Source organism: Myotis nattereri, assembly GCF_964212035.1.
Source record: "Myotis nattereri genome assembly, chromosome: 3".
In the NCBI taxonomy this organism is placed as follows: Eukaryota; Metazoa; Chordata; class Mammalia; order Chiroptera; family Vespertilionidae; genus Myotis; species Myotis nattereri.
In genome coordinates this window covers 87,980,004-88,052,092 of record NC_138077.1, presented here as the reverse complement: position 1 = coordinate 88,052,092, position 72,089 = coordinate 87,980,004, and positions in this window count along the sequence as shown.

Sequence of the window (72,089 nt, the reverse complement as noted above, 5' to 3'; positions counted from 1 at the left end):
AGTGCCCAAACCCCCTGATTGCCCGGCGGCTCTATGTGTGACAGGGGGTGGGGTCACAACCTCCCTATCCGCCCTGCTCTGTTCATGACAGGGGAAGGTGCCCCAACCTCCTGATCAGCCCTGCTCTGTGCCTGATACGGGGGAGCTCCCCAAATCCCTGATCGCCCTGCAGCTCTGTGTCTGACAGGGTGCGGTGCCCCAACATCCCCCCCCCCCACGGGCCCTGCTCTGTGTGTGATGGGGTAGAGCCATAACTTCCCTGTCGGCCCTGCCCTGAGTGTGACAGTGGCGGCGCCCAAACCCATGATCCGCCCTGCTCTGTGTGTGACAGGGGGTGGTGTCCCAACTCTCCTATAGGCCCTACTCTGTGAGTGACAGGGGGGAGCTCCCCAAACCTCTGATCGACCCTGCTCTGTGCGTGACAGGATATGGAGCCCCAACTCTCCTGATGGGCCCTGGTCTGTGCGTGACAGAGGACAGTGCCCCAACCCCCTGATTGGCCCTGCTCTGTGCGTGACAGGGATGGCGCCGCAACCTCCCCATCGACCCTGCCTTGAGTGTGACAGGGGCGGTGCCCCAACCTCCCAATTGGTCCTACCCTGAGCATGAGTGAGGGTGGCATCACAACCTCCCAATCCGCCCTGCTTTGTGCATGACAGGGTGCGGCGCCCCAGCTCCCCAGTCAGCCCTGCCCTGAGCCTGACCAGGGGCTGCACCTAGGGATTGGGCCTGCCCTCTGCCACCCGGGAGCTGGCCTAAGCCAGCAGGGTGTTATCTCCCAAGGGCTCCCAGACTGCAAGAGGTCACAGGCCGTGCTAAGGGACCCCCTTTCCCCCCCCCCTGAGTGCACAAATTTTTGTGCACCGGGCCTCTAGTATATAATAAGGCAACAAGGAAAAAAAATGTACAAAGAAAAGAAATAAAGCTAAGGGGAAACAAAATTCTTATAATGCCTGACTTTTCCCATTTAAATTCTTCAGTCTTCCTGGCTGTGGGTTTTATTGAATCCCTGCACCTGTCTACAGTGCCCCTCTGGCTTTAGCTTGCTTGAGAAGGTTTATTTTTCTTTCAGTGAAACAATTCATAAAAGAACAATGCACAATTTACATTTTCTTTTGTGTACTCATATGAATTTTCCAAGATTTTTATGTTAAAATATAGAATTTTTATTGTAATATAAAATTGGCTTTAATATAAAATAAATTTTCATTTAAACAAGAAAAATATTTTAAATTAAATAATGCAGCTAGATAGTCAAAGTGAAAATATGTTTATACATAGTTATAATGCATCTAAGTTCCATAAGATTTTTGAGGTGGCTTTGGATATAGTATATATGCTGTAGGCAAAATTCACTTTAAGAAATAAAAAGTAAAGCCATTGATAGAGATGGTACACATTATTCCAGGAAACTATGATAATAAAAATATAGCAACTGAACATAAAATTTGATTGAGATTTTTCTAGCAGCCAAGAAAAAGGGAAAGCACAATGGGTGATTTTCTATCCATTGTCTGATTAAATGGAGCATACCGATTCTTTAGAAAAGACAAATTTCCCCTGGTGTTTTAGTCTGAATGGAGCCTCTTTAATATATAATGTTAGAGAATTATAGAAGGTGGACGTGAGGAAAGTCAAAAGATAATGTCATTTAAGATATTAATTTTGTCCCCTAGAAATTTGTCTTTGCAAGATCAAACAGTGTATCTTGGGTCAGATAGAAATAAGCGTATTTTGATAAATGATGCAGAAACATTTTCTTACATGACTGCCTCTTGGTATTATATTACTTAAATTGCCATGTAGGGAAGTCATTCCTAGAGTAATACAAGTAATGGTCTTGGTTTACAGCTGTCACAGAAACATAAAGCTTAGAAAATTAAAGCGATGGCTGCTTGACAGGCATTGGTTTATCTCTTTCATAAAGAAACTTGGCTCCAACTTGGTCTTTAACTGATGGCTCCTAGCATTATTAAGTAAGACAGTTTAATCTTTCAATAAGTATCTGGTGCTCAGACATTTTGTGTTCTTGATTAAAGGGAGAGTCATGTGCTTCAAATGGCAGGTGTGCTGGTGTCAAGGCAATATCCACATTAGAAAAGAATTAGAGATCCTTACTTCTATTTTTGCGCAAGTAGAGGGTACTTCCACCTATCAACTTTGGGAAAAATGGTGCTTGTGCTAAGAAAAAAAGGTAAATACCCAGAGAGTAAAAATGTGGACTTAGAAAGCAAAGCCACGCTATCCAAGCATTGGAACTAAAATTCATCAAGGTGACCCATGAGGAATATTTTGGTTTGTTTGTTTATAAGATATAAATTCCAAAGTTGTTGGAAAATAACATATATTCAGGAAAAAATTATATATATTGACTTGGATCTTACCCAGCTTCACATACAGTTATTTTTTTTTCCTTGAGCAGCACATTAGGTTCCATCTCAGTGGTTTATAGGTCTGAATTTTTAAGGTAGCTGAGGAAAAGCAACAGTTTCATTTCTGTTCAATAGATATTACCGTCTTTTTACCGCCAAAAGTCAAGATCATGGAAATGATTTGGCTAAAGGCCTAGTGTAATCAAAGCCACTGCGATAAAGTAAGACGTTTAATTATAACTCTCATTTTCCAAATGCCTTCTTCACTAAATGATTGACCAAACATGGACACAGGCTGCCTTGGTGACTGTGGTCTCTGTTATGTCAGATGAAAGAAATGGAAGGAACTGGTCTATTTATGTAATTCTTAGCTGAATGAGAATCATTCTTGAGCAAATATATGAAAGTGAAAATAAAGGATAAACAAGAAAAAATGGGGAAGATAGAGATTGATAAACTGAAGTTAGGCAAGCCCTTCAGGGACAATATCATATTAAGAGTAAGAGGAGGTAAGAAGAAGCAAGAATTGAATTTTAATATGCAAGGACTATGACTAGTAGCCACAAGAATCAGTAGAGCATGGCAAGATGTTAAAATTCTTCTAAAAAAGAGAGCAGAGTTAGCATAAATCAATATGGTAACAAAGTTGGTGAGAATTCTTTATTTACTTTAAGAGTTTCAAGAATTAGAACATAAATTAAGAAACAAAAATATAAGAAAATCAAAGTTAAACATATTTACTTATAAAATATAATAATATTATAAATAAAAATAGAAATATAAAAAGACATATCCCATCATCCAATAATTCCTTTTTTAATAATTTCCCAAATAATAATAGAATATTACTAGATGTGTACATGTATGGATGTAGGAAGGTATATTTATTCATACCCACAGAGACATGTAGATATATATCTGGATTTCACTGCAGCAGTGTTTATTTTAGCAAAAACCTGAAACAATCTAAAGTATCATGTTATTATGTATATTTTAATAAATGAATTAAGTAAAATAGCAGACTACACACTACTATGTAACAAAAATGCATACATATATGCAAATATATAGAGATCTGTAAAAATAGATGTGCATACTGATATACATTTGCTATATCTGTGTAAGAGAAGAAAGGGGGAGAAGGATGTAAAATTCTTATCAGTTATCTTGGAAGATGGAGCTGAAGCAATAAAGGATTTTATTTCTTTGCATAATTTTTAATAGAGTTAATAGTATGGATAAATATTTATGAATTTCTATAGTTTTCTAATCTAACACAGTTGATTTTAGATCATATATCATCTGTATACTAACTATCTAATTTTCACTGATAGACTGTATAATTTTAGAGATTTTCTAATGATATTACCAGATAAACATAGCCTATCTAATAAAAGAGTAATATGCAAATTAACCATTACTCCTCACTCCATCACTTGGTCAGAAAGATAGCTGCGGCCACAGACCTGGAGTGAGCAGGAGGCTTGCATTGCCCCCGGCGATGGAGGAAGCCAAGCTTCCTGCCTGGCCTGGCCGGCCCTGAGCTCAACTCAAGGCTACAAAGTTTCAATTATAGAAGATAAATAAATACCTGATACCTTCTTCCAGCTCGCGGGTGTGGCCAGACTGAAAACGGCCATCAGCCCCTCACCGAAGCTGGCCAGGCACTCCAGTGGGGACCCCCACCCTGAAAGGGGTATGGCCAGCCTGAAAATGGCCCTCAGCCCCTCACCCAGGCACTCCAGCAGGACCCCCCACCCTGTTCCAGCACATACTTCAGGGCAAACCAGCCGGCCCCCACCCGTGCACCAGGCCTCTATCCTATATAATAAAAGGTAATATGCAAATGGACCCTAACAGCAGAAAGACTTGGAATGACTGGTCACTATGACACACACTGACCACCAGGGGACAGACGCTCAATGCAGGAGCTTCCCTCTGGTGGTCAGTGTGCTCCCACACAGGGAGCTCTGCTCAGTCACAAGCCAGGCTGATGGCTGCCAACACAGCAGTGGTTGCGGGAGACTCTCCCGCCTCCTTAGCAGAGCTAAGGGTGTCCAACTGCAGCTTAGGCCTTCTCCCCGCTGTCAAGTGGACATCCCCCGAGGGCTCCCAGGCTGCCAGAGGGATGTATGACTGCCAGCTTAGGCTCTATCCCCCCAGGAGTGGGCCTAAACCAGCAGGTGGACATCTCCCAAGGGGTCCCAGACTATGAGAGGGCACAGGCCGGGCTGAGGGACCACCCCCCCCCCCGCCCCCCCCCGCCGAGTGCACCAATTTTTGTGCACTGGGCCTGTAGTCTAATATATCTTCCACTGGAGGAGGAAAACCATGATTTTTACATGAATATACTAGTGGCCCGGTGCACAAAAATTTGTGCACTCGGGGATGGGGGGGGCGGGGAGAAATGTCCCTCAGCCTGGCCTGCAGCCTCTCCAATCTGGGACCCCTGGAAGGATGTCCTACTGCCGGTTTACAGGGATCAGTCCTAAACTGGCAGTTGGACATCCCTCTCATAATCTGGGACTGCTGGCTCCTAACCACTCACCTGCCTGCCTGCCTGATTGCCCCTAACCACTCTGCCTGCCAGCCTGCTTGCCCCCAACTTCCCCCCACCACCAGCTTACTCACCCCTAAATTCCCCCCCACCAGACTGATCACCCCCAACTGCCCCCTGTACCAGTGTGCTCACCCCCACTACCCCCACTGCCGTCCTGCTTGCTCCTAACTCCCCCCTTGCTGGCCTGCTTGCCCCCAACTGCCTCCCTGCTGACCTGCTCATTCCAAATGGCTCCATCTTCTATTCCATTTGTGTCCTTTCCACTCCTAAGTTAATGCCGTGTCCTTAATATGTGGTTATGAGATGTCTCTGTGACTGAGCCGGGAAACCTTTCACGTTTCTCTTTCCTTTCCTTTCATCTTAGGATAACTGAGCTCTGCAGTTTGTGTGGGACGAAAGGCCCTGGGAATACAATGTTGAGCCCTCTGAACTCATTTTATTCTTTATTGTATTATTTGATTCCTGGGGCTGAATTAAACATGAAAACAGAAGAAAATATACCCTTAGATATAGAATCTCAGTCATTACCCAGAGATTTCTGCGGAAGTTGACACTGAGGCATGAGACACATGTTTATTGGTCAGTTTCCTCAACTATGGAACGAAGGTTGATCCTGCCCCTCGGATCCTATGGAGGTTGGATATGATGCATCCAGAGGGAATAACTGGCAGCTCTGAGAATAAGATCAGAAATCCACAGACACTTCTTTCCTTTACCCAGACAGAGTTAGAAAAACACAGCTCTTTTTATCCTAACAGCAGCAAGGGCCATGCCTGTGGGAGGAGGAGCAGGGAACCAGGGCTTCCCCCTTGCTCCTTCCCCACCCTCCCTCCCACCATCCCTGCACTGGTCCAGCTGCTATCGCTATCATGGAACCGCTCAACTCAGGCTCTGGCCCTGCCCATGTCACAGGGAGGAGCATGCGCAGTTTCTTGCAGACACAGAAGCAGCTGTGGAGTAGGGAGGTGGCGGTTATTCCCCTGAGCAGGGGCTGAAGTCCTTGTTGAAGTCTCCACTCCAGAGCCTGGGAGTCCCAGTCCTGGGAGGCTGCGCAGTGGATGTGCCACATTCTTTTCAGTAGAAACTGAATATTGATAGGAGCCTGCCAGCTGAGGGGAAGGACCAGGAGGTCTACCTTGCACCCATTCGCCAAACCCCAGTCCCGCTTTGCTGATCGCGCCTCGTGAGCCCTGTGCCCGGGCCACACACGGGGCAGGGTTGCTGCCAATCGCCATCATCCCGCACCCCGCCTGAGCCCCAAGTCGCCCGGGGCCTCACAGGAGGACCTGGATGGTGTCTCCCACTGTGCTGCCCTGCCTCCAGTATGCAAATTAGCCGTCATCTTTGTTAGCGGTTAATTTGCATATCGCTCTGATTAGCCAATGGGGGAGTATCAAAGGTGCGGTCAATTACCATGTTTGTCTATTATTAAATTAGATAATTTGAGTATTTTAGAATTTAATATGAACGTGGCAGAAAAGGACATGAATCTATGCAAGATTCTTGAATGCACATAGACTCTAATACCAATTAAAATAATAGCTCTTTCATAAAATTTTACAAAGTAAAAAAAGGAATTAAAAACAAATTAATAGGACCTAAAAAGAAATGATAGAGAAGACACATTAAGAATATATAATATTTGTTGAATTATAAAATCCATGTTCAAGAAGTCATTGGATGATTTGTTGAAATTATTGAATGAACTGTCACAAAATGATGAAAGTGAGTCCAGTCATATATTTACATGTGTAAAAACAAAAATGAAAGCTATAAGGAAAAAAATAAATAAAAGGTACTGTAAATCAATATATAAAGTAGGACGAAGGTTACATGAAAGGCTGTCAATCCAAAGAAGAGGAGAAAGGGAGAAGCTATATGATTTCCACTTGGCAAAGAATATAAAAGATAAATGGTAAGCTATAGCTACACAGAAACTTTGCCTAAAGGAAAAACAATGAAGTAAAAAGTATCAGGATCCCAAGATCTAAAAGCCAAGGGAATGACACAATGCTCATAATTAATGGATGTAAGAGAGGCTTACATTGAGGAGTGAATCATATCCCACTCTTCATTCAGATGAGAAACAAACGGAAGTCAAAACAATAATAAAATTGCAACTCATCCACTCATCTACTGATAGGCACTTGGGCTGTTTCCACATCTTAGCTATTGTAAATTGTGCTGCTATAAATATAGGGGTGCATATATTCTTTCTGATTGGTGTTTAGGTTTCTTAGAATATATTCCCAGAAGAGGGATCACTGGGTCAAATGGCAGTTACATATTTAAATTTTTGAGGGAAGTCTATAGTGTTTTCCACAGTGGCGGCACCAGCCTGCATTGCCATCAGCAGTGTGATAGGGTTCCTTTTTCTCCACATCCTCACCAGAACTTATCATTTGTTGATTTTTTCATGGTAGATATTTTGACAGCTGTGAGATGATACATCATTGGATAAAAAAGCTGTAGTACATATACACCATGGAATATTATGCAGCAGTTAAAAAGGATATCTTATCCTTTGAGACAGCATGGAGGTACCTGGAGAGTATTATGCTAAGCAAAATAAGTCAGTCAGAGAAAGATAAGTATCACATGATCTCACTCATATGTGGAATCTAATGAACAAAATAAACTGATGAACAAAATAGATCCAAAGACATAGAAGCATGAACCAGACTGTTGAATCTCGGAGGGAATGCGTGGGTGGGTGGGTGGGTAGGAAGAGATCAACCAAAGGAATTGTATTCATGTATACACAACCCATGGACACAGACCGCAGTGTGGTGAAGGCCTGGGGCAGAGGGTGGGGCTGGGGTCAATGGTGAAAAAAGGAGGCATATGTAATACTTTCAACAATAAGATTTTTTTAAATTGCAACTCTTTTTTAGAGTTAAAATATGTACATTTTTATTTTTATGTGAATCTTTACATGCAGATAAACTTTAAAAGTGATATTTATCACATTGTGATTATCTTGGAGCAAGAGATTCTAGAAACTAAAAAAGTCATTTATAACTCCCTAATTCTCTTAATCAGAAATCAACCTGAGAATCACTGGTGAGGTCAATGGGAAGTAGGACTGTGGTCCTGGTACCTTCTATGCCATTTGCCCTTAGGCAGTTTTGTCACTTGGTTTTGTATAATGAAGAACTTTCTTCTGCTGGTTCCCACTTGCTCTCCGATCCTTTAGGTTTAAATGTATATCCTCTGAAGATGTTTTGAATAGTACTACTATGCACTTGTCTCCCTGGGGGCCCCAGGACAGGTACAGTAGTAATAGGAAGAAAAAATCCCCAAATTTCTCATATTGTGGGCTCTTTTAGAATTAATTTTTTCTCAAGGGTTTTATTCAACATCCTTATCAGGATGGCAAAGTAAGCCCTCAGTCTGTCTTTGAAAAGTATTTTTTCTGCCAAGTTGAAAAGAGTCCCTATTCTGTAGGGAGTAGACCACAGTTCATAGAATAGCTCCAGGTAAATAACTACAGAAAACCAACGAGTATAAATCATAACTATACAACAGTGCCTTGTGTTAGTAAAACAACAGTTAATGTGGCAAGTGTCCAAAACTTGAGAACTGGACAGGACTTGAGGAACTATCCAAACCAACTTCCATATGAATATGTAAGAAAATAAGGACACTAGAAATTAAGCGACTTACAAGTTTGTTGTCTGTCTTGTTATTAGAAGAGTAGAATATGCAGAAAGTTCTGTTCAGTGGCAAAAACACAAGTTCTGGAGTTAAGATAGACTTAGTGTAGCATTTTGCCTCTGTGGCCTTTGACAGGGTACATAGTCTTTCTGAATTTTAATGTCCTTTTGAGGTTAATAATATTCATATTCTATGATTTATGTGAGAATTCTATGTGATACAGATAGGTCACCTGCCACACATGACTGTTTAAGAAATAGTAATTATTCTTATCTTGCATATATGTAAGTTCTTCCATGGCAAAAACATTTTATCTTCAAATTCCTGGTGAGATAAAGTTTCTGAAGCACTTGGTTCATAATAGGTAGTTAATAAAAATTTCCTAAATATAGCAAAGAAAGATCCTTCACTTCGCATTACAAATTACACTTAAAGTCATATGTTGGGGATTGATGAGTCTGTAATGGGCAAATAGTGCTGAACAACTTACCTCTTCATTTGCTTTTCAGGTGGTGTCCTAACCTGTGAATGTGAGCGTGTTTCATGCAAATCATAATCTCTGTGTCTCATATTTCAAAATATTTATGTCCACTACTCTTTTATTCAGAGTTTACAGACAAATGCTTAATTTCACATTTTCTATTCTGTGAAAATATTTACAATAGCTAAATATCAGACTTGTTTAATACCTTCAGAGAAATCATACATTTATGATCTATCATATTTTTGAAAGAATATTAGTCTTGGAAAATTATATGATTCTGGTACAAAGAAGTTAAAAGAAAGCCACTTATATAAACGATCCAATCAAAAAATGGGCAAAGGACTTAAATAGACACTTTTTGAAAGAGGACATACAGAAAGCTAAGAGACATATGAAAACATACTCAAAGTCACTAATCATCCAAGAGATGCAAATCAAAACGACAATGAGGTACCATCTCACACCTGTCAGAATGGCTATCATTAACAAATCAACAAAGGACAAGTGCTAGCAAGGATGTGGAAAAAAAGGAATCTTGTGCACTGCTGGTGGGAATGCAGACTGGTGCAGCCACTGTGGAGAATAGTATGGAGTTTCCTCAGAAAGTAAAAAATGGAGCTCCCATTTGACCCAGTAATCCCACGTCTAGGAATATATCCCAAGAAACCAGAAACACCAATCAGAAAGGATATATGTACCCCTATGTTCATAGCAGCACAATTTACAATAGCTAAAATTTGGAAACAGCCTAAATGCCCATCAGCAGATGAGTGGATTAGAAAACTGTGGCACATCTACACAATGGAATACTATGCAGCTACAAAAAAAGAAGGAACTTTTACCATTTGCAGCAGCATGGATGGAACTGGAGAGCATTATGCTAAGTGAAATAAGCCAGTTGGAGAAAGATGAGTATCACGTGATCTCACTCATACGTGGGACATAATGATCAACATAATTTGATGAACAAGAATTGATCCAGAGACAAATGGCAGGGGAGGGGGCTGGTTAGAGAGCAACCAAAGGACTTGCATGCATGCATATTAGCCCAACCAATGGACACAGACACTGGGGCTGTGGGGCTTGCCTGGGGTGGGTATGTGTGTATATGTGGGGTGGGGGGTGGAGATCAAGTGGGGAAAAAGGAGACATGTAAAACCTCAGATAATAAATAAAAAATATATTAAATAAAAAAGAAAGTCACTTATAAAGATATATATATATATATATATATATATATATATATATATATATATAACAATTTTCCTAAGGATGATGGATATGAAACAGTTCCTTATTTTCTGAGATCAAAGCTAAAAAACAGGTCAGAAAAACCAATTAAACTCTGAGTAACAATCAGTGACAAACATTCTACATTTTAAAACATTTGTGGTAAGAAAAAAATGAGCATGGTAGGGAATGAATGGTAACAGAGTAGTCTTAAAGCATCTTAAATATTTATCACTCCCTAATGTTATTTTTTAGGTATAATTAAATAATTTTATTCTATAACTTGTTCTGTGAGTTCCTTATGGATGCTAATATTAAATTTGTTGATATCCTATCTAATAATAAACAAACATGGTAATTAACTGTAACTTTGCTACCCTTCCCATTGGCTAATCAGGGCGATATGCAAATTAACTGCCAACTAAGATGGCGGTTAACCACCAACAAAGATGGTGGTTAATTTGCATATATAGGCGCAATGCTAGGAGGCGAAAGGGGAAGGATGGAAGAATCCGCCTGCCACTGCCGGTGATCGGAAACCAAGGAGGTAGCCAAGAGCCAGGGGGCAGGGCAAAGGTGGCCCTGGGGGCCTCCTTTGCCCTGCCCCATGATCGGAGAACCAGGTGCTTTTGCCTGCCCCCCGCCAGTGACCACGGAAGCAGGGGCGGAGCTGGCAATGGGAGCTGGGGGTCCCCTGCCCAGGCCTAGCCTAGGTCAGAGGCATTAGGCCTAGGCAGAGCCAGAGCGGGAGATCGGGGGGGGGAGCTGGGGGTCCTCTGCCCAGGCCTAGTGCCTTGGTCAGAGGCATTAGGCCTAGGCAGGTGCGGAGCCGGCCATCGCTGGGAGCAGGGGTGGAGTCAGTGATGGGGGTGAGCTGGGGTTCCCCTGCCCACGCCTAATGCTTCCGCCAGAGGAGTTAGGCCTAGGCAGGGGCGGAGAAGGAGATTAGGCCTGGGCATGGGCAGAGCCAGCTATTGCAAACAGGGGCGGAGTCAGTGAGCATGGGCAGGGGCCAAGCGGGAGATCGTGGAGGACTGGGGGGTCCACTGCCCAGGCCTAATGCCTTGGCCAGAGGCATTAGGCCTGGGCATGGGCGGAGCCAGTGATCATGAGCAGGGCGGAGTCGGAGATCATAGGGAGCTGGGGGTCCCCTGCCCAGGCCTAAGGCCTTGGCCAGAGGCATTAGGCCTGTGCAGGGGCGGAGCCAGCAATTTTGGGGAGCAGGGAGGGAGCTGGCGATGGCGGGGAGAGGGGCAGAGCCAGTGATCATGGGGAACAGGTGCTGAGTCAACGATTGAGGGAGCTGGAGGTCCCCTGCCCAGGGCTAATGACTTGGCCAGAGGCATTAGGCCTGGGCAGGGGCCATACTGGCAATTGGTGTGAACTACAGAGGAAACACCTTTTCTGACCACTCATTGGCTTAGCTCCCTGTATGCCACTGGTAATATTCTTAGTAACTTGGGTAATAGGAATCCAAATAGGTGATCTAGGGTTTTTTACCACACTCCTGGAGAAAAAAAGGAAGGTCTGCTGCTGGAGGGTTAAGAAATGTCATATCCTGTCCTAGCTGGTTTTGCTCAGTGGATAATGCCTCGGCCTGCCCACTGCTGGGTCTGGGTTCAGTTCTGACTAAGGGCATGTACCTAGGTTGCAGGCTCCTCCCTGGCCTGGGCCCAGGTCAGGGCTCATGCAGGAGGCAACCAATCAAAGTGTTCCTCGCACTTTGATGCTACTCTCTGTCTTTCACTTTCTCTTCCACATTCTCTAAAAATCAATGGAAACATATCCTCAGGTGAGGATAAAAAATATAATAAAGAAATGTCATATCCTATGAAAGACACATCTTGAAAATGCCTAAAGAAAGTTGTCATTTTTTCACGGTAAAGGGACTGGAGTCCGTGTTGATGAAACACCTTGGTGGCTGCGGTGACTGACAGTGGCTGCAGGAGCAGGGTGATGGGGTTGATGCCTTCCCCTGACCAGCCCGGTCGCCTCCCAAAAAGGGAGGCCAGACTGTGGCTTAGGCCTGGTCCCCAAGGGGAGCAGGGAGCAGGGAGTAGGATATCACCTGAGGGCTCCCAGTATGTGATAGGGGGCAAGCTGGGCTGAGGGACCCCCGCTCCAGTGCACAAATTTTTGTGCACCAGGCCTCTAGTATCTAATAACAGAATAAGCAGACAAGTCCTTATAAAATTGATAATAAATGGTTGAAAAATAATTTTAAATTATTTTGTTTACAAAATTAGGACATATGCCCTCTAAAATAATTTGGTGAGGTGTGTCAGGAGTGGGTTATTGATGGTAAGCTTGTCACATTTGTCTACCATTTCTTTTCTTTCAAACCCTGAAGAATTAAGAAGAAGAAGGAGTAGAAGAAGAAGAAGAAGGAGGAGGAGGAGGAGGAGGAGGAGGAGGAGGAGGAGGAGGAGGAGAAGGAGAAGACGAAGGAGAAGGAGAAGGAGAAGGAGAAGGAGAAGGAGAAGGAGAAGAGGCCTAGACCTCGGCAGGAGGAGGTGAGGGAGAACAGTGACATGGAGTTGCCTTTAATAAAGCCACCTTGCCTTGAATGTAGGTGAAAAAAAAGAGTAACACTATAAAATTGCAACTCTTTTATTAATCAGCATTTTCAAAGAAGGAAAAAGAAGAAAATCTTTGTATATAAATGAAAAATCTTTTTAAATTTTATTTTAAGTTGTGATAAATAATTTGAGAAGGAAAATGGATGAAGCCTGTATCACACTTTACAAAAATTATACACCGAAGGAACTGGAAAAGATCCCCTCATCTAAAATTATTTCTCTCCCATTCGGGCCTAACTTCAATTTCCTTTCCTTCCTTCTTTTTCTCTATTGAACTAATGGTTTTGGATGATTATGCTTTATTACTTCAACTCTAAAACAGATACTTTGTAGAAAATTTTACTCCCTTCTTCATTATGATTTTAGCCAACTTATATTTAGTTTTAAATTCTTTATAAAATTATTATAAACAAGTATTTCAATTACAGAAGTGTTGAATAACATTGTATTACTTCATGGATGGGTGGAATTTTTTTTTTTTTAAGATTAAGGTCTTGCCCTAGCCAGTTTGGCTCAGTGGATAGAACATCAACCTGCAGACCAAAGGGTCCCAGGTTTGATTCCGGTCAAGGACATGTACCTTGGTTGCAAGCTCCTCCCCAGGCCGGGTCCCTGGTCAGGGCTTGTGCAGGAGGCAACCAATCAACCAATCAATATGTTTCTCTCAGATCAATGTTTCTTTCTGTCTCTCCCTCTCTCTCCCACTCTCCCTAAAAATCAATGGAAAAATATCCTCTGGCGAGGACTAACAACAACAACAAACTTAGTAAGGTCTCAAAATATTGGTTAAATTTATAGTTTTGACAGTTCTACAAATGAAATAAAATTTTAATCCAAACTAATGAATAAGGACAGATGTAATAAAAATATTATTGTATATTTCACTGAACTTGCAATTAGGCACTTGGTCGCAGTGGTGAAAAATAAAAAAATCAGGACAGGGAATAAGGAATAAGAGTTGCCGCAGCCTCTGAGCTGTGCTGAATATGCCCTGCTCTACCTTGCACAGCCTATTCAGTGTTTTGGGTGTGAGGATCATTATTGGGACAAAGTGAGCGTGTGTCCAAGAAAGTAAAAAAGAAGTAATCTGAAATTAATATAAATCCAAATAAAATGCATATATGTTATGTCACACACTAGGCATACAAAAGTAAATAACAGGTGGACTTTTCATAAAGCTTTCATAGTCTCATAGAGAGAAAGTTGTGAACAGATAATTTTAATAAAACATAGAAGGTTACGAAGATCTGTACCAAGGAAGTATGGTGGGAATGAAGACACATTTCTCATCTCTTAGCAGTCTGGCTCCAGTTCTCAGACTGTTGAACTTAGTCCTCTTTGCTCATCCAAGGTGCATGACATTTTTAGTGTCACAGACTATTAGAAATGCCTTCCTTCCCTGGATTATTTATCAATTTATGGTTTCCTTTTAGATCTTTACTGATCTCACCACCCTGGCTCCTTTCTTCTTTTTCTGCCTTTTAATTGGATATTCTTCAAGGCTCATTTCCAAATTCTTACTCTCTAGATAGCAGATGACAATGAGAACAGATTTGAATGGAAGAAGAATTTGGAAAGGAGATCAGTTTGAAAGCTGTTGTAAGTCTAGAGATGACATCCAAAAAGAGCTTCATAAATACCTTTCATTATGTTCTTGAGGCATAATTATATTAAAATTTCAATAGGCAAAAAAAAAAAAATGGGGGAAACATGGTAGTAAAATGAATGGAATGTTTAAATTCAAAGAACAGCTATTTAACTTGAATATGGCAGAAGTAGGAGCAAGAGATCTAGGTCTGAATTTTCAGAAATTATCAGTCATTTTTAATTTAATAGTCTGCTATCATCAGAAAAAAATGTTCTGTTTCCATAATGGAAATAAAAATCAATCAAATTCCAAATCTGTGTCATCTTGAATTCATTGCTCACAAAGGCAGTGAAAATTAATAATCAAAGCAGCATTTTTAGCCAAAATTCCAGGAATCCAAAAGATTCTTCCGCCAAGAAATAAAAATGTCCATATTTTGAAAGAATCTTTTCATCAAGGCCATTGGAAAGGATTCATAAGATTTTAATGGTCTGTCAATCCAGTGAGATGCACTTAACCTCCCCCCCCCCTTTTTTTGAAGTATCTGCATTATTCCTAAGCCTTCTCAAGAAGTAAGTCAAGAAAAGTCTTCTTTTTTCTTGGGAATTTTTATTTAAGATTTATGCTTCTTTCCATTCCTCTCTTTTTATTGATTTCACATTTTGTGGGAATCATATTGTAGAAATACCCACAAACATATTGTAGTTATACTGAGATAGATTAACAACATATTTTTATTGTTTAAAACTTATATTTATTGTTGAAAGTATTACAGATGTTCCCCTTTTCCCCACAGATACCCTCCACCCCATATACCCCCCCCCCCCAGGCCTTCATGGCACTATTGTTTTGGTCCATGGATTATAGTATATATGCATATATGTTCTTTGGTTAATCTCTTTCTGAAGTCCCAGACCCCACCTTCCTTCTGAGATTCATCAGTCTGATCCATGCTTCTATGTCTCTGGATCTATTTTATTCATCAATTTATTTTATTCATTATATTCCACATATGAGTGAAATTGTGTGATACTTGTCTTTCTCTGACTGGCTTATTTTGCTTAGCATAATACTCTCCAGGTCCCTCCATACTGTCTCAAAGGGTAAGAGATCCTTCATTTTTTGCTGCTGCGTAGTACTCCATTGTGTAGATGTACCACCGTTTTCTAATCCACTCATCTGCTGATGGGCACTTGGGCTGTTTTCAGATCTTAGCTATTGTAAATGGTGCTGCTAGGAACATGTTTTTTTTGATTGGTGCTTTGGGATTCTTAGGATATATTCCTAGAAGTGGGATCACTGGGTCAAATGGCAGTTCCATTTTTATTTTTTTGAGGAAATGTCATATTGTTTTCCAGAATGGCTGCACCAATCTTCATTCTCACCAGCAGTGTACTAGGGTCCCTTTTCTCTACATCCTCACCAGCACTTGTTGATTTGTTGCTGGTAGCCATTCTGGCAGGTGTGAGGCAATACCTCATTGTCATTTCAATTTGCATCTCTCTGATAATTAGTAATTGAGAATTTTTTCCTTTCTGTTGGACATCTGTATGTGCTCTTTAGAGAAGTGCCTATTTAGGTCCTTTGCCATTTTTTAAATTGAATTGTTTGTCTTCCTTTTGTTACGTTGTATGAGTACTCTATATAATATTTTAGAAATTAACCCTTTATCAGATGTATCATTGGCAAATATGTTCTCCCATACGGTGGGATCCCTTTTTATTTTGTAGATGGTTTCTTTTGCTGTTCAGAAGTTTTGTTTTTTTTTATCAAATTATACTTCTAAGCCATTGTCATAAAAACAACCCGATACTGACACAAGAAGAAGCATAAGGATCAAGGGAACAGAACAGAGAACCCATAAATTGAACCAAGCCATTACGCCCAATTAATATTTGACAAAGAAGGCAAGAATACACAATGGAATAAAGACAGTCTTTTCAATAAATGGTGTTGGGAAAATTGGACAGATTCATGCAAAATATGAAACTAGACCACCAATTTACACCATACACAAGAACAAACTAAAATGGATAAAAGACTTAAATGTAAGTTGTGAAACTATAAAAGTATTAGAATAAACCATAGGCAGAAAAATATCAGATATCACTCTTAGCAATATCCTTGCTGATGCATCTCTTAAGACAAGGGAAATGAAGGAAAAAATAAACCAATGGGACTACATCAAAATTAACATATTTAAAAACATATGTTTTTATTGATTTGAGGGAGAGAGATAGAAACATCAATGAAAGTGAAACATCAGCATTGATTGGCTGCCTCCTGCATATCCCCTTCTGGGGATTGAGCCCACAACCCAGGCATGTGCCCTGACCAGGAATCGAACCCTTGATCTGTTGGTACAAGGGCCGATGCTCAACCACTGAGCCACACTGCTGGGCAAGATGAACATATTTTTAATTAAAGTAAATTATTCACATTTTGAATTTTGTGGGAGTGTGAATTTTTCTATCATTTTTGTTAATTATTAAAAATTAAAATTTAAAAAATTTAAATACTAATTTGTTCATTCAAATATTTATTAAGACTACTATACAGCAGATATTATCTGTGTAATTTAAAAAACTAATACTTTTTATCTTTGAAATTGATGTAATTTTCAATTTTAAGCAAAAACTGTAAGCTTGAATTTCTTTCTCTGGTTTTGGTTCTAATAGTATGTATATAATTCAAAATATGGGAATTAGAAATTTAAGGCTTCAAATCCCAGCTACTACAATCTATCTTTAGCCCAAAATAAAACTTAAAATGTGTAGTAATTTTTCTTTCTTCTTGTAGCCAGTTCTGGTTGGGTAATGCTCTTGATAGTGCTTTGATCATCCATGACTTTTTAGGAACTATAGTCTAATCCTTATCATCATAACCCCAGGATATCTAATAATACCTTAATAACATTAGAGTCATAGTCAATTCAGCAATTTTTAACCTTTTTAATTTCATGGCACACATAAATTACTAAAATTCTGTAGCACACCAAAAATATTATTTGTTGCCAATTGACAAAAAAAAATGTATAATTTTGATTCATTTTCACTGAGGCTATTGTGTTGGCTGTTGTCATGTTTTCATTTGATAATATCAGGGAAAAGAGGTCAGTGTCCCTGACTGAATAGTCAGGTATTGCATGTTTTAAAATTTCTAGTGGCACACCAGTTGAAAATCATTTCCATAGTTCATCATTCTAATCAGTTAATATTTTAAATATATTTTCTACATTATTCTGTGATAAAATAATCTAATTAATCAGTTAATATTTTAAATATATTTTTTACATTATTCTGTGATTTTATAATAATCCTTGTTGCCTATAAAATGAAAATCTACACTACTGATCTCAGGATTTCATATTCTTCTACAAAATAGCTTATTTTTCCTAATTAATCTGCCTCTATTTTAGTAGTTAAAATTATAGGCATTAGGATCAGAGAATTGGTTTTAAACAACAGTTTCTAACTAGGTCTGAGATCCAGGCCAAGTCACTTAACTTCTAAATCTCTTATTACTACTTTATATAAAACTAGAGGCTCGGTGCATGACATTCATGCACTGGGGGGTGGAGGAGGGGAGTCCCTCAGCCCGGCCTGCACCCTCTTGCAGTTCGAGAGCCCTCAGGGGATGTCTGACTGCCGGTTTAGGCCTGCTCCCTGCAGTTGGATATCCCCTGAGGGGTCCTTAACACTGCTGCAGAGGCAGGAGAGGCTCCCGCCACCACGCTGAGTTCACCAGCCATGAGCCCTGCTTCTGGCTGAGCGACGCTCCCCCTGTGGGAGTGCACTGACCATCAGGGGGAAGCTCCTGCATTGAGCGTCTGCCCCCTGATGGTCAGAGCGTGTCATAGCGACCAGTCATTCCACTGGTCAGTTGATTTGCATATTAGGGTTTTATTATATAGGATGAGGTTAAAGATACCTTCCACATCGAGTGAGTAGATGTAAATTCAATAATATGTTTCAAAGTCCCAATAACTGAAAAAGCAGTAAAAAATTGTTGTGGTCATAATTTATATCCTGTCTCACTGGATTTCTTTATGCTCATCTAGACTGAGCTGCTTTTGGTGCGCTATACATACCAATTAAATCTAACTCATCTTCACGCAAAAGAGCTTGCTCCTTCCTGTGATGCTGCCCCACTCCCCATACATCCAGTCCTCAGCCATCCTTCAAGGTAAAGTCAAGACTTATTTTCTCCAAAAGCCTCTCTCTGAACTCTCCATTTTGAACCCCAAATGGTAACTGTCTGTATGCCACACATAGTTTTTCCTATTAACCAAGTATGTTGTTTCAATATATAACCTTTCCAAGAAAATTAGTATTTCTTCTATAGCAATATTTTCCAAATCAAGATCTATTAGTGGATCATGAAATCAACAGAGAGGGCTATGAGTGGCATTAAACAAGCAAATAAAAATAAAAGCAAAAGAAAGAAAAATAAAAAAGAAGAAACAGATTAGAAATATCAAACTCTAGTAAATCTAGGAAATGTGAATATTCTTTGATCAAATTAAAGTTGCATTTGTTGTGGTGTGTGTGTGTGTGTGTGTGTGTGTGTGTGTGTATCCACATATAGATAGTGTGACCATTACCTAGAAAATGAAGCATGGCAAATTTTTAAATTATTAATAAAAACCCGTTGAATTTTAATGGCTCTGAATAATTCTGGGTTGATCCAAACAGAGATTTAACTAGAGAAATGAGTATTCCATGAGTGATGACCTGAGAGAATCTCAATCAAACAGAAAAAGAAATATTATTTTACATTTAAAAATAAAACTATAATTTTGGGCAACATGGACCAGAATGTATAAGCATAACATTTCAAAAGAATTGATAGTAAAATAAATCTCAAGAGTGGTAGCAAATAAAGTGAAAAAAGGGTGCAGCTATATGACAAATTATAAGATAAGAATTTATAGTATTTATCAGTAGAGAAAATGCTTAAAGATAAATTTTTATGATGCAATAATATGGCTACCTTTTTAATTGAGTCTTAATAATCCTCATGCCTAGATTATTGACCATTTTAAAGCTTAAATAATTGGTTGCAAATATTTAAATATTAAAATATTGTTTTCTATTATTATTTTCTAAATGACAGTTTTCTATTTCCAAAAAATCTGAGATTGTTTCATAAATATAGGTTATACTATGTGGTTTTAATTTTATTTTCTATTAAGGGTTGATAATAAAGAACAATTGAATTAAACTAGATAGAATTTCACAAGTAGAAATAAGCGAACATATTTACCATTGGCATTCAGGATGTTACTATATATGAAGCATGAGTTATTCCCCTTAGCCTATTTTAACTTTAGTTTGTATTAAATGCCATATCTGTATCAATTATTGTTTCTCGCAATGATTCTTTCTTAGTAGAAACCATCTTATTCCTTTACTTCACTATCTTCTTTCATGACACTGATCATATTGTATTGACAGAATGTGTCCTGACTCCACCCACTAGTAGAATAAGAATTCATGTGTATATAGGGGAATTTTTCTTATCTATATTTATATCTCCAGACACAAAATACTTAATTTCTTAAATTTAACTTTTACAAGGATTACAACCATTAACAAATGTTTACATGTATGCAGATCAACATATCCACCACTAGATGTCATGCTTAGTCACTATGAAGGTCTGGATAAATCTACAAAGCCTTAACATGTATACAATTTTGAAATCCAAAAACTCAGAAAACTAATAATTATCTTAACATATTCTGGAAGAGCAAAACAAAACCTAATCTGACCTTAATTTACTTTGCAGCAAAATCTGATTTCATCTGACAGTAGACTTTTTTCCCCACTTGGTATAAATGTTAATATGATTGACTACAAGATGCTACCTACATCCCCTGGGCAGGGTTATGGAATATTTGAAGCATGTTTCACATTAAATTTCTCAAATACAGCAGGTTATGACTTCCGAAAAACATCTGGCTCAAGAACTTAGTTTTAAGATCATCTTATTTTTCTCCCGGCTTTATTGAGGAATAATTGACTACATATATCAAGATAAACAACAGATCCATTATCTGACACAGTTAACTCTATTTCTGTGTCTGGTGAGAACACTTAAGATTTACTCTTAGCAAATCTCAAGTAGATAATACCGTATGATTAACTATAGTCATGCTGTGCATTGGGTCCTCAGAACTTATTTATAATTGAAAGTTTGTATGTTTTGACCTACATCTCTGCATTTGCTTCTCCCATGAGCCCCTAACAACCACCATTCTATTATCTATTACTATGAAATGAATTTTTTTGTTTGTTTGTTTGTTTTTAGATTCCATATATAAGTGATACCATGCAACATTTGTCTATTTCTGTCTTGGCCCAAGAGTTTAATAAAGAACTTTTGTCCTGCACCAGCATGCTCCTTGTTATTTTTCAGGAAGTGTGGTAATGATAATAAAAACATTCATTAAATTGTACTCTACACATCTATGATAGCTCTAATCCCAACAACCCATTTTTTGAACATGACCTCTGTGTCTAATTCTGGTGCCATGACCTTATTCTTTTAACATTCACAATATATGCCAATGTAAAAATTAAACTTTGAGAATGTATGTCTCTTTTGCTAAAATTTAACTGGTTACAAAATGCGTTCTATGCACTAAGATACTTAAGTTTTCTGTTTAAATTCAATTTTGTAATTAGGTTCTAGTATGACTGATAGTTCTATTGTAGTTCTATTTGTTGTTTATATTTCATGATATACTTAAATCATATATAAATGAGCCGTGACCACATATTATATATATTTTATCATTTGAGAAGTATCTTTGGTAGCTCATCAGTATCTAAGCTGAAAATATATCAGCTAAATAAGACATAAAGATAGAATTTTTTAAAATACCACAGTTAAACCTGTCACTACTTCCTTCCTCTTTTCCCCCATGTTATGTAAACTCATTTTTAAACAGTATCTTACAAAATCTATCAGAACTGAAGTTCAGCTTTTAAAATTCCTCTCTGGTAAAATGATTACCAGATATCAATTCCATTGTTTCTTGATACCTGGCATTGCTTTTTTTAGGTATCTTCTGTTACTCTAAAACCTAACTCCTTATTCATTGGCTTGTTATGAGAACTTGAATAGGAACCAGGGGAATGGTTCCTATTCACCTGGTTATGAATGAGAGATGGTGGAAACCCTAATCAGAGTACATTGGATGTTCAAGGCCAATTTGCCATATGCAGGTGCAAAAGCAAGGACACAGTGATTGTACTGTATGCACTGTGCAGGCGTACCTTTCTATAACCCAAACACTGATGTCACAATTTGGCAGGAAGCCTCTTTTGTCTGAATTGGTAAAAAGATGTGTTACTGACAGCCGGTGTGTGGCTGCTTTATGGGGCTACTTTGAAGAACTCCTTTGTCTAATAGCTCCTTGTTAGCAATGGCTACTTGGTCTGCAATAAAGTCTCTCCTATACGCCTATGACTGCTCATATCTTCTCTAATACCCAGCAACTATGGGGATACATCCCCTAGCAGAAAAGGACCTGTACTCCCACAGAGGCCTAGGTCTAAGTTCTAAATTACTTGCAAATTAACTTAACCATATAAATGTCTCCTTTAACCTCTCTGGTTCTTATAAAATAAGGCTATAAATTATGGGAATTTTTGTCTGCATATGGATTTCATAATGGACTAAAAGAGACATTCTGCTTGCTTACTTCCTGCCTAACCATTACTAGGCTTGCTAGAGGGATTAGTGGTGAACTTTCTTCTTGTGAAACCTACATTTTTCAACTGGCTGAACCAAAACATCTTTTCTTTTTTTTCAAATATATATTTTATTGATCCTCTTACAGAGAGGAAAGGAGAGGAACAGAGAGCCAGAAACATCGATGAGAGAGAAACATCAATCAGCTGCCTTCTGCACACCTCCCACTGGGGATGTGCCTGCAACCAAGTTACATGCCCCCAACTGGAATCGAACCCGGGACCCTTCAGTCCGCAGGCCGACGCTCCATCCACTGAGCCAAACCGGCCAGGGCCGAAACATCTTAATAATAACTCTAAACATGGCCCTGAATTCTGTAGCCCAAGCCCAAACTCAAAGGCTAACATGGGCCAAATAAATAAGGTTTAAGGTTATGTGGGCCACAAAAAAACAAAAGCTTTAATCTTCATAGAAACATAGGTTTATTTCAATAGAGACATGCTAATACAAAGGACTGAAATAAATGAGTAATTGTTAACATAAAATAATAGAACATTTTAATAAAAATTAATATTTTTTCTTGAACATTAACTTACCAGACACTGAATAACTGCACAAATTAATAAGTGTAATGCAAATAAACATATTTTTCTAATTCTCTGAAAAAGAAATATTTTCTGTTACGCACACCAAACAAGTCAGTACAAGACTAATGATGTGGCAATCGGCTGCTAAAATATTCGCTGCTAGTATTAGTGGAGAGAAATGGTGCGCCTGCAGGTAAGGCGCATAAGGGAAATAAATGCAACATGATTACAGTAATCAGTCATTAGCGAACATTGTAGTTCGTTATTAATAATTATGTATAACAGGATATTGTAAAACTTAAGTTATGAAATTTTTATTAAAACGTTTCTTGCATACCGTTATATTGGCCGGGCTGCAAAAATATTCATTGTGGGCCACATGCGGCCCAAGGGCCGTGAGTTCGACACGCTTGGTGTAGCCTGAGCTCATCCATCTTGGAATACTCTGATGCCATCCCAGCCCCTAATAACTCATGCATTTTGGCTTCTTCCTTTTTAAAAATCTTAGCGTGGTTTTGTTCCCTAGCCATGAAAAAAAAAAAAAAAAAAAAAAAAGGGCAGGGGGGGAGTGCTTTGCAGGTAGAAGCAATGGGACGATTAATAATGGTTATTAAGAGCACAGACTCTAGAGCCAGAGTATCTAGTTTTAAATTCTATTTCTATACTTTACTGGCTTTGGGTCTCATATGTGGGTTATTATAATTAAGTAATGTTTGGAATGAGCAAGGTAAATAGAACATCACTTTAATTTATTAATGTTATTTACCATGCTAATAGATTAGAATTACAAAGCTCTTAAATATGTCTCCTATAAGTTTGGTAATGGCTGCTAGGTTTGTATTGATCTTATTCATGAGATAAGTAAGACAGGGTAAGACTGGAGGAATTGACATTTAAATTCCTACAGGTTAAACAAAAATTGCCCTTGAGACATCCTAGTTGAAATTTCAAATAGGAATTGGATATGAATGCCAGAAAAGTGGGCTTAATTAACTAAGTTAAAAATGTGGAGCCATCAATATAAAGATGATTTTTTTAAAAAAAAAATCTTTAACACTGATGTCCCCCTCTTTTCCCCTCATTGCCCTCCTCCAGCCAGTAGCTGCCCCACCCCAAGTTTTCACGACCTTACTGTTTGTGTCCATAGGTAATGCATATCCTACATAATAAAAGCCTAATATGCAAATTGTCCCATCTGGTGGTCATTTGACCGAGAGTTCAACCAAGATACTGGGAGTTTGACTGCTCACTATGATGTGCGCTGACCACCCGGGGGTGGCGTGGAACATGGCGGGCATAGGCGAAGCTATGATGGCATCAGGTGGCAGTGGAGGTGCTGTCCCGAATTGGCCTCCTTGAGAGCAGGACCACAGAGGGATGGTGGAGCAGGTGAGCGGGTGGTGCCAGGCCAAGTTGAGGAGACACAGCCTGCAAATGAAACAGATAATAAAAACAGCAAACAAAGAAATAAACAAGAAATCCAGCGTTGTGTGGAATTTTAATTCTGGGAGAGACCAAAGCTTTTAGGAAAACGAGACTAGCTATTTATCAAAAGCTACTGTGCAGACAGTTGAAATGAGGACAGAAAAAAGTTTGGTGGGTTTTATCATTTAAACGTTGATCCAAATTGACAACAGATTTCAGGTAGAGTGAAATCAACTGGAAGGTGAGGAAGGGCAACATTTTCGTTAAATTTGCTAAGAAAGAAAGCGGAGAAATTGATGCACTCACTGTATAGAATTCAGAGCCAAGGGAGTACTTTTCAAAGAATGATTCTGGTAGAATTTGATTGTATTTATGTGCTGTTTACATAATTAAAAAATAAGACTGAAGAAATAAGTAATTGACAAAAGCAGATGAGATAGGGTAGATGAGAAAGGATATGTGGAAGAGGCTGCCATTATTATTATAATAAGAGAAAAGTAGATGAATTCAGGTTCAATTACTTTGTAGATTTGGAGATGTGAATAAAACAAGACTCAAACCTAGCAGGTTGTACATTTTTAGGTATTGTGTCAGTCAGGACTTAGTAAAGAAAAGAAAAGTCACTTCAAGGGTTTGCAATAGAAACCCTTGCAGGGAATTGGTTACACAGAGCAGAGCACCCAGACAGGAATTCTCAGATTCAGAGACTGGGGACAGCAGGGTCTCATTATTACCCCCATATGGGAAGGTCACTGGAAAAGATGGTCTTCCTGATTCCAGGCTAAGGTCACACCACAAAGGCTGGAGACAGGAAGCCTGCCCAATGAAAGCAGGAGGAGATGAAGCTGCTTCCAGAGACACCCTAAAACGTGGAGACAGGAGTGGAAGAGAGCCTATGCTTCTTCCTTCCTGCTTTTCACTCTCCCACCAGCCCCTCCACTGGCAAAGCCAGCAGCCAAACCAGGTCAGAAGGGAGCTGGGAAAATCAAGCTTCAGAAATTATTTATTTGCAACCAAAGTGGAATTAGGGATAGAATTCAGCTGTGATTAAACAAAACCCAGGCACCCACAAGTGTAAAACTATCTTTTTGGTATGTCCTGAATAGAAGGAGAAATGAGGAGAGGTGGGAAGTTTAGGAGCAAAGAAAATATATAATGTGGTTATTGCAAAACAAGTTGAGTGTGCTTAATAGAGAAACAAAACAAGGCTAAGTTAAAGCATATGAAATTGCCAAATTTGAAGATCAGGGTATCTAATAACAAAAAACCATATGGTTAAAACTAAGAGCGGTTTTCTCATTTTAATGTAAGAAAAATAACTATAAAATTTTTAATACATTAAGAAAGAATTTCTATAATTTACGATTAGATAATATTTTTGTCATTAATGTTTGACAGAGAATCATGTAGTTATGCTAAGATTTATAGAAGTTGACAGGACTCAAAGAATGGCATTATTATGATAAATTTACCAAGATATGGTCTTTATAGTTATAGGTAGGAAATAGAAATTTTATCAATATGGCTAGAAATAATTTATTAGAGAGAATATCAATAATAATTATATTCACATGATGCCCGTGTAGAATTAACATCTTACATTTTCATTGATTTATAGTGGAATCTGCAGCTTCTCAGGACGAGAGAGAGAGAGAGAGAGAGAGAGAGAGAGAGAGAGCGAGAGAGAGAAGCAATGATAATTGAGTCTGAGTTTTTGGATCTCTAAAATCAAATTATTTGACCAACTACTCCAACTTATTTAATAATATATGTGCTGTTTAATAAACATAAGCCTTTTTTTTTAGATCATATTGACTCATATCCAGAATTAAGGATTATGATTCAATAAAATAATTGACAGTATTTTATAGTGAAGCAGAATATGGTTTAAATTGCCAAAACATGTATGGCTGGTAGAAGTAAAATTACATATAGTTTGTTTTTGTAGAAAGGCCAAATAAATTCATGTCCTGCTATTCTATAATGGGAAAGAACTATTTTAAGACCTATAATTTCTCCAGATCATCACTTACAATCCATTTCATTCCTCAGCAAATTTAAGTAGCAATAAGACACAATGTTGCTTTTCAGTGAATGAACATCAAAAGATCTCCTTGATCAAGCTCTTTCTTTCAATGCTATTATGCACAGCAATTTCATGGAAAAGGCCCATTGAAGTTGGAATTGAAAAAAAAGGCCCAATCATCATTTTTGAAACCAGAAGAATGCTAGAATATGCTTTTTGAGCATTGCTTATAGATTTTCTATTGTGGGTAGTCTTATCATTAAGACCAAGGAAATGGTAAGTAGATATGAAGATAATAATTTATAAGATGGTTAATTTCCAACATTTAGTTTCTATAATAAAATTAGAACCAAAATTAACAGATGGAGTTACATACCAGGTTTTAATTAGGAATTAATTATTCAAAGTAAAGAATACATGAGAAAAAAATTTTACTACGTCAATGTCATATATCTCTATGAGAATTCTTGTTTTTCAAATCAACTTGTCATCTTTTTTTCTCAGGAAATGTCTGAGAGCTAATAAATGATTTGTTGGTCCAAACATCTAGGAAAGGTTTTTTTTTTTATAATATTTGGAAGAAAATTACAAAAAGTAGACTTTGATTAATTATACCTTGCATTATATTACATGAGACATATACAAAACCTAAGAACCAAGGCAATAATCTTTTTAATAATGATTGCCTTTGGAGCTAAAATTTGACTATACCTAGTACTTTATATTCTTTAAAACCAAAAACACTTTAGGGAAAATGTGATCTCTAAAATCAAATCATAAATAAAATAAAATAAAATCATGTCCTTATAAACACTTTAGTTGAAGTTTATTTCATAAACATTAAACTCAAGTTTCTATGAAAAACATGATCTACTAAAAATAACTAAGTTTTATATTTACTAAACCTTTGCATGAAAATAATATAAACACTGATAACACAGTAACTGCAAGTTATTTGATAGCCATACTAATGGCATTACACTTGATTTATATTAAATTACACAAAGAGTTTGTCTAGTTTCTCAAAAAATAAAAATCATACCATGAGCCATGTAACTGAAACTTAAGCAATAAAAGTTCTCCTTGATAATCAGATTGTTAATTAGTAAAAAAAAAAAAAAAAAAAAAATGCAGTTTTTATACTAATGGAGTACAGACCAGGATTTATTCTTTTTTCCATCACTATTTATCCCCCATACCCTCTTCCACCTCCATCCAAACCTCTCCCCACACCCTTCAATCACCACATTGTTGTCTGTGTCCATGAGTTCTTTCTCTTTGTTTTTCTTTTGCTCAATCCCTCATCATCCCCTAACAGCCCCCACCCCTGCCACCAGGGCTCTCTGCCTTCTTTCTATGAGTCTTGTTTGTCTCTAGAACAAGATTTATTCTTGCATGTACTCATTCAAGAAATATTTGTAGTGATTATGTGTTGGAAATTGTTAGACATTAACAAAAGTGAATCATACTAGATCATGAGCTTATAGCCTAGTATATAGGATATGATATGGACATAAAGAACCATAATCAAAGGCATAAAGGAATGACTTGTGTCTGCCTAATTTATGGCACTTTCAACACAGCCCGTCTTCTTCAATATTATAGTAAACACATAAAAGGTGGTCACACACAGCAATGCCAATTGGAGGCTTTTTTGGAATCCACCTCTTTGGTATTTGCTTAGTGCTTTCCGTATTAGTGGCTACAAATATAGGTTTTCAATATTCCATTGTGGTTCCATGGTTTGACACACTACTTACCCTTTCTTTTCTGCCTTACTAACTTTAGCAACCCACTATCCTTGACTTGCTTTCCGTCTTGAAATTTGCTCTATGTGAAAATTATGTTAAGACATTTCTATTGCTTATCCACCTATTTAATCATGACTCAGTCAGAAGAGGTGAAAGAGTTTCAGATAAAGGGTTTGGGGAAATTAAAACAGGGAAAGAAGAGCGAGCAGAGGAAGCTTCCTAGAAAGGGGAGTACAGTAGAATACCTTCATTCACATTTAGTTATGTCCCTTAAGTCATTGTGCACATTACATTTGTGAATACTAAACCAGTGCTTCTAGGGGAATACTGAGCGCAAACATCTGGTCACAATATTCTTGTAAATTAATTAATGCGTACCTTGTATATGCGTATTTCTGTTTAAAGGGCACCTTATATATTATATATTGTTGATTCATCAACATTGAACTCATGGCCAATCGCATGTAACTCATGTCTAATCAAAGCTTATCTAACACATTTTCTACATAAGTCACAACCTACATTTAGAAACACAAAACAGCACTTCAGCAATACATTCGGGGGCCATTTAAACAATGAAATCGCCAACAAGAAAAAAACAAAAATTTGGAAAAAACCCACATGTAGTACTAAATAGACTGGGAAGGACATGTGTTTGCAGTAGGAGAGCCTTTGTTCTACCTCAGCCAGGAACACTGGTGTTGGAAGACTCGGAGGGTAATTTAGTGCCATTCCTCCACTGTCTGTATATGACTGTGAGAATACCATTTTGTGGAAAGGTCATCAAGAAGACATAATGGCCCTAACTGGTTTGGCTCAGTGGATAGAGCATCGGCCTGTGGACTGAAAGGTTCCAGGTTTGATTCCAGTCAAGGGCATGTACCTTGGTTGTGGGCACATCCCCAGTGGGAGGTGTGCAGGAGGCAGCTGATCAATGTTTCTCTCAAATCAATGTTTCTAACTCTCTATCCCTCTCCCTTCCTCTCTGTAAAAAATCAATAAAATGTATATTTTTTAAAAAAGAAGACATAACTGGCCCTAGCTGGTTTGGCTCAGTGGATAGAGCATTGGCCTCTGGACTAAAGAGTCTTGGGTTCGATTCTGGTCAAGGGCACATGTCCGGGTTGCGGGCTCAATCCCCAGTGGGGGGCATGCAGGAGGCAGCCAATGAATGATTCTCTCTCATCATTGATGTTTCTATCTCTGTCTCTCTCTTCCTTCCTCTCTGAAATCAATAAAAATATATATTTTTTTAAAAAGAAGACATAACTGCTGCCTGGCTGGTATTGCTCAGTGGTTGAGTGTTGACCTATGAACCAGGAGGTCATGGTTCCATTCCTTATCAGGGCACATGCTCAGTTTCGGGCTCAATCCCCAGTAGGGGGCATGCAGGAGGCAGCTGATCAATGATTCTCTCTCATCATTAATGTTTCTCTCTCTTTCTCCCTCTCCCTCCCTCTCTCTGAAATCAATAAAAAGATAAAAAGAAGACATGACTGCTGGTTTGGTCCTCAAGCTAGACCAAAACAATTAGAGACTCCCATACTCCCTTCCCTGTCCTTGGAATGTGTGATCTCCTTGCTTCCCCCTTGACCTAGCCCAAGGATACAGCCTTGAGAAAATAATGTGGTGATGAGACCATCTATACTGGGAACAGTGACTGAAACTGGTTAACCCCCCTATGTGAGTAACTGAACCCAGTGAGAGCCTCTATATAAACTTTTAGTTTAGTAGGCAGGTGTGGAAATCTACTCATAACTGCCCAAGATAAATCTCTTAGAGTTCCCTTCCTTATAAACCTGCCACCTACCAATCTGAAGTGGTCTTTTTAAAATTGATCTTTCCTTGCCTCTGCCTATGGAGCTCCCAGAGATGTTGCTAAGCAACAGCCATGGATATTGATTTTGAGATTACATATAAATTTCAGCAGGTAGGCAAATTTGCAAATATGAGATCCACAAGTAATGAAAATTTCTTGTATTTGTTCAGAGCCATGAACTTTGAGTGAGATTTCAATGTGGATACTTAGGAAATAAGAGACAATTGTATCAGCAAGGACATGATCATGGGAAAGTATATGACTGGAGTTCCTGTGTTATTGAAGGGGAGAGGTCCTCATCCCACCTGTTGCTGGTAGTAGTGGGCTTCTTGCAATATCCTGAGAAAAAGGATTTTCTGAAACTTGCACAGGAGGGTGAGATATTATAGAAAGCTTTATTTCTGTGGAATTACACCCCGGAATTTCCAAGGTCCCATTTTCCTTTGGACCAAGGAAGAAATGTAGCTCTGGCTTCAGTGGGGATAGAATCAAAGCCAGTGTCCAGAATTTCTGCTCCATATTTTCATGGTCTAACCCAGCATCAGGCTAGCTTAATTTGTCCATCAGTCTAGCTGCAATCCATCAGTCCATTGTCTATGGGGTCCACATGGCCATGGGCCACACAAGCACATGAAAAAAAGTCAAGAGCCAAGAGGAACCAATAGTCACAAGAGAGTGAACTCCTTTGTTTGGGGGATTATTTATCCCCAAATGTTGTGGGCTTGTTAGTGGCCCTGCCCAATCTGCCCCATGATCTCTATTCCTAGGTTTGACTGATAGGAACCTCCCCTTGTCACCCCAATTCTACTGTGCATGCATCTCTCTCCCCTTTGTTGTGTCCTTACCCCAGTTATCTGTAGGGAATGGGCCAGTGTTTCCCTGGGGAACATGAAATTGCAGCTTCCTGGTTAAGCTGTTCAAATAACCTGCCCATAATGTTTGGGCTTCCCTTTGCTCCTTTTCTATCCTATATCATAAAAGCATAATATGCAAATTGACCAAATGGTGGAATGATGGGTCGGCAGGGGGTGGGCTGGCAAGCAGGTGGCACCAGGCCAGCCAAGGCACATGCCCATGGGCAGAGGAAGGGGATGGCGATGGGGGTATGGCGGCAACCAGCGGCAGTGGAGGAGTGATCGGGGAAGTGGGGCCAGCTGCTCACCGACCTGCACCATCCCCTGATTGGCCTGCCTGGTTGCCTCCCACAGATGGAGGCCGCCAGTGGTGGCAGTAGCAGCAGGGCAATGGGGGATGGGGATGGCTGCTCGCCGCCGGCGCCTCCCCTGATCAGTCCTCTGGTTGCCTCCCATACAGGGAGGCCAGACTGCAGCTTAGGACATCTCCTGAGGGCTCCCGGACTGTGAGAGGGTGCAGGCTGGGCTGAGGGACCCCACAAGTGCACAAATTTTCATGCACTGGGCCTCTAGTTATTAATAAACTAGAGGCCCAGTGCATGAATTTGTGCACGGACTGATTGGGCCTGGCCAGCTGGAGGTAGGGGACACGGGTGGTTGGCTGGCCAGCCCTGCCCCCTGGTTGAACTCCCCGTTGAACTCCCAGTCAAGGGAACAATTTGCATATTAACCTTTTTTATGTAGGATGCTAGTTACAACAGTATCACCTGGAGTTCACTTTGGGCAAAAACTAGGAATAAGAATGGCAACTCAGGTTATGAATAGAGACTAGATGTTGTGTGCTCCAGGAATTTAGATTTTGCACCTAGACTGAGAGTTTAAAAACTTTTATGTGAATTCATAACCCTTTATCTAGAGGAGTTTTAAAAATCCAGCATTTAAGTGTATAAACAAGGAGCAGTTCTTGTTACAGAACATGTGAGAATCTTGGATCCATCAATGGCAAATTTCATGCAATAACAGAGTGAACATGGTGAAGGGATTTGGTGCACAGGTGATGAATAAATGAGAATCAAAGAGGGCATGGTGGGGCACCTGGAAGCTATAACCAGCTCTAGGACAAGGGTTAAGGAAAAGGAGAGAAGGTGGTATTGCTGGCACCAAGTTGCCAACACTATAAGGAGAATTTACAGCCAGATAAATCTGTTCTGTGGGACCTGAAACTAAAAAATGATGTAGTCTTTGTAATAGTATCTGCCCATGCCAGGATATCCAGCCAGTGCATCCCACAGACTAGACACTGCCAGGAGGCAGCTGACTTTAGAGCCGAGGAAATGCTTTCTAGGCAGTGGCAGTGGGAGGAATGTAGAAACCAGCAGAACAGAAGTGTGGGGAATGATTCCAGTGACAAAGGTCCAGAACCAGTGCAGAATTAAGCCACACATATCCCAACTCCCCAGTTTGAGTACAGTTAGTGTAGAAAATCTCTGCATTAAGTAATGCAGGATCATTGACATATTTTATTATGCAGAGTAATATTATTCATATGTCCCAGGCTAAAGTACTATTCTGAAATATCATAAGAAATCACAGTAAATGTATAATTTATATATGTATGGAAGTCAAGAGTTAGAATTTTGAAGATATTCAAACAAAATGAGTATATTTTTAGATTGAAAATTGACTGCTTTTTACTGAAGTGTTAAAAGCTTGGGTTCCAAAATATCAAGTCAGTTGAAGTTGTGAATAGTTTTCTAAAGTGCATCTCTGAATTATAAATATATCATTTTAACTTTTCTTTTTCATGTCTCTTTTGTTTGCTAAAGTCTTTTCAGCTTTTGCAACTTTTCACATTTCAAAGCACTTTTCCTAATATAGTATTTTTGTCATGCCTAAATAGTATACTTATTTTCTGCTTAAAGATTCTCCCAAACTGTCTTTTAAAATAACAATGGAAAGCTAAATTCCAAATGTGTTAATATATATATGTATATATTTGAAATAGAACTATAAAATATTCCATATAAAATAATTCTGTAATTAGGCAGTTTAAAACTGCATTTTTAAATTCTTCTTAAAGTATATTTTGTATTTTAAAAGTCTTTCTTCAAAAAAGATAGAGTGTGTTAGAAATCAGCTTCACAATAGAGGATAAGGTTTATCTGTACTTATTCATAGACCTCATCAATTATATTCAAGATAGTTCTCCAATTAACTAACTACTGTTTTTAGGATCAAACTTCCAGTCTGAGGACAATTGATTTGCTGATCAGATGGAAAAATTAAAGCCCCCAAAAAGCAATGCTTCACAATTTAATATTTCGACTTACTTATTTTCATATCCTGGAACAACATTGTAGAGCAGTTTTAATATTAAGAAAAATCAGCTGGTGTTGCTCAGTGGTTGAGCATAGACCCATGAACCAAGATCTTACCAGTTGGATTCCCTGTTAGGAAACATGCCAGGGTTGTGGACTCAATCCGCAGTGGGGAGCATGCATGAGGCAGCCAATAGATATTTGTCTCTCATGGATGTTTCTATCTCCCTATTCCTCTCCCTTCCTCTCTCTCTCTAAAATCAATAAAAAAAAAATTTTAAAGAAAAATCAGCTCCAATTTTCTCATCTGCTGCCAGATATCCATTTCTTAGTTGACAGTCTTATAAGTATTGAGTTGAAAATGTTTGATGGATTATTTCCAATGAGAGACCTTAGGAGCCTGAAAGTTATAGTGGCCACAGCCTGGTGAGCTTCCCTGGTATAGTGGCCTTGCACCCAAATTTTTCCTTTTCCGGACCAGAGTAGACTTACTATGAAATTAAAAAGCATATGGAAGATCATTTAGTGGCCATACTGCTTATGGAATGGTAGACTTCATTTCACATTGACATTTTATTTCTGACCAAAATATCTACAAGATGTGGAATTATACTTAAAAAGGGTCTTGGTGGGTGAAAGAAGACAAAAGAAATGTGCTCTTCCGCTTTCTTTGCATTCTATGTAAAAAGCAGGGCCTCATGATGACTTCTTTCTGTCAGTCATTAGGATCCAGAAACAAAGAAAATTCAGGTCATTCATCCATGGTTTTCTTACTCAAATTGACCTTGCATATGGTGTCCATTCAGCCTCAGAATTACAGACAACTATGTGTCAAGTTCAACTAAATTGTTTTTTATGATCAACTTACACTATGTTTTCTCCATTCATCTTGTAGAATGAAGGTTATTATAGAGTTTGATAGTGTATTTTATTATGAATAAGACTTGCAGCATTTATACATAATCATAGATTTTAAATGTGAAATGTAATACAGTTATTCATTTAAATCAACTATCTAGTAAGCTTCTTTGTCTTGTAGTAGAGCTTCAGTAAATATTTACTAATTTGACTTATTTGAATTCTAGTAGTAACAGATAAATTACATTTTAAGTTTATGATTAAATATGGCAGGCGTGGTCAGTGGCTGAGCATCAACCTATAAACCAGGTGTTCAAAGTTCGATTCCCAGTCAGAGCACATGCCTGGGCTGCGGGCTCAATCACCAGTGAGGGGCATGCAGGAGGCAGCCAATCAATAATTTTCTCTCATCATTGATGTTTCTCTCTCTCTTCCTCTCTTTCTCTCTCTCTCTTTCTCTCTCTCTTTATCTCTGAAATCTCCTCTAAAGCCTATGGAAGAGAATGCAGCTCTGCTAACAGCGTGATTTTAGCCCAAGGGGACCTGTGTTGGACTTACGGAAGTGTAAGACAATATATTTGTACTGTTTAAAGTCCAAATTACTGTAGTAATTTGTAAATGGCAGCACTAGAATACTAATATAATATCTGAATCCAGTTTATTACTATTTCATCTCTTTATGTTTCCATAGCCACAAATTTTGTCAAAAATGAAAATTTCAAAAAATTAAGATCACATTAAATTTTGCAAACATATGAACAAAGAAAACAAACAATTAATACATTTTATTATGGTCCAAGTGCATGGAAATTTGGGCTGTGGGCAGAATCCCCGAATGTGAAAAACATAGCAGTCAGAGAATTAACCAAGGTTGTCCTTACTGAGCTCACAGTTCTTGACATCATCAGTGTCAGGAGGGCTACAGAGTAACTGAGTGAGCTAATGCTGCATTTCTTATGCTGGTGAATATGAATGCAATGAACCAGGAACCAAATGAAAACCAAAAAGAGATTGAATACATATTCATATTATGACTTCAAAAGTGCATTGACTCATTCTGTAACTGCCATAACATTTCTGTGTTAAGTCTTGAAGGAAGATACACGACTCTGATCAGCCACAGAATATTATGACATTGACGGTATCTTATTTAATAAAAAGAAGTGCAGTAGATCCTGAATATAATGGAACCATCTCCATAGTTTGGGCTAGAAATTAACCTCAGGAAAATGTAAGGCTCATACTAAACCAATCAATCTGTGAATACATTGGCTGAAGTACTTATAAAATACTCTATAAATAGTATACTCACAACTGCTAGAATTCACCTCTTTTTAGGAATCAGGAGACTCTAAAGTTCTTTGAGCCATTGAATTCTGTACAGGATATATATATATATATATATATATATATATATATATATATTAGGAATCTTTATATATGCATATACACAGATATATGACTGTAACTGTATACTCTACTTATAATCATATATAGTTATAAATATTATCTATATGATGTGGAGACAGAAAGAAAAACTATTGCTAGTGGATTACAAACAGTAGCAGTGAGAGAAGTGACTCCCATTTCAACCCCCTGATTCCTGAACCCATTGCCTTACTAGTGGTTGGCAAACTGCGTCTCGGCAAACCACAGCTCGCAAGCTACATGCGGCTCTTTGGCCCCTTCAGTGTGGCTCTTCCACAAAATACCAACTTCTGCGCATGGGCCACGAAGTTTCAATCACACTGTACATGCACGCCCGCATGTGGTATTTTGTGGAAGAGCCACACTCAAGGGGCCTAAGAGCTGCATGTGGCTCATGAGCCACGGTTTGCCGACCACGGCCTTAGCCGGTTTTGCTCAGTGGATGAAGCGTCAGCCTGTGAACTAAAGTGTCCCGGGTTTTATTTCAATCAGGGGCATACGCTCGGGTTGTGGGCTCAATCCCCTGTAGGGGTGTGCAGGAGTCAGCTGATCCATGATTCCCTCCCATCACTGATGTTTCTATTTCTCTCTCCCTCTCCCTTCCTCTCTGAAATTAATCAAAATATATTTAAAGAGGAAGAAGAAGAAGGAGGAGGAGGAGGAGGAGGAGAAGGGGGAGGAGGAGAAGAAGCAAAAGACCATTGGAGGGGAGGACCATTGTCCATTTCATCTGATGGCATCCTTTTTTCACCCTTCCAAACTCCCTTCCAATCCTTTTTCCTCAAAGCAGCAAGAGTGAATGTCTTTGTAAGTCGCTCTATAAATCACCCTTCCTTGCCTCAAATCCTTCAGTGGCTTCTTTTTATACCTACAAGCTTTAGTCTTGTATTGACAAACGGTTCACTGGTATTGAGAATCAATGAACTAAAGCCTGAATGACTTCCTTGGGCACTCTGGATTCTGATCGTTCATACTCCTGACATTAAATGATGTCCTAAATTCAGACTTTCTGCTTCCTTGTCCTTTATATTCCATGATTTGCTTCAGATTTGGATCCCTATATTCTGAATACTAGCACTGTAACTGACAGCTGCTTTAAATGTATGCAGTTCAACAAAAAGACCTGGGTTCCTGCAAATGATAGACTTGATTTTCTTTTATAAACCTCCTTGGCACCAATCACTCTTTTGTGTGATGATCTGTAGAAAAGACCTTCTCTCTGTGATCACTTGCTCTACAGAATTGGCCAAATAGCTCTCCGAAATCATAGCAGTTAAAATGGATAGAATGGTTAGTACAGAGAAGGATAGCCTTATTTTTTAAATCAAGTTGCTTATAGTTTGGTAGATTAGCAACACCTTCTCTTTGAATAATGCTTTATAACTTTTAGAAATTTCCCACAGCATTATTTATTGCCTTGGGCATTAACTTGTAGATAAATAGTTCTGTTACAGATAATAAAGTCAACATAAAAGAAATATATGTGTGCTTTTGTTTTCTAGGAATTTATGTGTAAAACTTTACTATTCTTTCTTTTTTTACATATTGTTTCATTTGCAATTTGAAAAATGTCAAATATTTTTATTGAATTCCAGATATATAGCTAGAATGAAATTCTATAAAACATAATGAGAGATACAAGTTTAATTCTTTAACATAAGACTCCTTTGAGCTGCATACACTCACAGATGATACATCACCAGAAATGCCATTGTGAACAGAAAAACAGCACAATCTTAGCAATAATCGCACCCTTAAAAATGACGTAGGACTCAGCAGACAGCAGTCATTTAATGAAAATGGTGGAATGACTACTCTGTGATGTTGAGTGTGTTTCCCTCCACATCCCGTGTGGATCAGGGTTCAGGACCTGGAAGTGGAGCCACACACAAATGAAAGAGAAGAGAAAGGGATAATTTGGGAATATTGGGGGGCCAGGCGGGCAAGTCCAACTCAAGGGGAAGGACTTCCCCCTGCGCTCAGGCCTTACCAAGCTTTTATTGATCTGGGATACCCCCATAGCATAGCCCTTAGGCAGGCGACCCCCCAAGGCCATCAGCAAGGATTTACATAATAATAAATGGGGGAGTTGTTTCAGCTACCACTGTCTGGACAAACAGAGGTGGCGCCTAGCTCCAACCTTTGCTAGGGCTTCAAAGGCATCCAGCCTTTGGGGGGTTCTCTGTCTACGCTTATCAGATAGTGAAGACAATAAACTGTTTCCCACACTGTGAAATGCTTTATCAGCCAAAGGAAAAACCTTCTTTATATTTTGTGTATAGGTTTCTCCTTTTTATCCCCAAAAGTTATTTTTTTGTTTGTTTGCATATAGACTCCTCATAGTTCTGAAAATGGTTGCACATCTTCAAGTAACCCAGGAATGCAGGATAATTTTATCCTGACCTTTAGCGAGTCTGACTTCAATGTCACATGTTATTTCTATCCTCAGCTTTCTCTCAGGCAATTATTGAAAAATCCATTTTAATTTGCTTTACATCTTTTTCTTTTTTTTAATTAAATCTTTATTGTTCAGATTTTCACATTTGTTCCTCTTTTTTTCCCCCCCATAACTCCCCTCCTTCCAGTTCCCACCCCCCCATCCGCCCTCACTCCCACCCACTGTCGTCATCCATAGGTGCACGATTTTTGTCCAGTCTCTTCCCGCATCTCCCACACCCATTTCCCCCGCAAGAATAGTCAGTCCATTCCCTGTCTATGTCCCTGATTCTATTACAATCACCAGTTCATACTGTTCATCAGATTATTTATTCACTTGATTTTTAGATTCACTTGTTGATAGATGCGTATTTGTTGTTCATAATTTGTATCTTTACCTTTTTCTTCCTATTCCTCTTCTTAAAGGATACCTTTCAGCATTTCATATAATACTGGTTTGGTGGTGATGAACCCCTTTAGCTTTTTCTTATCTGTGAAGCTCTTTATCTGGCCTTCACTTCTGAATGATAGCTTTGTGGATAAAGTAGTCTTGGTTGTAGGTTCTTGGTATTCATCACTTTGAATATTTCTTGCCACTCCCTTCTGGCCTGCAGAGTTTCTGTTGAGAAATCAGCTGACAGTCATATGGGTGCTCCCTTGTAGGTAACTGATTTTCTTTCTCTTGCTGCTTTTAGGATTCTCTCTTTGTCTTTTGCTCTTGGCATTTTAATTATGATGTGTCTTGGTGTGGTCCTCTTTGGATTCCTTTTGTTTGGGGTTCTCTGTGCTTCCTGGAGTTGTAAGTCTATTTCTTTCACCAGGTAGGGAAAGTTTTCTGTCATTATTTCTTCAAATAGGTTTTCAATATCTTGCTCTCTCTCATCTTCTGGCACCCCTATAATTCTGATGTTGGTACGCTTGAAGCTGACCCAAAGGCTCCTTACACTATCTTCGTATTTTTGTATTCTTTTTTCATTTTGCTTTTCTGGTTGGGTGTTTTTTGCTTCTTCGCATTTCAAATCTTTGACTTGATTCTTGCACTCCTCTGGTCTGCTGCTGGGAGTCTGTATAGTATTCTTTATTTCAGTCAGTGTATGCTTAATTTCTAGTTGGTTCTTTATCATAACATCAAGGGTCTCATTAGATTTCTTGTAGATCTCATTGTTTATCGGCGGCTTCTAGACAGTTCTTGAGAGACCTTAAAAGTGTGGTTCTGAACTCTATATCTTCCATTGACAATTTTGTCCTGTTTTTTGTCTCCGCATTTTTTTATGTTTTCTTGGTGCACCCCCTAGTGGTCTTTGTGCACAGTCTTGTAGTTAAGCCTTGATTGTTATAGTTAATACTGGGGGGATTGACCTCCAGGCCTGTGAGAGTCAGCTGTGTCTGCAGTGGGAAAACTTCTGTCCTCTGGGGAGGTGCTAATCTAGCCTTTGCCTGAGGCTATCCTGCAAATGGCTCTGTGCATGGCTTGGGAGCAGTTATGGCTGCTCTCAGTCTCATCCCCAGAGGCTCTGCCTCTCAGAGTCCCAGCAACCGCTGCAAACCTCAGAAAGAAAGCTGCCCTCGCGTTCCAACCAATGCCAGACAGTCCCACTTCTCCCGTTTGAGTCTGGGTCCCTACAGACTTGCCCAGAACTGGAGCTCAGGGCCTGAGCCTCCCTCCTGATTGAAAATGACAATCATTCCCTCAGCCACCAGCTCGCTCCGCACGCACCTCCGCATCTTTGTATTTTCCACACTGCGCCTCCTCTGAGTCTCGGTATGCTGTTCTCTTTCCTTCTAGTTGAAGAATTTCCCCTCAGCCAGCTTTCCTGTGGTTCTGGGTGACGTCTGTTCCATCTTTTAGTTGTATTTTTGAAGTGGTTGTGCGAGGCAGCATTCTCCGGTGTTTACCTATGCTGCCATCTTGGTTCTCTCCCTCCTACATCTTTTTCTTACACTTTAATTTGCTGTCATTCATTATTCACTTTTCAGATGTGCCTTCACTTTAAGACAAACAACTAAAGTTGCCTAACTCCATGCTCTGTTATTTTCTTTTAGAACACCCTCTTGGAATTTAAGTAGACTAATCTGTCTAAATAGAAAAAAGGCATACCACTGTGCTCCTTTTCTCCTCTTAAACAATCAGATACTCTGCTATCTCATTTAAGAAGAAATGAAAAAAATGGATCTTTTCTGTGCTCTAATAACACCAGGTTTATTCATCCTGATAGGGACTGATAGGCCTACACAGTTATGGAGCATGAGCTGCTCCACTTCAGATCTCATGTGAACAAATTCTGTTAGTGACTGAATTCAGTTCAATTTTTATTGGATTAGAGGTAAACTATTTTCTTAACAATGAAATGACTTTAGGGTCCTTTTTTCTTTCAAGGGGATATATTTATATTTGTATAAAACTCTTCTCCATGTTTTTAATAAGAAAATAATAAAGATTTTATATCAGTAAATATAAACACAGGGAAAGTTAGAAGCAGTAAAAACTGAATCCATTAGCTACTTTTTTGTTACTTTAAAATATAATCTCCAATGAGGTGGTGATAATAAAATTACCTCATCACTTTATTTAAGTACATGTGTCACTATTAAAGTGAATACTTCTTTATATATATATATATATATATATATATATATATATATATATATATATTTGATTTTTTACAGAGAGGAAGGGAGAGGGATAGAGAGTTAGAAACATTGATGAGAGAGAAACATTGATCAGCTGCCTCCTGCACACTCCCCACTGGGTATGTGCCCGCAACCAAGGTACATGCCCTTGACCAGAATCGAATCTGGGACCCTTGAGTCCCCAGGCCGATGCTCTATCCACTGAGCCAAACTGGTTAGGGCCAAGTGAATACTTCTTTAAATGTTTCTCTCTCACCATACTCAAACCCTGAAAATACAAAACTAACCTACATTTTATGTATGCATATATGATACTAGAGGCCCAGTGCACGCATTCATGCATGGGTGAGGTCGGGCTGGCCCAGCCCCAATTGGTATGGATTGGGGCTGAGCCTGTCAGGAAGAGGAGACAGCAGGAGGTTGGCTGGCCAGTCAGCCACAATCGGGGCCTGATCAGGGCCAGGCCGAATTGGGGAGGGGCTGCAGGGAGTTCGCTGGCTGTCCATGTCCCTGATTGGGGTGGGAGAGCTGATCTTGGGTGGGGCTGGGTGGAAAGAGGGGCTGCAGGAGGTTAACCATCCGGCCCCACCCCCTATTTGGGGTGGGGAGAAATCAGGGGAGGGGCTGGTTGAAGGGAAGGGTTGTGGGCTGATCGGGGTGGTGGGGGCTCATCAGGGGCAGGGCTGGCCAGGGGCAGGGCTGCAAGAGGGTGGGGAAGCCTTGCCCCCTATTGGGGGGGGAACAATCAGGGATGGAGCCAACTGGGGGAAAGGGCTGCAGGCTGATCAGGGGCCAGGCCAGCTGGGGTGAGGGGCAGGGTGAGGTTGGCCGGCTGCCCCCCCCCCCCAATCAGGCCGGTTTGCTGGCCGCAGTGGGTGTTATTGCAACTGGTCGTTCTGGTCATTATGGTGTTCTGGTCACTGGCTTTTTGTATATATAGATGTGCATGTGTTTATGTATTTTTGTTTCAGACTTAGATTTCTGAATCTTCTCTGGCTTATGCTTTCTTTAGATTCAATCATCAACCAGTGGTCCAAATCCACCTGTTGGTTATCCTTTCAGACTTTCTGAGATCTATTTCTTTCCAAACCCAAATGTCATCATAACATTCCTGACCTTATACCTAATTGCTTACAGTTCATCCTTATTTCACAGTGATGGCCAATTCACTGAACATCTTCCCTGATCAGACATGGTCACTAGTAGCCAAAACATTATAGAATGAAGTTCATCTTAGCAAGGAAAGCCCCTAAACTCATGCAATCATCCGATCCACTATTTCACAGTAAAAATCCACATATCCTACCAGGCTTGTATCTTTTTTACCTTTCAAAATATTATCATTTTCATATTTAAATCCTTGGTATTTATTCTTTAACTATTTAAAATTTTATGACATTTATTTGAAAATTTAAAAAAATATGAATGGGGCAAAAGAAGACATATGTAAAACTTTAGACAAAAAAAATAAAAAGGTCATCAAAAAAAAGATTATGAGTGTAATACTTTTAAAATAAAATATTGCTAAAGAGCAACATAATGTGAACATAGCAATATCTTGCACTTTTCTACTTCATCCAAAATACTGCTTACCAGCATCACCCCTTCTCAACACATATGGCCACTTCCCCTTTTAGTCACAAACACTTTTTATGAATGTTTATATTGATACCCTTCAGCAAAAGTATTTTAGGCATTATTTTCTGATTCCCCATGTGGGTAGGTGATAACTTGGCTCTCCTCTCTTTCCCAATATAGTTTTTCTATTCTTAAATCAGGGAGTAAATTATGTCTATGCTTCCTTTTTATGCACTTCTTAATTTTTTCTTGAGTTAATGATTGTTTCATGTTTTTTCACTGTTTTTGTCATTATTAATTTTCCAAGTCTCAATAGTTCTGTCGTATCCTCTTTTTATGTCCCACACTGTTCAATTGATTCCTAATAAAGGAAACATTAAAAAATAAGAATTTTTGAGTCATGAAATGTCTGTAATTAGCTTTACTTTCTCTTTATACTTGATTGATTGACAAGTATAGAATTCTAAATTGAAAATAATTCCACTCAGATTTTTGAAATAACTTCTCTATTGTGCTCTAGCTTTCACTTGGGCTTGTGAGACATCCATTGCTATTTGTACTATTGATGCCATGTATGCAACCTATTTTTTTCTCTCTAGAAGACATAGACATAAGAGTACTTTAAAACTTGTACTCTAAACTATTACATGATTTTACTTAGTTTATGTCTATTTTTTGCCCATTTATTATTCCGAGCATCAGTTAGCTCACTAACTAGAGAGGGTATGTCATTTAATACTAGGTAATATTCTTTTCCTTTTATTTTTTATCATTTCTTCTCCATATTCTCTGTGCTCATTTTACTTTACATTTGTTCTTCACTTGCCACTTAATGAGCTGTTTGACATCCTGAATTAATCATTTAAATGATTTATCTTTTTTTCCTATTTTTAAAATCTTCCTTTTATTCTCTATTTGAAATATGTCCTTTAGTTTATTTTCAACAATAATGATGAAATATTTTTATCTATACTATTTTAAATTTTCAAGAGTTCTCTTTTAACTATCTTATTGTTATTGGCTGATCCCATGTTTATAGCTCTTCTTGTTTCATAGATACAATATCTCTGCTCATCTTTTGGGTCCCTGTATTGTTCCTGCTGGCTCTTTTTGTCTTTGTTTTTATCTTTGTTTCATGTTTGAGGTTTTTAAAAGAATTGTTTCATGATCTGTGAATATCCAAAAATATTCACTAATTCAATAAATATTTATTTAGCACTTACTATGTGTCAAGCAATTTTATTCTATAAGATAGTGATTAATTTTTTTAAAGCATGGCTTCTATATTGTGGTGTTAAAAAGATAATTGGGAGTCTTGACTTCCAATAATTGTGGCATTCCTGTTATTGGACTAACCATCCCACAAATAACACTATTTAACTCTAAAAATGATATAAGGAATAACTGAAAATATTAGAAAGTAATCAAAATCAGGCAAAAACTGAAGAGAATCTAATTTTTGAAATGAAGAAAACATAATGGGAAATATTTTACCCAAGTACTCTCACCAGTACCAGCTAATCCTATATAATAAAAGAGAAACATGTAAATTGAACATCCCTCCACTATGCTCACCAGCCAATCAGGAGTGAGTATGCAAATTAACCTGACAAAGATGGCGGGTTAATTTGCATACACAGGCACTGGGCAGAGAGCAGAGTGGGAGAGCCGGCGGACAGTGGAGCAGCTTGGGGAAATTGGCTCTCCAAGATGCCAGATGGAGAGCAGAGAGGAAGAACTGGCAGCTTGGAGGACTTGGCAGAGTGGAAGGCCATGGGATGGAGACAGAGCAGGAAGGGAAAACCAAGATTGCAGGGAGCACCAGGAATTCTGGGAATAGTAGTTTTGGTGGCAGCCCTAGGACCTGAAGCAGAAGTCCAGAGTGCTGGGTGCATGAGGAATGCTGGGAATCGTAGTTCTGGTGGCAGAGGGATCTCCTAGACCAGTGGTTGACAAACTCATTAGTCAACAGAGCCAAATATCAACAGTACAACAATTGAAATTCCTTTTGAGAGCCAAATTTTTTAAACTTAAACTATATAGGTAGGTACATTGTTATTAACTTAATTAGGGTACTCCTAAGCTGGCCTTTGCTAAAAACGTCCTCAATCTGATTGAGGTACATTCACTGAGGTCAACCGCTTCCAACTCTCCCACCCACACCTGTCTTGTACTTGTTTCGTCTATCTCCTTTCGTTCATCCTCTCTATATGTCCAAACCATCTCAACATACCTTTCTCAATCCTCGACACTACATCTTCTTTCACTCCACAACGTTCCCTAAAATTAACTTAATAAACTTTACTTAAAGGTTTAAGTCAACTTCGCACTGTACGTGCACGCCCGCACGTGGTATTTTGTGGAAGAGCCACACTTAAGGGGCCAAAGAGCCACATGTGGCTCGCGAGCCATGGTTTGCCAACCACTGTCCTAGATAGTAGAGCGAAGTGAGCCTGGAGCAAGTTACTGTTGCGGTGGGGGATGGAGGGAAAGCAAAGGTGAGAGACAGAAGTAAAATCAGAGTGTCTAGGAAAAATTAAAGGGAAGATATTCTAAAACTTCCAGGAAATCTCCACCAATGGAGCAAAGAAAAAAATAAATTCCTCTATTATTCTGTGAGCAACAAACCAAACTGAGTTGGGGTCTGACAATTTGCTCCTATAATTGCAAAGACAGACAGAAACTCCCGGATTCGAGAGGGCTTCCCTGAGGGCTCCCAGATTGGAGAGGGTGCAGGTCGGGCTGAGGGACCCCCACACCCCCCAGTGCATGAATGTTGTGCACCAGGCCTCTAGTAAAGTATAAGTAGAAAGCCACACTTTATTGATCTAATCATGTGAAGTATAGAGTCTAGGAACCAAAATGACTAAAAATCCTAGAACAAAGAAGAGGAAATAAACTGTGAGGAGAACCAGACTCTGCACATAAAATATGTTCAACTTTTCTGCTAACCTTAGAACTTTTCTACTTGTGCACAGAAGATTCCAAGGAGCCCAGAAGGAAGCTACAACTATGACACGGACAGAGATGAGGAGAGATTTTAGCTACTTCCCACCACAAGAGTGACAGAGTTTGGAGTTCAAGTTCTGCCAAATTAGAGAGACCCAGTAAATAGTTCATTTTCCACTGATATTCCAAAATGACACACTGTAAGCTTATATCTCAGGACTAAAATATCCACCCCAAGATTAAGGGTGAAACCAAACTCGACTTTCCTTTGCATAAAATAACAATAATTGCCTTATAAGTTCAAGGCAATCCACCAGTTATTTCACAGCTTGCTGAGTAAAATTCAACATTCTCCAGAAGAAAATATGGGAATCCAGAGTGCTTATAACTTATCAGCAATGTTTAATCTACAATAAAATAGTTACTATATATGAAAATAAGTATGACCCATAGTTAAAGGAAAATCAGTAATTTTTTTAATTAACAAAAACACATTTGGAGATTATCATTCAAAAGGTATAAAATCATATGTTTATCTAGGTCCTCTAATACAGCAGGTCCTCGGGTTACATCGGAGATCCATTCCTGAGGCGCGACGTAACGCGATTTTCCCCGTAAGTCGGAACCCACCTACATAAGCACCTGCGTCACTCACATGGGCACATACACAGCAGTAATGAAGCGAAACAGTAAAAAAAAATGTAAAAGAAAGATAACCATTCCTGACCTTTATTTGTGGTAAATAAATAATAAAAAAACATAAAGCGCATATGTACATACACCAAAATGAGAGAACTTTTTGTTAATAAATAAATGGGAGATGGCAATGTAACCACAAAATGAAATACGTCAAGTCCGATGTAACCCAAAGACTGCCTGTAATCCAATGCCAAGATGAACTTAGATGTGAAAGGAGTTTAAGAGAAATTCCTCTGAAAATGGGAGAGAAATGAGATAGGTTGGGAGAGCCATCAGAATGTGACCCTGAGTAAAGGAGAGAGAGAAGGAAAGAAGATTGGGTAGTTGGATTTTAGACTGAGTGCAGCTCTAAGAAAGACAAAGAGTCCTCAGGACAAATTTGCCCATCAGAGGAGCCCTGCATATACCAGGAAAAAGTCTCCTCGGCATTCCTATCATGTTCCGTCACTGGCTGGAAACTGCTCATGGGAAGTCTACTCTGCTCTCCACAGTCAGGGATCTGGTCTCCACATGTGTTTGAGGAATAACTTCTTTGCACTTTCAATGCACCACTTCTCTCAAGGAGAAATGTAGCAGAGGAAAGTTAAGTTGGTCAGACAAACTACAGTCTATCATTGCAGTCTTACTCCTGTAATGGGTATTTATCCTCTGCCTTTTCCACCAACATTCTCAATTCTTCTTATGCTCAGCTATTACCTTGGCAGGTATAGTTGACTTAAGTCTGATGTGTCCAAAATCTTCAATTTTAAGGTTTCTAAACCATTAGAAATTTTCTTCATGTTTGAATCACCTTCTTCTCAATCTGAGGTTGCTAAATGTGTTGATTTATAGTTTCAGTTGGACATAGAAGTGGCAAAATGCATGCACATAAATAATCTGTGTTGCACACTTCTTTTTTCCGTCCTTGTGTCAAAGGAGCCCCATCTCTTTCTGCTAATCAGAGTAATTACCTCTTAAATTATGATGATTTATCATCTTACCTCCTGGTCCTTGGGTACAAGAAATCCAAAGTGGTTTATTGGCTTCCAAACTTGTAGTTCAATAAGATTCTAACTATGTACCTTGGAAAGAGTGTACTCCTTTGAGGGATAAAATGTCTAATCCTGCCAAACCCAGAACAATCAGGATGGGAAACACAAATCCACCAAATTTTTGGGAGTGATGATAAGTATGGCCACACTTGTTTTCATCAGTGGTTATAATACATCTGAAATCACGCATTATTCTACTAAAGACATAGTATCATGCCATGGTCTCTGACTTAATACATTCTGAAGGACAACACCCCGTCTTTCCACATTGTTGTCACTAAACTGGTGTTTTAGCTATACCTTTAGAAGTCTTTTCGAACTTTCTATAAAGCTAGATGCTTCTCAATGTTGCTATATGTGTTATCATCAGTGGGTCCTGTGGTTGTGGATTCACTTTTTTTATCTCTTTCACTTTGAAGTGGGTCCCCTGGTTACATGCTATGCTGTGTAAATTTTGATAAGTCCCACAAGAATTCTACAGAGAGAGAGTGTGTGTGTGAACGAAGCAGTCCCAGACCTTTGTTAAGCTTTGATTATATCTCCTTGGGCTTGGGAAGGGGTAAGCTTTTTTTCAAACTAACAGTCTCCTTCCTAATTCTTTGTGGGTTTGTGCTGGGCCTTCCCTCTAACCAATCCCTTTCCTAGATCTTGGCCTTTACTGATTCTCCCTGTCCCCTTCCAGAAATTTATGGGAAGGGGCCGGTTGTCCCCTTGGGAGATTGGAAAGCTGGTTCTTCCTGCCTGAGGGGTTAATTCATTTGGCAGAGGATGCCACTGTCCCCTAGGAAGTCTGTGAAGCTTCCCTTTCCTAGTCAATCAGGCTTAATGTCCGATCCCATTTGCTTCCTTCCTTTGTTAATAACTAGTTAATTATACTAATATGAAGTGTTGGAAATTTTTCTTCATGTTTGCATCACTGTGATTACTATCCCTCAGAATTAATTAAAGTTTATCAATAGGTCAAAATGTATTTTCTCCTCCTCCAAACAATGAAATTTTGGTTTATGAAAAAAATAGAAAATTTCTCCTTGCTTCCTCACAGTCTCAGCAGGAAGTGAATCAGAACCAATTAATAAGTGAAAAAGGCAAGGACAGGGATTGATTTTTCCACCCCAGCCTGTCTCTTACTTCCTTCAGCTATTCAGCTGCTGATTATTTTCATGATGCATTTCCTTTTTCATAAAAGCCTCTGTTTTTTTCTTCTGTGTTGCCTTATTTTGGCTCATTTTTTATTCCTTCTAAAGTTCAGATTGAACACAAATATCAGTTCAATTATTCTAAACACATATCTATAATAATAAAAGTGTAATATGTTAATTAGGCCAGACATCCTTCCAGACAACCTTTCGGATTAAGCTGGGGCTGCCAGGGAAGCCTGGGTCCTGGGTGCCTGAGGTAAGCTGGGGCTGGCAGCTGGGGGAAGGAAGGCCTACTCTTGCATGAATTTCATGCATTGGGCCTCTAGTATAGATCTATAAAAAGAGACAATTAAAATGTGACATCTTAGTTTTTCTTTTGGGGTTATTTTAGATTGAATCCATTTGATTGAGTACAAAATTTTTGTTATGTGTAAATTCAATAAGAAATAAGTCCTTATCAATAGATGGAATTACACTAAGTATGTTAACTGCTGATAGTTTTGTGAAAAAAAAAATTGAAGGCAATTACTCTTAGTATTTAAAACTTAACATGTCACTTTTTCAAATTTGGTACAATTGTGTTGAGTAATTTCTATGCACTGATCTACAAATATTTTCACTGTAAAAATATACCACACATTTGGAAATCATTAATAGAAATGTGAATGAAGTGATTTAATCAGTGGCATACATTTTTACATTGTTAATAAAATGTGAAATTTAAAACTTTAAAAATTGGAAGGAGTCAAATAAAGAAGCAAAAATGAATCAGAAAGAACTAAGATCATTCTTTTAGACTATTGCCTTTGATAAGTGCCAGTGAGATAATGTATTGAACTCTATTGAAAATCCAGTTAAGGAAAAATTGTAGCTTAATTATTTTCTCTCTTTTAAGCTCATCAATATTCCTTGCTTCTGAGGAAAACTTCCAGACTGAACCTGTCCCTACTACAAACCTTTCCATAGGAATTTTGGATTGGGGATTAGGTACAGCACCATACATGAAATTTTTATTACTAAGATCATAGAATTTAAAGCTCCAGAACCAAATTTCTATAATGTAGATAAAAACACTGAGAACAGGCAATCTAAAGAGAGAACTCCAGAGAAGATCCAGGATAAGATAAATTAACATTTGGAGAGTATTTTTTTCTCCAGGCATTTAGCAGCTTTAATCCAAAATCCAGCCTAATTTCTGCCCTTGGACCATATGAGATATTTAAACATTCTTATAATGTACTAGAGGCCTGCTGCATGAATTCATGCACCAGTGGGGTCCCTTGGCCTGGCCTGCAGGATCGGGCTTAAACTGGCAATCAGACATCCTTCTCACAATCTGGGACCACTGGCTCCTAACTGTTCGCCTGCCTGCTTGCCTGCCTGATAGCCCCTAACCACTTCTGCCTGCCAGCCTGCTTGCTCCCGAACCGCTCCCCTGCTGGCCTGATTGATGTCTAACTGCTCCCTTGCCGGCCTGATTGCCCACAACTGCCCTCCCCTGCCTTGACCTGCCTCCTCCACCAGACCCCGCCTCCACTGTACGTGCAGCCATCTTGTGATGACTTTAGGGCGTGATGTGTGAGGGCATGACGACCACCTGGGCTATTATTAGTATAGATGATTTAGTAGATTAAAGATGGTTTAAACATGATGCTGTTGCTTCTATGCCTACATATAATAGAGTTTATATTACCTCTACTTTGAAAAAGTAAAATAATAAATTATTTCAAAGACACTTGTACTAGTCTTAGGGGTACAGAATTTTGTGTGAATGGATATATAAAGAATATAAACTACATTGCTTTTTAAAAAAATTAACTCCAAGCAATATCTTCTCTAGTCTGTGATGTCCAAGAGCATTGTTATGGAATTGTCATTTCACAGAAACCTCCTCCAAGAAAACACTTTTATCTTAATAACATAGTTTTCGTCCCTGGAGGAAAATTAAGGAGCACCTTCTATGCTAACTCAATTGCATTCAGATTGTCCTGCTCCCATCCACGTTTACAAGCTCTATGATTATGATCTTGAGCACAAAACACCAATTAACTTTGGGTTCCTGGCTTTCATTCAGTTGTAAATTCTTAGGATGGTGACTTTGTATCTTATTATGACAAAGTGTTGCCACACTCTTGGTGCTTTCTCAATACACATGTATTGATGTTATTTAAATTATTTGGTTTCAGAACATACCATTTCCTTTTTGATGGTTCTTCTCTAGCAGGGATCATGGTAGGCTTACAGATAGATCTTTGAATGGAAAATCTTTCCAATGTAAGACCTAGAAATGATGGAAGCTTCTTTTTTCAAAACATTTTTAGAATAAAGTTCATCAATCTGATGGCACTTATTCAAATGTAAGAAACAGAAAGCATGACTCAGTGACTTCATTAAATGAAGGTATTTTTCACATTTAACATAATGTACAACAGCAGGGTGTCCAGCAGTTCCATAAAGCCACACACCCACACAAGAAAACCTTGAATAGAGTTGAACTATTCACCTCAGCCCAGCTGGGGATGTGTGCCTCCTGAGTAGCAGCTGTGCTTATGTCTAACTAACTTGGCCTTATAATGGAAAAAAAAAATGACAATTTAATTGGGAGTGTGAAAAAGCAAAGGAAAGCTATTTCGGACATAAAACTCACATCTTTCTAGAGCTGCAGGAATTAAGGATGGAAAAAAAAACACACAGCTCACTTTCTTTTAGCATTCCCATTTGTTTGAATGCTCTTAAAATATCACTCCCCCAAAGAAGTGATAAAGAAGCACATCGACTAGCTACAGTGGGCAGAGAGGTTGCAGTGGCATCAAGGGTGAGTCCCTAGACACAGTTCTCCGCACCCGGTATTCTCTGTGAAGAGGAGGTGGCTGGTGACAGATGCAGCTTAAGTTTCACCTGTACTGTGAGTTTACTTCTGTGGACTAGGCCATTCAATAGAAAGCCAAAGGTTGAGTGAGGCCTCAGGGTGACATCTAATTGAGCAGAGAGTTCCTGTTTATCAGTTCCCCATCTTACCTTTTAGCTCACCCCACTTTCTGCATTAGGTCTGTATCACCTTGGTTCGTCTCCCCAAGGGTATTAGAACAAATGCTATTAGAGGTTTTATTAATGTTGTAATTTTCTGCTTTACTTATGCAAGACAAATTTATTAGAAGCAGGATTATAATTATTATTTGTTCACATAATTTATTTTGCTTGTGAGACAATGTTTAATAACCAAGAGTTAAATCATTCCCGTTGTCAGTTGAGCATACTTACTCATCATGGTACCTGCAATACATGAACAAACACCCTTTCTTCATTTCTCAGGAAGCAAAAGGCATAAAGACAACTTTAAGGCATTCTCCAGGCATCCTTCAATGATGATGATTTCTTCTTAGGTTTTTGGTATTGATGTTATTGGTAAAATTTACTGGTTTATATTTTAAATAATGTTTATCATTCTCAGTCATGGAGATAAGCAAATTAAAATTATATTTCTAAAGCTATATAGGTAAGAGTTTTACTCTTATTTGTGCTTCAATGTGAAAGATAACTGGTCTGATTTTTTTAAATCAGCTAATATAAAAAAAATGAGATAAGCAATAAAATCATCACTTAAGGTTAGCTGACATAAAGTGCCCTATGAAGTCCAGGTTTTGGGAGTGCAAATGGCTATCATCATGGTGCAGTAGCAAATGCAAGGAGGATCCAAGAACTATAGATTGTGACCAATTAATTCTAATGGCAATGCATAGCTTAACAGGAGAGAATGATAAGCTCAACTTCAAAAATTCTCAGATCTGACTTACCATCTTTAAGTTATTTTGAAGCTTTTATAATTATTATTTTTAGTATTTCATACTTTACAGGCCTTACTACAATTATGCAGTCCCCTCTGATTGTATATTTAAATTACTTTTATTTTTTCTATAATGAATAATACATAAATGAATCTAGTCCTGCAAACGTTCTTTTTTTTTCTTTTATATTTGAATTTTTCTGTAGAGGCATTTCCAGAAGTAGATTGGTTTAAATGGCATAAACTTTACTTTTTTTAGTCCTTCACGTGCATTGCCATTCAAAAGAAATTGTCTTTAGGCATAAACAAAACTTCACTGTACCTTCTTCAGCACTGTACTCGACATTTTTACTGGACTTTCTGTATTTACATTAGTTGAATTAAAGCAATGGATAAGTAGTGAATGTCTTCAAATTAGAAGAACTTCTGCACATTTACAACTTATAAAATATCTCACAGTTAAGAAATATCTTCTTCAAGGTCCTCGTTAAAGGCCAGTTTGTTTACCTCTAGCACATTCACATGACAGTTGACTGTTACCTAAGAGGGTATCTCTCAATGATTTCATGCCTAAGATTCTCTTTAAAAATCTGATGAATTATAGTAACAGTTTATTAGAATAATAAACACATGTACAGATCTACATTCTCTCTCTGTATGTCTCTCTCTCTCTCTCTCTCTCTCTCTCTCTCTCACACACACACACACACACACATACACACACACACAATTTAACACAGTTTCAGAAAATTCATGGCTTACCTATGTTTATCCATTTTAATGACCTTGGTCAAAGATGAACTATGACTAAGTTGAGAGTAAAGGAGAGGTTTAAGGGAAAGATCTGTAGCATTCAGATATCTGGGGAGTGTAAGACTAGATGGAGTTTAGCACAGGTGACTTGAAGGCTAATTAGTCTGAGGATTTACCTGGACTTCTTGGTGAAACCCAGGGCAACCAAAGAGGGAAGATGGATCACCCAAAATAACCCCAGTTTCTTAAATTTAGAGCCAGAACTAATTGGTGTGAGGTTATTCTTTGCTCTATTTTTCCTGAATATCAAGTTTTCAGTCATAGGACAGGTGTTTAAATATGTAGAAGCTAGGTTTAAAGTTTTGGTGTTCACTTTGGATCATCTGGGAAGGCAAACTGACTTTTTTCTTTACTGTCCCCCTTCAGACCAGTCCAAACAAAAGCCCTTTTTTGGTGAAAGACCTTACTTAGCTACATCTAGAATAACTGCTCCTTTATGTCAATGAGATGGTAATGTATTCAGGGTTTTCTACTCACATATTTTATTTCCACTTTTGTTTTAATTTGCAAAAATTTTGGAACGTTCTCAAAATATTTTCTCAAGTTCAAAGAAATAACATAGTGTTATAGTTTAGTAAGTGAATTGGCCTCATTTTCTGAATCAGAGATGCACATTCTACCTATTTTGCTTAATAGCAAATGAAAGACACTCCATGAAAAAACTGACTAGAAAAAAAAAAGAAACCATATCTATGTTTCTGATGTTTTCACCAGATAAAGTTTCATTCACATCCTTTGCAAACATGTTTAAAACCCCAGACTTTTATTGTATTAAATAAATTGAAAGAATACCTTCTATTTTGTTAAAGCCAAAATATCATGAAGTTGATAGCCTAATGTGGTAGGAATATTAGTATTTATGTTGGGGACAGCTCACTTCTAGACTTGTCAGGGCAAGAATAGAGAAAATGTATCAAGCCAGGGCTTCAGTCAATTTAAAGATATTTTACAATCACAGTGTACCATGGATTTTCTTGGAAGTTGCACAGACTAATTATTATCGGAGAATAATAATTAGGTTTTTAATACCCACAGCACCAACTCTTTTCAAACAAATAGCATGTTGTTCATTTTCCCATAAAGACACTGTTCTACCAGCAGGAATGTTATAGTTTAACTGGATGCACTGCAGGCAGATGTAATGGCTATTAAAGGGCAACTTGAATCAGAATCTGTGAATCTGTTTTAAAGGAAGCTGTTTCAAAAAATTCTATCAATGCATAAAATTCAACTCTTTGGGCTGTTTTTTTTAAAAGAGCAATCTCTGAACATGAGAGTCAAAATATTGATCCAAAAGATAGTGACAAATATCTTGTAATATTTACTTTTTAACCTCTTCTCAAACAGTGCCATATGGACTTGAAAACTGAATAGAAGTAGACAGTGTCAGGACTAGATAAAGCACAAAATAAGAGCTCTCCACAGAGCAGCACCTTCTCACTGCACATAATATTGAGATGTTTCCTTCTAGTCATGAAAAGACTTGCCAACATTCACTAAAACTTCAAGTCCCAAATCTGTGTAACTGTGCATGATATGATTAAATTACATTAGCTAAGTAAATAAATAAATTACATTAGTAAGTTATGAAAAAAAATAGTACTGTGCATCCAACCATAAAATGTTCACTGACAAATCAAGTGTATGTCAATTGGAAAATACATTTTATATACTATTTAAAATAGGACTTCCAATAGTAGTGTTCTTAGATGTCTCTCTAAGAGATGCATGTTAACAGAATATTTGAGAATTTCTGATGTCACACTGCTCAGCTCTTCCTGAAGAAAACTCAGTGCACTGCCATCTCCTGGTTATACAAAGAGCTCCAATTAAAGATATATAATCAAAGGGGCAGTGACCACCCAGGAATGTATGCTACCTAGACTGGCATTGATTATTTGAAGAAAGGAGGTGAAGTACAATTGTAGAATTATGCTTTAAATGTTTCCTTTTTTAAAATTTTAATCATTTAGTTAAATATTTCAAACCTAGAGATAAAAATTTAAATATATGAAAAATTCCAATGCATCTACCAGCCTCCATGATCTAAGAAAGGTTAATACTTTGTCTTATTTGTTCTTTATTTGTGTTGTTTAAAAATGAAAACGTTAAAGAAACAGCCAATGTTCAGGCCTCCATTCATTGCTGTCACCACACATGACCAGGCCCCTGGAGTTGGTGTGCATTGTTTGCATGTGTGTCTTTCTATTGTAATATCCCTTCACAAGATACATTACTGTTCAATGTTTTTTTCCCAGTGTAAATAAACGGATACATCCACAGACCCACCTCTCTCTTCTCTCTCTCTCTCTCTCTCTCTCTCTCTCTCTCTCTCTCTCTCTCTCTCCTCTCTGTCACACACACACAATTTAATACAGCTTCAGGAAATTCAGATTACCTCATGTTTATCCACTTTAACAATATTGAATGTATCCTTTTGCAGCCCACTTTTATTTTATTCAATATTATATTTTTGACATTTATACATGTTAATGTATATAAATAATATTTATTGATTTCAATCACTAAATGGTATTTAATAGTATGAAAATGAAAGAGTTTGCATCCATACCGTGATTTTACTATCATGAACAAAAAATGCAATTCCACTTTTAGCATCTCTTACATAAATGACCTACATGGGGACAAGAGTTATTAAAGGAGAACATTTTGTGAATGAGCATTAAAATCAGGCCTTCTACAGAAACTGCAGAAGGCCTGAGGGTGTCAGGTCCTCTAACCATTCAAAAACTCTAGTTTGGCTCTAGCTAGGAAAAGAGCGCAGCAGGCAGAAGCTAAGTGGGTTGAAAATGTGGGAAATTTGGTGCATTCACTCCCCTTTTTTTAGGACTCTTGTGATGAAGGGGGACAGAGCTGAGGAAACGTGAACTCTTCCCACTGGTGAAACACAAATTCAGAGGTAGAGGGAGGACTCAAAGAAGATTGAAACATATGGCATGCAAAGGATTTCTCTAACTAGTATCTGACAACACCAAACTCTGGTTAGAGAAACCGGATTCTCAGCTTGCCTGGAGTGACACATTTCCTAGATGAGACCCAATTACCCATCTTCCCTGTGGCCAAAGCCCTTTGCTATGCATTTTGCAGTACTCCCACCAAAGGTGGCATGTACTGCCCCACCCTCCACTTTGGGCTCAGCCAAATGAATTGTTCAGGACAGTATGATGTTAACAGATGGATTTCAAGCAGTAGCTAGAAATATACTTGTGTAGTTGGCCTGGCGCTCTTGCAATCCTGCCCTCATTATGAGAAAGCCATGCCCTGTTCTACCTACTAGTCCCAGAAGAATGAGAGGCATGTTGAGCTATCTCAGGAATATGAAGAGAAAGGCCGAGCTGAGTTATGTAATAATAAACCACTCCAGCCACCATAGCCTCCCCAACAAACCAGTACATCTGTGAGAATAAATCATTGTTTTGTTTTAAACCACGAATTGTGGGGTTGTTGAACATAGCATTATCGTAGCTATCATTAGCTGATTCTGTTCATGGATTGAAAGACTCAATAATGTAAAGATATCAATTTCTTCCAAATAATTCTCTAGATTCAATGAAATTACAATAAGGGCTCTAGCAGGTATCTTTTTTCAAAATATTTTTTTTATTGGTTTCAGAGAAGAAGGGAGATGGAGAGAGAGATATGGAAACGTCAATGATGAGAAAGGATGATTGCTCTGCTGCCTCCTGCACGCCCCCACTGGGGATTGATCCCACAACCTAGGCATGAGCCCCGACCAGATATTGAACTATGACCTCCTGGTTCATAGGTCGACACTCAACCACTGAGTTACCCTGGCTGGGCCAGGTATCTTTTTTTTTCCTGTTATTGAAATATACAGAATGATTCTAAATATTCATAAAGATATTTATGCAAAATATATGGAAACTCAAGGCAGTTTGGAAAAGAGGAACATAGTGCAGGAAAGCTTTCTAACACCAGATAAAAAGACCCATGAGAAAGCTATAGTGATTAAAGCAGTAAAAGAATAGCCAAAATGACTAAAAGGATGGAAAGGTGAACCCAGAAATAGATCCACATATGTTACTATCACCTCATTTATGACAAGGTGTCAGTGAAGTTGGAGACAAAAATGATATTTTTTCCACAAAAATTACTGGGATAATTTATATCTATGTGGAAAAAATTAATCTTGATTTCTACATCACCCTTTACAAAACAAAAATAATCAATTCCTGATGGTTTGTAGATCTACTAGTAGGTGAGGAATAAACACATTGACATTTATTTTTTTAAAAACAAAAAAGTCTTTTAGCTTAAAACGTATGAGAAGCTCTTCTTAACCATAAACAAATATTTTTTAAACAAGAGTCAAAAAACATAAATCATCAAATAAAAAATGGTAAATTTAATTATGTTGAAATTAAGAAATTTTGTTCATGAAGGGACACTGTAACCGAGTGAAAAGACAACTAACAAAGTGTGAAAAAACATTGCAAAGCATTTATCCAGGGAAAGACTTGTCTGTAGGAAAGGCAAACATCCATACATCCATTAATACAAAGCAACTCAAACAAAGAAAAAATGGCAAAAGATTTGAATGTATTTTACAAAAGAAGATATCTATACTGTCATACACATATGAAATGAAAATAGCCAGGCAGTACTTGAAAATATCTAACAGTAGTCACCAAGAAAAGGCAAATTCAAAGCACAGTGAGGTACTGGTACACACGCATAAGAACAGCTAAATTAAGAAGAGTGGGAGGTTGAATGTTAGCAAAGCTGCTGAACAAAAAAGCCCTTAACATTGCCATAAAAATGCAAACTGATAACCATTTTATAAGCTGTTTGGCAGGTTATTAAAAAGTTAAACTTATAGCCATACTATTATGCAGCAATTCCTCTTTAGGTATATCTAAGATATTCAGATAAATAAAAACATATGTCCCCAAATGACTCATAGAAAAATGTTCATAGTAGCTCCAAACTGGAAAGCCCTCATGAACATCATAAGAAAGTTGACGAGCCAATCATGGTGTACATTTGTATGATGAGGTACTTCCCAGCAAGAAAATAAAACAAATTATGCAACAGCAGGGATTAATCAAAACACATTATGCTGAGTGAGAGAAGGCAGGCACAAAGCAGTACATATTGCATAATTCTATGTGTTTGAAGTTTCAGAATGTCAAAACTAATCAATGATTATAAAGTAAGAATAGTAGTGGCCTCTGAAGGGGGTGCATAAGGAATTATCTGAAGTTATGGAAACATATATATTTACAGGGGAAATGGCATGGCTTATATGCATTTGTCAAATTCATCAAACTTAAGATCCATACACTTCTCTCTGAATAAATTATACCGAGAAATCATCAGGAAAATGCAGATCAAAACCACAATGATCTATCACCTTAAACCTGTCAAAATGGCCATCATCCAAAAGTCAACAAATAACAAGTGTTGGCAAGGATGTAGAAAAATAGGAACCCTTGTACACTGTTAATAAGTGTAGAGTCGTGGAGACATTATGAAAAACAGTATGGAGGTTCTTCAAAAGATTTAAAATATTGCTACCATTTAATTTCTGACCCAGAAACCAAACCAGCAATTTGAAAAGATATATGCATACTTATGTTCTTTAAAGCATTATTTACAATAGCCAAGATATGAAAGCATCTGGCTGCGGGGACAGCACTGGGATTTCAGGGATTTGGAGCCCCATTGCCCATTGTTCCTCTGTGGGGTTGATCCTCTGAGACCAGAATGACCAGATCACAGGGGAGGTACCCACCTTCCAGGGAACACAGGCCATATTCCACCAGAAATTTGAAAATCCAAAGAAGCACAAAAGCTAAAAAAAACAAAACCCAACAACTTGTGATTCATCACTACCTACTGGAAAATAATTGACTTCTTATCAATCTGCTAGAGAAATGCCAATCATACATAGATGCCTAGGCAGAGAAGGAGTCCATCAAATATCACAAACAATCAAGGTATCAAGGCAGCTCAGAAAGAAAATGAAAATTCTCCAAAAAATAAATTTAAAGACATAGACATATGTGATTTAAATGACAGAGAAGTCATGACTGCAGTTCAGAAAAAAATCAACAAGATGCAAAAAACACAGATAGGCAGTTTAATGAACTCAGAAACAAATCATTGAACAAAATGAGTACTTTACCAATTAAACTGAAACTTTAAAAAGGAACCAAATAGAAATTCTGGATATGAAAATCAATAAAAGAGATCAAGAATGAATTAGTATAGGAAATAGAGCTGAACAAATGGAGAAAAGAATTGGTGATATCAAAGAGAAATTTAGAAATGACACAGAGGAAAAAAAGAGAAAGACTTGAGCATTAAAATAAAGTGAAAGGACTCTACAAGAACTATATGACTTTGCCAGGAGAGCAATATTAGAATAGGCATACCAGAGGAAGAGAGGGAGAAGGGAATAAAGAATCTAGTCAAATAAATAGTTGATGAGAACTCCGCAAACCTTCAGAAAGAGCTTGGATTCCTTGAATCCAAGAAACAAACAAACAAAAAAAACCCAATTACGTCAATCTAAAAAGGCCTTCTTCAAGGTACATTGTATTAAAATTGTAAAAAAATCCTATATAATAAAGAGGTAATGTCCAAATTGACCATCACACCCTCACACAAGATGGCCGCCCCCATGTGGTCAAAGATGGCTGTCACAATATGGCAAGCAGGGGAGGGCAGTTGGGGGCAACCAGGCCAGCAGGGGAGGGCAGTTGGGGGTGATCAGGCCGGGAGGGGAGCAGTTAGGCATTGATCAGGCTAGCAGGGGATTGGTTAGGGCGTGATCAGGCTGGCAGGCAGAAGCAGTTAGGGGCAATCAGGCAGGCAGGCAGGCAAGTGGTTGGGAGCCAGCAGTCCCAGATTGTGAAAGGGATCTCTGACTGCCAGTTTAGGCCCACAGGGATCAGGCCTAAACCGGCAGTTGGACATCCCCCAAGGAGTCCCAGATTGGAGAGGGTGCAGGCTGGGCTGAGGAACACCCCCCCCCCCCCAGTGCATGAATTTCATGCACCAGGCCTCTAGTAATAATAATGATGATGAAGAAACAATTATCAAGGCAGTCAGAGAAAAGAAAAAAGTAACCTATAAAGAAAAACCCATTAGGTTATCACTGAACTTCTCAGCAGAAACTCTATAAACTAGAAGAGAGTGAAACCATATATTCAAACTACTGAAAGAGAGAAGATACTAGCCAACAATAATATATCCACCAAAGTTATCCTATAGATATGAAGAAGAAATAAAGACTATCCCAGACAGCTATAGCTGGTTTGGTTCTGTGGATAGAACGTCAGCCTGTTGACTGAAGGGTCCCAGGTTTGATTCTGGTCAAGGGCACATGCCCAGATTGCAGGCTCAATCCCCAGTAGGGGGTATGCAGGAGGCAGCCAATTAATGATTCTTTCTCATCACTGATGTTTCTATCTCTCTCTCCCTCTCCTTTTCTCTCTGAAATCAATAAAAATAAAATAAATAAAATAAAATAAAATAAAATAATAAAATAAAATAAAATAATAAAATAAAATAAAATAATAAAATAAAATAATAAAATAAAATGACTATCTCAGACATACAGAAGCTGAGGGAATTTATCACCAGGAGATTGCCATTGCAGGAAATGCTTATTCTTTGTTAGTGTCTTTTCTTACTGGTATCAAAGAGACGTGCATTGCCTTACTGATTCTTGGTCTTCATCACCTCTCCACCTGGTATCTACTAAGGTTTCTGAACCTTACTTGTTGTCCATCAGAAGGTCCCATGCCACTTTTTTGCCACAGCATCCTCTTACCATAACTCTGAGACACTTTTATGTCCACTGAATTCTTATCACCACAGAAAGAGTCTAATGCTCTCCCCCCCCCCCCCCCGCAAAGAACTGAGCACATAAAAAATTTAGGGATTTTCTCAGGTAATTTTTGCCTAAATTTATCATGTAGCTATTTCTGTGTTCATGAAGACAACTGTAAATTACTTATATGGGATAAGTCACCATATCCCAAGATTCCCAGAGGTCTACTCTCAGACATCCAGTTTGATGTTTTTCTTCCTTGGAGCTGAACACAGTTAATTGGATGATAGGTTTCTCCGGACATTTCCTAGAAACATTTACAAGCATATAATACTCCTAATTCTACTCTGATGCTCTCTCTCTCTCTCTCTCTCTCTCTCTCTCTCTCTCTTTCTTTCTCTCTCTTTGCAAAATCTCTATCTGTCCCAAATTTTCTGCCTTTAATGTGGACTGTGATTTTTACCTGGTATATTAAATGTAAAGTATTGACTGACTGATTTACTAGAGCCTTCTGTGACAGCTCCTTCTTGAGTCACTACAGCCCTATATCCATCAGTTTAAATGTGTGTGCAGTGTTAAAAAAAGAGGAAAGGATGGGAGAAGGGAGAAGGAGAGCACATTTTTCATCTGCTGTAATTTAATGATAGCTATTGAGAAACATATGTAAAGAGATATCACCAAAGGGAAATGCATGTATCACAAAGGATTTATTTTAAAATGGAATATCTTGTTTGGTACATTTTAAAGCATCATAAAACATTCAAAAATAAAATGCCTGTACAAGAAATGTACTGAAACAAAATGTTGGTTGTTTTCCCATCATCAGAGTTGCATTTCCTTTTCCCCTCAAATAAACATTTTTCTTTTTCTTATTATTACTATGAAGACAAAGTTTAAGAGTAAAATTTAATTCTGCCCACCAAAATTTGTATTAATTATACTAGAGGCTCAGTGCATGAATTCATGCATGGATTGGGTCTGGCCAGCCTGGGCCCAATTTGAGCAGATCAGGGCCGGGCATGTTGGGAGGAGGAGACCGCAGGAGGTTGGCTGGTTGGTCCGCCTCTATCAGGGCCAGGCCAACCGGGGGAAGGGGCGCAGGTTATTGGCTGACTGGCCCCACCCCCAAATGAGGTAGGGAGGGCCCATCCAGAGTCAGCAGCCAGAAAGGGGCCATAGGAGGTTGGCCGGCCAGCCCCACCCCCAATTGGGAGGGGCAATTGGGGGGAGGCAGCCATGGGGGAGGGCCACAGGTGGTAACCACAGGCCTTGCCCCTGATCGGAGTGGGGGAGCCCATCAGGGGCAGAGATGGCTGGGGGAAGGGGCCACGGTGTGATGGGCCCCTTTTCTGTAAACACTGAAAGACACATTGTCACTGTTGTGTTTTGTTTGTTTGTTTTTCATTAATCTAACTAGGACTGTGAAAATGCTCAACACATATTCAAGTTTTTCATGATGGGTTTCAATACCATGCATCAAATTCAATGTTGGCAGAGTCATTTTTCTCCATAATGACCTTCAATCATTCTTGGTTATTTTAATTTATTTAGAAAATAATTTATTAACCTGTCTTGAGAGAAACTGTATATTTCGGTTAATAGCGAGTCATTCCCTGGTCAAGTATTCATGGGAGAGTTCCTTCAGCAGTAATGAGGTTATTAATAGTGCCATGTGATACCAGTCCCATTGTCATGGTAACCATCTGATGGTGCCACTCCTGGGCCCTGAAGATTATTACATGATTATAAGGCCCCAGTTGCGTCAATAAGAAAAGCTAACTCTAAGCATTAGTTTATCACTCACCTGTCAGCACTTGTGTGATGCTCACTTCCACATTTCAGTTTCTGAGAGATAGAAGTATTCTCTGGCAATCCTTATCTCTTCCATTCATTTTTTGGTAAAGATTCCACATTTTGCATTGGATTAATCTGTCACTCTTCTCACAAATATTTAAATGTGCATTTTATTAAGTTTTCCTGAACTTTTATTTCATTTCCAATGTTATTAGAGATGCTCTAGGAACTGTGAAATATGAGTTTCATTAGGGGAAATATTATTTTAGTCATCTTTCAGTGAAAATTTATGTGGACTCTAAAAGCCAACATTAGCTTATAGAGATTGACAGATTTTCACACTCCTTCATCTCAGAAAAGTTAAGATTAATTGATGCAACTTTTTAATAGCTACGTACATGCTAAAGTTTCAAATTGTATCTGTGAATCACAGGCAAATCTAAAAAACAAAAGACCATCTTTATTCTGGCAACCTCTAAGAGCATAATGATACCAGACAAAAATAATATTGGTTTAAATTATTAGGTATTTTAACAACTCTTTAGACTAATATTAATCCTCTGTTGGTGCTGATGATTTAGTTATTAAGTCTGTGGGTCATTTATTTTTAAATTTTTAAATATTTTTTTCATTTTTCATTACAGTTGACATACAAAATTATATTAATTTCAGGTGTACAACATATTGATTAGACATTTATATAACTTGTGAAGTGATCACCCTGATAAGGGGTCATTTCTAAGTTGTGTCTTTTCAAAGACTTGAGTTATGATGGGTAGAGAGCAAATTAAGAATCTAACTTTTTAGTAAGCAAACGTGCGGTCAATATTAGATCCTGGTAATTTAAGACCTAGACTAATCATGCTCTTCAAGACTATGACAAAAGAAAATAGAGTTAGAAAGGAAACACTGGGAATGCTGCATTCACAATCACCCTACATATAATTAATGCCAAAAATTAGCTTTGTCTTTGTCACATTTTCTCCTTCATGTGTTGTAAAAATACCTTCCTGTAAACAATGTAGCTTTCTTTATAGTTTTCCAAGTTTAATACAAAGAGTCTGCTAGGTAAGAAGGCCTGGAAATCTGAAAAATGCAAATGACAGGAGGAGCAAGTTACCAATATAATATCCTGGCAAATGGAGAACCAAGCATGAGCCCAATCTCTTTACTATAGAGATAAAATTTTAAGGCAAGCACATTAGGCCTGGGCCTGATTTCTTTGAGTTGATGCAGTACATCGAAATCAGCCTTGTTCAAACACATTCAATGGCATGTGCATTGGTGTGTTGCATCTTTATAAATACAGTATTAATTACAGAACACAGCACACACACTTGAAAGGCTCAAATTCACTTTGATGTGATCTGGGCAATTGCAGGCTTGCTTATGTTCCAAACGAAATTCTTTCAATTATTAGTCATTTTCAAAGATAGTGATCTGTGTCCCATGGAGTAGTGAGTATCTGAGTATATTATTATTATATCTTAGATTCATTCTCATAAATTGTTGCCCCAGGAGAAGGAACAGAGAAAAAAAGAAAAATTGAAGGTGGAAATAAAAAGAGCAGCAAAGAAACCAGAATTAAGATAGACTGCAGAGATTTTGATTAAACATAAGGCAGTAATGGTCATTGTGAGAAAGTGACCATATAACCACAATGTAACCACAACGTAAAAAATAACATTCAGGAGACAGATTATGAATGGAGTCTAACACACTGATAGGCAAAAGACTATCTTCGCCAAGAGAACCTCTAACCTTACCAATCAAAAATAATATTAACTTATGGCATTTGAGTTGCCTAAAATTGAGGGCATTAAGCAAAAAGGATCAAAACCCTACTGCTTTTAAAAAAATATTTCAATAGACCTGGCTGGTGTGACTCAGTTGGTGAGTGTCAGCCTGTGCACCAAAGAGTCACCCGTTCGATTCCTGGTAAGGGCACAAGCGCAAGTTGTGGTTTCAGTCCCCAGTTGCTAGCATTCATTCATTTTAATGAACTGCAAGTTAATCAACAATGTGGGAATTCAGATTTTTCAAACGGTACTCTGCTTCACCAGTATTTGGAAGGGGGTTAATTCTCCAGGTAACAAGTTTTGATTCTGTGAAACAGAGTCCTATCCTGTACTTCAGTCAGTTTCCCTGGGAAACACGTGCACTGAGCTTAGCTGTAGAAACCTTGTTGGGAGGTGCACCTGTGGAAGAGAGGGAAGGAAAGGTAGTGCAACCTAATTGGTTAGAGGGGAGGTTGACCTCTGATGCAGTCTCTGCCAAACCAATAGGGGACTCTGAAGCTAAGATGAGCCTGCAGAGTTGACCTGAATTAGAGCAGGTGGGCCAGGACTCATCTCAGTCAGTTATTGGATGCAGGCTGTCCTTGAATGGAGGACATAACTTAAGCAAGTAACTCTTCTCAGCTGAGGAAATCCTGTTGGGGATTGCCACCTGAGGGCTGTGCTGGGACCACTCTTAGCAGAGAGGATGGGGGTAAGGAGTTAACACCTTCATTCTTGAGGGGGATGCTGGGAAACAGGTCAAATCATCTACCAGATCTGGAATATGAAATGTTATCCTATATAATAAAAGCCTAATATGCAAATTGACCAAACGGCAGAACCACCAGTCACTATGATGCGCACTGACCACTAGGGGACAGACGCTCAATGCAGGAGCTGCCCCCTGGTGGTCAGTGCACTCTCACAGGGGGAGCACCACTCAGCCAGAAGCAGGGCTCACAGCTGGAGAGAGCAGTGGTGGTGGCAGGAGCCTCTCCCGCCTCTACTACAGGCGGGCAGTAACGAGCCAGGGGTCCTGGACAGTGAGAGCCCCAGACTGCAAGACGGATGTCTGCCTTCCAGTTTAGGCCCACGGTCAGACATTCCCTGAGGGGTCCTGGACTGCAAGAGCCACAGACTGCAAGACGGATGTCTGCCTTCCAGCTTAGGCCCAGGGTCAGACATTCCCTGAGGGGTCCTGGACTGCGAGAGGGCACAGGCTGGGCTGAGGAACGCCCCTCCCAGTGCATGAATCTCATGCACTGGTCCTCTAGTTAAGAAATAATTTTATTTGAGAGCAAATGTATTACATAAGTTCTCTACAGGAATATCTATCTTATTGAAATATCTCAAATAACATTTAATATTGCTTTAGTTTGAAATGCTGTTAGGAGAGAATAGCAATTAGTATGAAATTGACTGTAAGGAACAAAATGTCCAACTCAAAGGGACTCAAATATTAAGGCAATGTATTGAATTTTATAACTGAAAATATAAAGTGTGGGATTTAGGACTAACTTAACCTAAGAGTCCAACTCCATTGCCCTATGCTTCCCTTGTCTGTATTCTTCTGGGTGGGGTAGTTGTTTTTGTTTTTTTACTCTCTGTAGCAGTCTTGGTTTCACATTTACCATAAAATCATCACTGGGAAGACTGTCTCTTACTGAAGCTTATGGTTCATAGTGAAGAGTTTGGGTTGCATTTTATTCTAAACACAATGGGAGCAGTCAGGGAGTGTTTCCTTCAAACTAAATTTTATTTAAGTACATATATTAGCCTTGTAACTAGAGTAAATTCAATACTTAGGACACATACAGATTTCAAGTTTCAAGATATGTCTACAAATGCAAGACATAATGCTGTGCATATTATCAAAAACTTGTTAAACATCAGCAATGAAATATTATCCCTATGCTATTTAGAAATAGAATAAAAGCAAATATTTACTCATGAAATTCATTCTTAAATAAACTACATTCATAAAACACTGTCTTGTAGATTATAATTCTGGTTACACTACCATTTGAGCAATGTACAATCACCTAGCTACAGCAGCAAAACAAAATGAGAAAATTAATACTTTAAATAACAGACAAAAATTCATCCATCTGCTAAGTAGCAACAACAAAAATTCTCTTTAAACGGCCTCAAAGTCAAATAAAATGGAAACAATTCACTAATAAGATTTACATTTACATTTATATAATGTACATTTATTTAAAAAGCTACTCCAAGAATTATAATAAACTTCCTATGAAGTTTTCATTTCAACTATAGTATAATCGCTTCAATAATAGCAAAAAAATTTTAAAACAGAAAAAGTTCTAAATTATTTAGAAGACAAAAAACATTTTTATATGTATCTGGATTGTATTAATGCATTTGTAAATGTCAAAATGCTATAAATACACAAAACCCAAGTACAATTACATAGAAGTAATTAAATCACGTGCTTCACAATAAAATTATCTAGTTATAAAAACTATCCTACAAATTATAATTCTATCAATCTTTTATTTGAGCAAATGGCTTTACTAATAGCAATAAAGTGAAAATAGGAAAAAACAACTTTGGAAACTGACTCATTAGGAGGGATAACATGGGGAGTGACTCATGTCTGTTTGCAGACTATGTAGACAGAAGTTTGAATCCAGTGCTTGGTGTAACATGACTTCTTACTGCCAGGGAGGATATGGTGGGCTAGGGAAGTCTGTTGGTAGAGAGGATTCTCAGAAAGGTTTGCCCTTGTTTTCCAGAATAAGGGAAGAGTGGGGATCCTCTTGTCAGGGACTCCTCTGTGACATATGACCTCTGGCTGGAGAATTATGTTAACACAGAACCAATTCTGGTGAAATCACTAAATTAGAAGGAGATCCAAACAGTCTTTCTGTGTAAGGAGCATCAGGACAAGCTCTGTCTTGTGGGGCCTCCAGAAAGAACACAGAATGGGGTTGCAGCAGATAGAGGGGCCCTTCTTCTGGGGTCCTGGGCTCATTGGGAGGCAAGTGGTTCATACTGGGTTCTACACCCTGGTTGGCCAAGCCATCACAGTCTGATTTCTCTCCTTTCTCAGGAATCAGCTTATCCAGGGGGTTTCTGGTGGTCTCTTCGGGCCTTTTTGCCAAATGTTACACTGGGAACTCTGGGATATAAGTGGGACAGATGAACACATGTTGAAATGTTCACATTTGAATTTTTCTTCAATTAAGATTTGTCTTAAGTTTGCTTTTTTATTATTGAATTATCAAGGTTTCTCTTAACATCAGCAATCTCAACTGTTCTTGTGGGCATCTCTCTCACAGGAAACAAGCTGGCATTGACAATAGACAGTGATTATTTTCACTTTTTCTAGGAAATTATGACTTGCATTTTATAGGTGTCCAATTCTTCACAAGTTTGGCTGATTTATTCAGTTTCTTTGAAAATGTTCTCCTCTTTTCATGGTAAATTTCCTCCAAGTTAAATTTCAAGTGAAAATTCATTTCTTTTTTTCAATGCAGTTTAGAGAGAACTGACTGCTTTTCTAAAACTTTTGCTTCTCACTTTCTTTTTTTGTTTTTCTGACTGCAGTGAAGTTTTCTCACTTCGCAGAATTTAATATGACCTCAAAGTGTATTGATTATGCTATCTGTCAGTTAATTTAGTGTACATTTGGTTTCATCTTTAAAGAGTTTTTAAGCAAATGTATTTGTTTTCTGTTGCTGCTATAAAACTGCCACACATTTAGTGGCTTAAAACAACACAAATTTATTATCTCCCAGTTCTAGACATCAGCTGTCCAAAATCAGTTTAGGCTAAAATTAACATATCTACAAGCAGGACTATGTTCTTTCTGGAGGCCCTACATGAGAATTAATTTATTTCTCCCAGCTTTTAGAGGCTGCCCACATTCCTTGGCTTGTAGCCTCCTCATTAACCTCTGCTTTGATTGTCACATTTTCTTCTCTGATTCTGACCCTCCTGCCTTCCCTCTTGCGACTACATTGGTCCCACCCAGATGACGCAGGATAATATCCCTGTCTACAGTTCCTTACTTTCATCATCTTCAAAGTCCCCTTTGCCATGCAAGGTAACATATTCATAGGTTCCAGGGGTTTGATATAGACATCTTTGGGGCGAGCGGGAGGGGGGGGGGCAATTATTCACCGTACTATACTATTTTACTCAGCCTCATTCATTGTTCTCTTCAAAACATTCTCTAGTTGTCCATGTTTTGATGCATTTGTTATATTGGATTCCATGTTTTCACCATTCATGATGTCTTCTCCAAGAACAGCAAATGTTCTGCAACCTAGCTTTGTCTTTCAGAGCTTGTTGCATACAAGTTTCAGTTCACTCACTCTTCTTTCCCACCCTTCTGCTGCTTGTAAATGCTGTTTTCTCCTTCTCTGAAGATCAGAATTTTCATCCAAAGCATGTTTTAGTGCTGTTTGAAGCTGTTCTTTACTCTTCTGTGTTTTGAAGACTGTTTTGGCTGCAGCTACTTAAAATTGGAAGTGATTTGATGCATCCTTTAAAGAATGAATGGTTCTTATTACATTTGCCATCAACACAACTTGTTCTAATGATTTAGGTTTCTCTTCTTTCAGTTATTTTCTAAAAGTGAAGTCCAGGCAAAGAGCTTCTCAGGTCTTTATCGATTCCTTCTAGTTTTTGTTTTTCTGATAATATCTCCTAAGGCTGGCTTCTATTAACCTTGATTCAAGGCCACCAAATAATTGTGTATGAGTCTAAACATTTCTAAGATAATGCTGTTTTTCTATCAAAAAGGCAGAAACTCCAGTGTCCAGTTCTTTGTCTCTAATTTCATAAAGTAAGATTCTAAGGATTAAAACCTCTACATTCTACTGTAGCTAAAAACACCATCAAATCTTAAAACAACCCATGAGGATCTGGGCCTCTTCTGAGGTCCCTTATCAGCATTGTCAGCCCCTGACTCACTGTCTGGAGGATCAGAGTGACCCAGAATATCACAGCTACTGTGGCCCCAGACTCCTTGGCTGAGCTCCATCTGGTTGTCAGGACCCTGCTGGGCACCATAGGCTGCAGAGAACCCTGCAGGCATTACTCCCTGAACTATAACGGGAGCTTCATAACATTTGTAGGTCTCAGCCACGTCCTTCACCTGTTCCCAGGCTTAGGCAACCACCTCAGTGTCTTTGCTGTGTTCACCACACTCACCTTTACAGTCACCCTAAGGCAGGTGCATGGCTTTTGTCACTGTTTCCTTTCACATCTCCTACACAGGGCACAATAGATGTTCTGACTGATTTCCACACAGACCTCGGGGAAACTCGGTGATCCTGTTCCTTGCCCTCTCTCTACTTAATCACACCCATACTCATTTCTATACAACTGAAGTTTTCCCAAAATGGTATATTGCTCACCACTGCCCCAAGTCTGTCTCTTCTCAAAGTTCAAAACAGAAAAGAGAACAAGAGAGCCTTTGCTTGTAGCTCTTTCTTGAGTTTATACTTCTTTTTTCTATTTCTCTCCTACACTTCATCCAGGTGATGGGAGAGTAGATTAATCTCTCTCTCCCCCATGTGCCCTCATCCTGCCTTGCCACTTGCCCTTTCCTTTTCTCTGTATTTAATTTTACAGGCTCTCCCTTCTAGACCAGAGGTCATGCTGTCCTTCAACTTCCTCTGATCATATGCCTTCACTTCATCTCTCCTACATAATATATACATGAACTAAACGTGAAGAGTCAACCATTCTAATCTTAGCATATGAAAGAGCTATAGGTTTAAGGGGTGAGCTTTGAGACTAAGGACTGGTCTACGACTCCTTTTTCCTAAGCACCTTTTGTCCGCTCTTTCCCTGAAGTGAGAAATTTTATTAAGGTTTAGCCTTAATGATAGAATAGCTTAAGAGAAATATAGTTTGCAGGGGAATTAAAAGCATGTAGGTTAAATAATTTGGAAATGTTATCTCTGTTGCAGTTTTGTTATTCCTAGTGGGGAAAAATAATTTTTAAAAAGAAGAAAAAACAATACTCTAGCTCAACGAAATATCAGAAATGTCTATGCATTTTATATATTTTGACATTTTAAGAAGTAATTATATTACTTATTTGCATATGCCTATGATTCCTAGATTTTAAATGTGAAAGTATGAAATGAGTTTTGAATGTCCTAGAAATGTCAAAAAATAAACTAAGAAAAGTTTAGGCAAAGAAGTATCGATTTAACAAGGTAACATCTTGTGTTGTGAAATGTGTTACATAAAATACCTTATCCACTAAAATGACCAGCAAAGATATAGTAAGTACTGTTCATCGTAGGTGTATTTTTAAAGTATTGTAATTAATGTAATGCGGCTAAGTAAGCCTCTAAAAATGACTAAAAACTGTTCTTTAACTTTTGACTGAAAGATGTACAGTATACATAAAGGGAAACTGCATTCAGTAGTCACATTCTGATTATCACATTTGAAATAGTCAGTTCCCCCTGAACACCTGCAACCAGGCCAGCCTCTGAGAGGAATTTCACAATACTTTCCCATTCCAAATCAGCTTCTGCAGTGCCTTCGGAACGATCTTCCCAAATCATCATTCTGATCATGCCATCGTGCCTTTGCTTAGTGTGGCATGCCAGGTCTCTACAATCACTTCACACCCACTTATCTCATTTTCATCTTTTCCCTCTCTTGTCTGTTCATACTCTAATTGAAACACATTGATCTAGTTTTTTTTTATCTAGTTTTTATATCTGATAGTTGCAAGTTATTTAGTTGTTCACTTGAGCTTTATCCTATAAGGCAGAGATCACCAAGGTACATTTTATATGTAAATAACTCAGCTTAGATTTATACTATGTCTTCCTATAATGGATTAGTTTAAGGGTAAAAGCTAATTCAAATGGGACCAATCAGAAGCTTTCTTCTAGAATTCTGAATTGAGATTATGAAAGCCTAATTTAGCTGGTGCTCCAGAATGGAGGTAGTGCAAACCTGAGAACTACAGAATAAGCAGCTAATGGTCTGTGGATTGCAAGGTTGAGAGGTGGTCTTCAGAATGACAAGATGATAAAGATGTACTAAAAGCTTTAGAGACAAGGGATCATTAAAGCCATCAGAGTTTATCTAAACCCAGCCTTAGTGCCCTTTCCATATGCTATGTTTCTGCTCTGGAATTGCAGACACTCCTAAATTCTCAAAATAAATCCTTCTTGTTTTGAAGCTAGTTTTATTTTTTTAATATATATTTTATTAGTTTTTTACAGAGAGGAAGGGAGAGAGATAAAGAGTTAGAAACATCAATGAGAGAGAAACATCGATCAGCTGCCTCCTACACACTCCCTACTGGGGATGTACCCGCAACCAAAATACATGCCCTTGACTGGAATCGAACCTGGGACCCTTCAGTCCACAGGCTGATGCTCTATCCACTGAGCCAAACCGGTTAGGGCTTGAAGCTAGTTTTAGATGATTTTTATTGCTTAGAACCCTAAAAATCTTTACAAATACATATTCTAATGAGGAATTAGGGGAGAAGAAAACATTAACAATTTTGGAGGATACATAAATTTCACATCTCAAGATTACCCTATTAATATTTTCATAGAATTATACCATAATTTATTTTCAATATGCTTCAAATCATCTAATCCAACCTTTGCCACTATATTGATGTGTGTTGGTGGTTTGCTGTTTTTCTGAGGTAACTTGTCCTTGGGAGTTGTTTTCTCATTTCCCAGCATCCTTGGCATGCAGCTATTTTGCCAAATGAATAAGGACAGATATAATGTGCATCACTTTCAGGGTAGGACATATACAGCTAATGCAGGTTTCTATGTTCCATTTTTCCTACTTGCCTGGCTACATGCAGAGGACCCCAAAGAAATGGGGGCTAGCAGAGCCACAAATTGCATATGCCACATAGAAGACCACCTGCCAGACTAGAAGTACATGAATTTGCTGATATCCAACAGTCTACTCTAATCTAGCCTATATAATAAAAATCTAATAAGCAAATTGTCCCCACAACTGGAGTTCCGCTGGGAGTTCTATCACTCGCTATGATGCACACTGACCACCAGGGGGCAGACGCTCCAACGGATAGGTAAGCTTGCTGCAGGCACTGGTGGCTGGACTGGAAAGTGAGGTGTGAGGTAAGAGCCCTCAGAAAGTTCCCTGGGTTTGGCCCGAGCCCAGGCTGAGGCCGGCAGGGGCAGGAGGCTGCTACACATGATCCAAGAGCAGTGGACTGCGCAGCCCTCTGCAGCCTGTGGCATTCTCAGTGTGCAAGTTATAATCTTCAGAGCTGCTTCTTTTTATTTGTTAAGTTTCATTAACTACTCCAGGAGAGTGGGTAGCACCATTATGGGGGGATGGCCAGGTGCACCTGCCTGAGGCCAAGGGGTGGCCTCGGGCTCCGTGGGACACAACAGAGAGG